General features: G+C 38.9%; 1 protein-coding gene across 3 annotated transcripts; it reads left to right on the top strand.

Moving 5' to 3' along the window:
- The first annotated feature begins 35,746 nt into the window (after positions 1–35,746).
- LOC141515665 (WAP four-disulfide core domain protein 18-like) lies at positions 35,747–63,964 on the top strand. Of its 3 annotated transcripts, none has more exons than XM_074227334.1 (4): positions 35,747–35,835; positions 36,660–36,803; positions 58,835–58,978; positions 63,801–63,964. In XM_074227334.1, exons 1-4 carry the CDS (start codon positions 35,751–35,753, stop codon positions 63,824–63,826), a joined length of 399 nt encoding a protein of 132 aa, XP_074083435.1. In that variant the 5' UTR covers positions 35,747–35,750; the 3' UTR covers positions 63,827–63,964. The 3 variants fall into 3 exon arrangements, 2 of the variants coding, with proteins under 2 accessions (XP_074083435.1, XP_074083436.1); XM_074227335.1 differs by lacking the exon at positions 63,801–63,964 and adding an exon at positions 61,721–62,008; XR_012476447.1 differs by lacking the exons at positions 36,660–36,803; positions 63,801–63,964 and adding an exon at positions 61,721–62,008.
- Positions 63,965–72,089: the final 8,125 nt, after the last annotated feature.

The following is a 72,089-nucleotide window of genomic DNA, read 5'->3' as shown; positions in this document are numbered from 1 at the left end:
CTGAGTACATACCAGTTAGCAATGCTGACAAATTGATATAGACTTCAGAGTTAAACTCTCTAGTAATTTTGAGTGCAAGAGCTTCTGAGTTTGGGACCCAGGCACTAGGTGGCAGAATGGAGAAAAGAACTTGAATAGGCCTCTTCTCAGAGGACGTTTTATAAATAATTTCAAAAGATTTTTTTCCCATACCAGGTTCTGCTACATTCCAAAAATCTACAAAGAATGAATCATCTCCTGACTCCAACCCCTCTCCACCAAAGAAAGAAGAGAGTATTCAGAGAGTGGGACTTCATTCATCATCTCAACTTCATTAGAACTTAGATTTCTTCACATCAAAAACTCAGGATTCCTGGGACCTAAAAATCAACCAAAATCTCCCTGAGAACCACAAGCAATAAGACAAAACTGACTGATGTCAGACACAAGTGATCATTGCCTCCAACCAAACTCACACAGGAAGAATATTAATAATAAATCAATTCTTTATTGGACAGGATGGTGGATCATTATTGTGGTTGCTTTTCACACATGATTACTCTGGATCCCTGACAACTACAAGATCTTTCCTTAATCATCTATTCCTCCCTAGAAAGTGCAAGTAGAGAAGGGGGGATTCCATAGCCTCCCAGGGAAAAGCACCTGTTTTGGGGTAGTGTGACCCCTTCTCCTGCCCTCTATTTCCTAGGAAGAGTAGGGAAAGAGTCCTCCACTTGCAGTCTCACAAGCAATCTTGTTTTATCATGGATCTTATGACTGGATTAGACTTCAAAGATCTTCTAACCAATCTTGATCATCATATAAATGAGGAGTGAAGCTCAAAAAAGAAAAAGGTCCAAGGTTGGAGAGTCAGTTGCAATATGAACTAGACACCAATTTAATACACTTTCCTGCTGCTGTTCTCCTTCCACTAGGGAGCTGGTCAAGTTCTGGATTTACAAGCAGCCCGGTGCCTGGACAATTTTCAGGGAATTCAACTTCTTATTACTCCCAACCCCAATGAAAAGATCATACAAGGCAAACTTACACTGTTGTTTCCTAGGAACTTTCCATAGATGGTTCCAAGTCTTTTTCTTCTGGTCTCTCTGAACCTAATAATTTTTTTCTCCTAACAGCAAATATGAGAGAGATGGCTCATTGTTCAACTAAGTTTGAAATGAGCAGGAAGACACCATAGTCCATTGGAAGATCTGGACTAGGGATCAAGGGGCCTCACTTCACTTCTCAAGGCTGCTCCACATTAGCACTATGATTTTGGGCCAATCCCATTCTCTCTGGCCTTCAACTTCCTACTCCATAAATCATGGTGCTGCCCTAGTTGATCTCACAGTAACTATGAGATCATATTTTTCATTCTGTAAGTAGAGAAGGAAAAGTATCCTCTCCTGAAGTGGGAAACAGTGAGAGGTGTCTGATAATTGTTTCCTTTTCAACTTTGGCAAATCAGGGTTCAGAGCATCCATGCACTTCTTTCCACAAATGCCTGAGCAACATTTGAAAGTCCTGAGGCAGTCTCTGTCCCTCTCACAATGGTTGTAGGGATTTATCATGATACAAGGAACCCAGCCTCCCTATAGTCAACACACAGCCAGGTTGGTCCATGTGAGAGACAAGATTCTGTGATCAAAGAATTTACAACCGACCTGAAAGGGAACTTAGAATATTTGACTCCACAGCTAAAGATCTCCTGGATTCCAGGAGACTGTACAAAATTTACAGGTATCTCACTTTGATGTGCTAAGTTTAATACCCAAACAACTGGTACCAAAGACAATACTGAGCTTCTGATTCTGCCTGGTTCTTCACTGGCCTGATTGAAGAAAAAATGTGGAAGTTCTGCCCTTTTAGTGACTGGGATTCATACCAGTCCTTCTTCCTTTGTATGGAAATATATTGCCTCCCTCTGGTCTAGAGCTCCAGCTGTACTGGAAAAATTTGACCTTGGCCCAGCACAAAGATGTATGGGCCATATGACTTTAGGCTATATCATCTTTTTTAGAAACTTCAATTCCACATCACAAATGACTATAATAATCTTTGTATTACCTATATTAAAGATCGCTGTGAGAAATAAGCCTTTTAGATTTTTAAAATTATTATAAGTATATGAGTAGTGATAATGTTTATTTTAATGATAGGAGAGACCTCCTCCCCAGTTACTGGTTTCTGCAAGGCAACTGGGTTAAGTGACTTGCCCAAGGTCACATAGCTAGGTAATTATCAAGTGTCTGAGGTCAGATATGAACTCAGGGCCTCCTGACTTCAGGGCCAGTACTCTATCCATCGCACAATTTAGCTACCCCTCCTCCCTAGTTTTTATCAGTTGTTTCTTCTCCTTTGTTATTAAAGACTAAAATGACATCACTATGTCTGAGAAAAATTACAGTGGATTCAACATTTATGAACTAGGAATTCCATTGATGACCATCCCCTATCAGTCAACTTCCTTGCCTCCAAATCCTCTAGGTCTTATGTTGAAATATAAGTCACTCTAGAAGGGTCACATTTTTCTTTTGATACCTCTAAGCACGTGTTCTGAACTTTTTTAAAATTCCATTGAATGGGGAACAGAGCCAAGAGGCAGCATGAAGGCAAGAATTGCCAGAAGCTCTCTTCCAAAATGTTCCAAAAACCTTAAAACTATGACTCTAACCAAATTCTAGAGTGACAGAAACCACAGAAAGCCCCAGAGAAAATTTCTAACCCAAGATAACTTGGAAGATCTGTGGGAAGACTCTGTTCCACTGGGATTGGAAGGGGTGGTGGCAGTGCTATGTGGGAATGAATGAGCTCCAGCCTTTCAGGAAACAATGTGTGGGATGTCTAGATCTCTGGAGATACCTGAGCTTTTGGCAGTAGAAGCAATTTACAGACCTCCAAATGCAGGGATCACCAAATATAACTTGGAAGATCAGCAGGAAAACTCTGACAGAGTGAACAAGGAACCCAGGCTAGTGTAGTCCTGGTCTGGGAAACAGAAGCAGACCTGCAGAGTCACACAGCAGGAAGACGCCTAGTAGCTGCTTCCAAAGTGCTCAGCCCATGGAAGATAAGGAGGTCGAGGTGGGGGTAGGGAGGAGACTGTCAAGGTCTCTCTACTGCCTTGGGGGTAGGACTCTAGTGCTTTGTCCATATTCAGACAAATATGATCTGGTTGCAGTCTAGGCCCCCTATTGCTACAGCAGAGCAGAGGGAGTGCATGTTGTCATCCACAAATCAGAGCACAGACCAGGAGAGCAGTCAAAGCCTCTCATAAGACATTGAAGGAATTGAGGTCCTTGTGGAAGTGTCCCAATGACACTCAAAAGCTTGGGAAGCATCTCAAAACCAGATTACTGACTGGGGAAATGAGAAAGTAAAAAAAAAAAAAGAATCTGACCATAGATAATTACTTTGATCTCATGGAGGATCAAAACACACACTCAGAAGATGACAACATCAAAGTTTATGTATCCAAAGCCTCCAAGAAAAATATGAATTGGTCTCAGGCTATGAAAGAACTCAAAAAGATTTTGGAAATCTAGTAAGAGAGGTAGAAGAAAAATGGGAAAGGAAATGAGAACGATGCAGGAAAATCATTAAATCCAAGTCAGCAGCTTGGTCAAGGAGATACAAAAAATATCAAAGAAAGCAACATGTTAAAAATCAGTTCATGTCAAAAGAAAAAAGCAGTCCAAAAGGTTAAAAAGAATGCCTTAAAAAGCAGAATTGGTCAGATGGAAAAGGAGATAAGAAAATTCTCTAAAGAAAACAACCCCTTCAAATGGAGAATGGAACTAAGAGAAGTTGATGATTTTGTGAAGAATCAAGAAACAATAAAACAAAACCAAAAGAATGAAAAACTAAAAAAAAATGTAAAATATCTCATTGGAAAAACAACAGACCTGGAAAACAGATACAAGAAAGACAATTTTAAAATTATAAGGCTATTTGAGAGTTATGACCAGGAAAAGAACTTTGCCTTCACTTTTGACGAATTTCTATAGGAAAATTGCCCTGATATCCTAGAAGCAGAGGGTAAAATAGAAATTGAGGGAATCCATCAATCACCTCCTGAAAGAGAATCAAAAAAATATATAGGAATATTATAGTCAAAATCTAGAACTCCAAAGTCAAAGAGAAAATATTACAAGCAGCCAGAAAGAAAGAATTTGAATATCGTGGCACTACAATAGGACTTAGTAGTCTACATTAAGGGTTCATACAGCTTGGAATATGATGTTCAGGAAGGCAAAAGAGCTTGAATTACAACTGAGAATCAACTATCTACCAAAACTGAGCAAACTCTTCTAGGTGAAAAGATGGACATTCAGTGAAATAGGGTAATTTCAAACTTTCCTATTGAAATGGTCCAAACTGAACAGAAAGTTCGATCTCCAAGTATAGGACTCAGGCAAAACATAAGAGAGAATATATGGGAAAGGCAAATTATGAGGGATTTAATGATGATGAACTACTTGTATTCCTGCATGGGAAGATGATATTTATTACTCATATGAACCATTTAAATTAATTGAGCAGTTAGAAGGAGCGAATATATACAAGGCACAGGAGAGAACTGAATATAAAAACATAATATATTATAAAGATGGAGTCACTTCCACTGAGGCATATTTTGCTCCAACCTTTTACCTTTACCCCGTGTGTATCTCTCTGCTTCAAATGTGTTTCTTGTAAACAATATATTGTAGGATTCAGATTTTTCATACATTCTGTGATTCACTGCTGTTTTATGGGACAGCTCATCCCATTCACATTTACAGTTAAGATGACTAATTCTGTATTTCCCTCCATGCCATCCTTCTCCATTTATATTTATCTCTTTCCTTTTCTCTTATTCTTCCTCACCAAAATTTTACCACCTTTCCCCTTTGACTTTTCTTTTAGAAATTTAACTTTGTTTATTTTCACTTATACCTTCCCTTCTCTTTTATCAGTCTCTTCTTCCCTTATTGTTCCCATTCCCTGTCCCCCTTTCCCTATAGATTAAGTTAGATTTGTAAACCCAAGTGGGAATGTATCTCATTCCTTCACTGGGTTAAATCTTTTGAATAGAATTTACTCAGCATTCACATTCTCTCTTCTTTCCCTATAAAATTATAAATCTTTGTACCTTGGTGCTCTAATATTATTAATGAAGTATCATCGATCACAGTTCAATTATTTGATTACTTGATATGCTCCTATTGTTATCAAGATATTATCACAGATTGTTTACTTGATTGCTTGATAAGCAACACTGACTCAAATTGCATCATATTATAATTTTTTACCTTACCCCATTTTCAAGTATCTTTCAAGTACACACCATACTCTTCATGAGCCCAAGTATCATCCAAAGCCTTATCATTTCTTGAACTATTTGTGCCCCTCTCCCCAGGCCTATTTTCTTTCCCCCATCATTCCCACCCAGGGTACTTAGCCCCTTGTTAAGTGAAGCACCAGAAGCTGATGTAATTAACTGTAAGTATTTTGAAGAACTCTGAGAGGGTCTGGAGGTCTGACTGAAAACTTTACAAATGATTGTAAGTAATAGAGACATTGTCTCAGGTCCTAGCAGTTTATGATGCTTAAAGATCTCTAAGTATTGGGAGGCTCTGGAGTTCTTACTTGAGAATCTTAAAAACAATGATTCTAAGTAATGGAGACACTAGCTCAGGTCCTCGCAGCTTATGATGCCCTCATTAGACTATGTGCTTAGCACTTTGAGATTAAAGTGAGTCACCATGGCTAATATGACCAGAAAGGACAATGATCAATGTTGGAAGGGATGTGGGAAATCTGGGACACTAATACATTGTTGGTGGAATGGTGGACTCATTCAGCCTTTCTGGAGAGCAATAAAAATGTGCATACCCTTTGATCCAGCAATGCCATTACTGGTTTTATACCCTAAAGAGATCCTGAAAAAGGGTAAAAACATCACTTGTACAAAAATATTCATAGCAGCTTTGTTTGTGGTGGCAAAGGATTAGAAATTGAGTGAATGTCCATCAGTTGGGGAAATGGCTGAATAAATTGGGTATATGCACATTATGGAACACTATTGATCTATTAGAAACCAGGAGGGATGGGATTTCAGAGAAGCCTGAACAGATATGAATTAACTGATGCTGAGCAAGATGAGCAGAATCAGAAGAACATTGTATACCTTAACAGCAACATGGGGTTGGTGATCATTTTAATGGACTTGCTCATTCCATCAGTGAAACAATCAGGAACAATTCTGGGGTATCTGCAATGGAGAATATCATCTGTATCCAGAGAAAGAATTGTGGAGTTTGAACAAAGACCAAAGACTATTACTTTTAATTTTAAAAAATGTTATCTTACTATGTAATTTTACTATCCCTTATTTTTTTTTCCTTAAGGATATGATTTCTCTCTCAACACATTCAACTTAGATCAATGTATAGCATGGAAACAATGTAAAGACTTAGCAGACTTCCTTCTGTGGGGGGTGGGGGAGGGAAGTGAGATTAGGAGAAAAATTATAAAATTCAAAAATAAATAAATGAATAAATAAAAATAAAGTGAGTCACCATATAATGAGAAACTTTACTTGAAGTTAATACCCCTGCTTTTTTTCCCCCAGGACTTTTTGTCTCAAACATAGTGATGTGATCTCGGACCTCTTCGATTGAGAGACCACACTCAATTATATCCATATCCTTTAAGTTCATTCTCTTCAATTATATTCTACCCTCTAATTTTCCTTAGAGAAGTAAACTTCTAATAAATTAGAATTACTATATCTTCCCTTTTAGGGACCAACATTAGTTTAAAACAATTTTGTTTTTTCAGTCCCCTTTTTCATTTACCTTCTTTTTTAATGTAACCCTTCCTTCAGTCATGTTTTTGGTGATTGAATTCTTTGTTCAGTTCTGGTTTTTGTGTCAGGAAGTTCTGGAAGTCCTGTATTTCATTGAACATCCATCTTTTTCCTTAACAGTATATGCTGAATTTTGCAGGGTAGTACATTTTGGGTTGTAATCCCAGGTCCTTAGCTCTCCAAAATACATTATTCCAATTCTCCTGATCTGTCACTGCTGAGGCTTATAGGTATTGAGTTAATCTGATTGTGTTCCTTTTATATTTGAATTGTTTTCTTTTGCTGCTTGCAATATTCTCTCTTATATTTGAGGGTTCTGGAATTTGGCTATTACAGCCCTTAGAGTTTTTATCCTGGGGTCTCTTTCTGGAGGGGTTCTGTGGATTCATTCAATTATTATATTGTTGTCTTGTTCTAGTAGATTGGGATGGTTTTCCCTTATAAGTTCCTGGATGATGTTTTCCAGGTTCTTTTACTGGTCCAAGTTTTCTGTTTTCCAGGTCATTCGTTTCCCCTAGAAGGGATGTTCCAAAATAAAGCAATTCTTTTTGTAGTGGAAAAGAACTGGAAATTGAGGGGGATGCCCATCAACTGGAGAATGGCTAAACAAGTTATGGTACACGAATACTATAGAATACTATTGTTCTATAAGAAACCATAAATGGTTGGACTCTAGAGAAGTTTGGAATGACTTACAGGATCTGATGCTGAGCAAAGGGAGTGGAGTCAAGATAACAATGTACACATCAATAACATTATGAGAAGAACAACCTTGATAGAAGCAACTTCTCTTGAAAGTCCAGAGAGCTAAGACAACTGTCTTGCACTGGTTATAGATATATTATACCCAATCAGAGGAAGAAAATCAAAACAAAACAAAACACACAGAAAAAAAACACCCTTATAGAATCTGTTGAACACTTTATAAAAATTATCTCTTATGTATCTCTTTCCCTTAATTCTAATTCCTCATGCCAAAAATTACTAATTTGTAAATACATTGAGCAAAATATGTATGTAATATGCTACTCTGACTACTTCCTACTGAGGGGAGGGAGGTGGGAAGGAAAGGGTGGAGGAAAATTTTGCAACTTGGAAATAAGCATGTACAATTGAAGGAAAATTTAAAAAATAAATTTTTAAGAAGATGGAATCAATGGGTGAAAAGGGGAAAGGAGAGGTAGAATGGACTAAGATATTTCATGCAAAAGAGTCAAGAAAAAACTTTCAGAATGGAGTCGAAAGAAGGAAGGTGAGGAGGAATGGTTCAGAGAGGAAACAACATACAGACTTAATAGGGTATAGAAATCTATCTTACTGTAGAGGAAAAGGGAGAGGAAGATGATGGAAGAAAGGGGAAAGGGGAGATCATGGGAGAGGGTGGTCAGATAACAACACACTTTTTTTTGTTTTTCTGCAGACTATTGGGATTGAGTGGTCTGCCTAGAACCATGCAGCTGGGTGGTTATTAAGTGTTTAGGGTGGGATATGGACTTGGATTCTCCTGCTTCCAGGGCCGGTGTTCTGCCTATTGCACCTCTTGCCTGCCCCACAATACACTTTTGAGGAGGAACAAAGTGAAAGGAGAGAGAGAATAGAATAAATGGAATTAGGGAAGAAAGGATGTAAGGAAATATACTTAATAATAGCAACTATGGGGGAATAAAAATATCTAAGAAACTTCTCTGATGTACTTAGGATAAAGAATGTGATTTATCCCCAGAGACTGAGCTGGTGGTATCTGAACAGAGACTGAGATACATTTTTTTTCTTTTTCTCTCACTTTACTTTATATGAAGTATTTCTATTTTTGTGGTGGGAGGGGGGATTTTATTTTCTCTTACAATAAGACTATTTTAGTAATATTTAAATAAATAAATAAAAAAGGAAATACCATTGGATAATGATTTCTCCATACAAAGATAGATCCTAAAGTATTTGATTTTCCTTTATAACTTCAGGCAAAATGGACCAAAAAAATGAATATACTATGACAAGAGTTGAAGGTGCTATCATCAGTTTTTAGATATTTTTTTGGATGTGCAGAATTTTACTGACATAACTAATCTCTGAATAATCTCCTCAGTGGATAGATGATTGTAAAGACTAAATTATAATGAGAAAAAGAAGGAAAAACTCTCAAATTCTCAGAATTCTTTTGGAGACTGTGAGATAAAAAAAAAAGCTTTAAAACTTTTTGCTATCTGCCTCTTAAAGAAATCACAGTTTTGGCCTAGGTTGAACCAAATAAAATATTTTCATTAGAATAGTAATTGATTTATAAGTTCTTTCATATTTAAAAGATGATGGTCATTAATAAACAAAAACTCTCTCAATATCAAATAACAGAGGATTTCCTAGTAATTAAACTTGGCATGTAATATAAAAATTAAAAAATTTTAAATGTAAAACAACCATAACTGAAGAATTTGACAGTTACATGAATAGAACAAAATTTCAAGTGTAAGCAGAGGACAGCCTAATAAGGTATATTTTGATCCCTAGTAAGCTGTATTTTCTTACCAAAAATATGTAGCAACATTACCTAATTATGAAATTAGAATATACTGCCAACTAGAAAAAACAATATGGAAATTTAATTGCTATCTTATGAAAATCATGATGCTAATATTATCTTGAGAATTATAGAAGTAGGAGATAACTCCCAGGGTGATAATTAATATTCAGTATGTAAAACTGTGATCATGGGAGTGTCACCTAAAAGTTTAAAAATCAGAAGTCAAGTTAAATTTATTACAGTAAACAAATTTCTATATGTCATTTGTCATTGACTAACTAATGATAAGAAGACATGAATGTGATGTATTCTATGAAATAAGGCAATCAATACATTGAGGGGCTAGCTAACATGGAATTAAATCTAATCCTCCAGAAAGTTTACTGATGTGAAGACAATGACAAAAGTTGGAAATTTTGAAGAGCTAATTGATCCTACATATGATATCTAGAAAAATTTAGTGCTACCTTTGTAAATATCAGGTTATGACTATGTAAAAACACTGTGTGATGAGTTTCACATTTGCACTCAGTGAGAATCCTTAAACTTCAGACATTTATTATTTATTTATTTATTCATTAACTCCAAAATACATAATATTGCATAAAATAAGTATGACATTTGTGTGCCTGATATATTTATGTGTGCAACAAAAAAGTTCTGTGAACTTATGAGCCATATTGAGAGATTATGAGCATCAGGAAATTAGTGAAACATGTGTTTATTTCTTTTATTCTTGAAGGAAATTGTAAAGATGTATGTCATATCCTAATGACAACAGACCCTCAAGTCATATAAATATGCACACTCAACCACAAAAATCTGAAAGTAACTACTATCATTAAAGTGATGTTGGAAATTTTTTTCCCAATGTTTTTGCATAAATCATAATTCACTCTAAACAGAAATTTTGAAAGCAAGTGGATCATAAAGATTTTGACCATGACAGGAAGCAGGAAATCTGGAATGCCACCTTAGGATGATCAAATAGAGACTCAACCTTAAAGTTTTATTTTAGTGGGATGGATTTCTATACCAGAAAAAGGATTGGACTAGAGAAATGTGATCCTCCTTAAGCTTCTGAGCTGTTAGGATTCTAGAATAGGAAGCCATTTATACAGTAGTCTTGTTAGCACAGAAGCACATTATTTTATATATAAGAGAATTTGGAAGCAAGAAATTTTACCAATGAGGAGATAATTGGAGGAAGGCCATCATAGAAAATCCTAGTTCATATAGACTTTATAAATGTTCCACTCCCCCTGAATCTAAACATCATGTAGCATGAGATAATCTGAAGGTTTCTGAGGTCATCATCAATGCAATGAGTAGAATAAAAATAGACTTAATGCAAGAAAACTTTTTTGCAGAGGTAAGTTTTGAGCAGAAGTTTCAAAAAGGGATGGTAAAGTAGAGAAGAACATCATTTGATTAACTAGGCTAAAGCAGAGAATATGAGGAGGAAAGTCATCAGAAATGGGGTTGAAGACCTGGGATTCTGAAAGCCTGGGGAACATTCCAATTTTTGGGTGACCCAAGTTTTCCTCTATCATAATTTTGAATTTTGCTAGGATTTCAACATATTTTGAGTTACAACTTTGTCTTCCTATCTCTTTAGGGTAGTAGAATAGATTGGACTGAGCCAGGGGTTTGTAATTATAGTTCATAATGAGAGAGAATACTGGTTGGAATGTTGGGGATTAGAGGTGTCCTCCTCTTCTCTCTTATATCTTCCATTCACATTTCAATTGTCAATGAATGTTTCCCAATTTTCCTCTACAACAGTTATCTTTCTTTAGCTTTTCATGAGCTTTTGTTGGGCTTGTATTCAGTTTGCCTTTTTCCTTCATGGCTTTGCTTGCAGTTGTTTTCATGTTGGTGTCTTCCCAGTCTATCTTTTATTTTTATTTTTTTGTTTTTGCAAGGCAATGGGGTTAAGTGACTTGCCCAAGGTCACACATCTAGGTAATTATTAAGTGTTTGAGGCCAGATTTGAACTCAGATTCATCTGACTCCAGGGCCAGTACTCTATCCACTTAGCTTCCCCTTCAGTTTATTTCTTGATATGTCTTGCCACCATAGATATTTTTATGGTCCTTTCTTTTCTCATTTTTGCCTAATTTTTGACTCTTTTTCTTTACTTTAATTGGACCCCTGGGGTAGCAGTTTATGTGAGGCTCTGCACAAGCTTTAGACTTTTTCTTACTACTGTTTTCAGATCTACTTCTGGGAATCTGTAGGCTTTCAGTGCTTTTAAGGAACTGTGACCAGAAGAGAAATGTTGTCACTGTTCTCCTGATGTTTGCTGATCTTTACCCAAGAAAGGAGTCTGCTTTCCTCTAACCAAAATGCTAGCAATCCTTTTTTTTCTGGAACTGAGTCAAGATTCCCTGTTTCCTACAACCTTAAGGACTAGCAGTCCTCTCTGTAGAGGAATTGTGTATGGGCAATAAAACAGGTTCCTGTTTGTTTTCATTCTTCATCCTACCATCAGCTCAGGATCCTCTCTAATCTCTTTCTGAGCAGATAGTTGAGAGTTTTGAAGCTGTTGCTATTGGTCCAGTTGCCTCCAAATCCCACCACTGAGGTTGCTGCCACCTGTCACCTGGGCTCCCAATCCAGTTCACATACTTTTTTGTGTGATTTCTTAAATTGTCATAGGCTAGAGGGGCAGAGCCAAGATGCCAGGAGAAATATAACCTCTCTTACTGCTCTCTCTCCAAAATATTTTAAAAAACCTTAAAATTATGACTCAAAATAAATTTTTGAGAGACAGAACCCAAAGAAAGATACAGTGAGGCAATTCTCCAGCCCAAGGTAACCTGGAAAATAATGGGAAGGCTCTGTTCCACAGGGTTGGAGGGGGCGGCAGCACACTGGAAAGAAGGAGCTTCAGCCTCCCAGAAAAAGCCCCAGGGTTCCTGGGAGTGCCTGCTCCTGGCAGCAGAAGAAGTTTTCTGACCTGCACCCCAGGGAGCATCAAGCACAACTTGGAAGATCAACAGGGAGACCTCTACCAGAGCAATCGAGAAGCCCAGGCCAGTCCAGCCCTTAGTGCAGCTGCGGCACTCAGCCCAGGCATATCCCAGGAAATGGAAGCAGGCCCATGAAGCTGCGCATCAGAAGCCTCTCTGTAGCTGCGCCCTGAGTGCTCTGCTCACAGAAAGAAAGGGAGTAGAGGAAGACTGCTGAGGTCTGTCCTCTGTCCCAGGAACAGGACTCTGGAAATTTAACCATATTAAGACCCTGGCTGCAGTCTGAACCCCTCATAGAGCAGGGATCCCCCCCTCACAGTCTTGGGGCAGAGTGGTGGGCTGGTGGTCATTCAATAGACCAGGAGAGCAGTTAGAGCCTCACATACTAAGTTCTTTGCAGGAGATGTTTCAATAACACTCAAAAGTTCAGGAAGCACCCCCAAACCAAGCACAGGCTGGGGAAATGAGTAAGCATAACAAAAAGGGAATCTAACCATAGATAATTACTTTGGTCCTATGGGGGAGGATCAAAATATTCAATCTGAAGATGAGGAAGTCCAACCTTCTGCAGCTAAAGACTCCAAGAAATATAGAAGTTGGGCTCAGACTATGACAGAGCTCAAAAAAGATTTTGAAAAATCAAGTAAAGGCAATAGAAAAAAAGTTGGGCAAAGAAATGAGAAAGATGCAGGAAAAACATGAAAAATGAAGTCAGCAGCTCAGTCAAGGAGATCCAGAAAAATACTGAAGACAATAACGTGTTAAAAACCAGCTTAGGTCACATGGATAAAACAGTTCAAAAAGTTATTGAAGAGAAGAATGCTTTAAAATGCACAATTGGCCAGATGGAAAAGGGGATAAGAAAACTCTCTGAGGAAAACAGATCCTTCAGATGTAGAATGGAGTTAAAAAGGAAACTGATGAATTTACAAGAAATCAAGATACAATAATTCAACACCAATAGAATGAAAAACTAGAAGAAAATGTGAAATATTTCATTGAAAAACAAGTGATCTGGAAAACAGATCTAGAAAGGTAATTTAAAAATTATTGGGATACCTGAAAATCATGATCAGGAAAAGAGCTTTGACCTCATTTTTAAAGAATCTCTATAGTATAATTGCCCTGATATCCTAGAAGCAGAGGCTAAAATAGAAAGTGAGAGAATCCATTGATCTCCCCTGGAAAGAGATTCAAATTTAAAAAAACAACCCCCAGGAATATTATAGCCAAGTTCCAGAACTCCCAAGTCAATGAGAAAATATTACAAGCAGCCAGAAGGGCACAATTCAAATATCATGGAACTGCATCAGGATTACCTAGGATTTAGCAGCACCTACATCAAGGGTTCATAGGTCTTGGAATATAATATTCTGGAAGGCAAAAGAGCTTGGAATGCAACTGAGAATCAACTACCCAGCAAAACTGAACATCCTTTTCCAGGGGAAAAGATGGACTTTCACTGAAACAGGGAAATTTCAAATGTTCACATTGAAATGACCAGAGCTGAACAGAAAGTTTGATCTTCAAGTACAGGACTCAGGTGAAGCATAGAGAGGGTGGACAAGAAGGGTAAATTATGAGGGACATAATGATGATGAACTGTGTGTGTTTCTTGCATGGAAAGATGATACTAATAATATTCATATAAACCCCATTTAATAGAACAAGTAGAAGGAGTTTTTATAGATGAGGCATAGGAGAGAGCTGAATTTGAAGATATAATATATGATAAAAATAGTTAATGATTGAAAGGGGAAATGTACTGGGAGTAAGAGAAAGGAGAGCTATAATAGTCTAAGATATTTCATATAAAAGATATTTCATGTAGCTTTTGCAATGGTATGGAAGGGGGGAGGTGAGGGGGAATGAAGGAGCCTTCATTCTCATTGGAGATGGCTCAGAGAGGAAACTAATAGGCTAGAGAAATGTCTCACTTTTAACATTTTAGAATTGGATTTGATAACATTGTTTGGGGAGGAATGATGGAAAAGCCTGGCTTTTTTGCTATATTTCTTTTGTTGTTGTGGCTCAAAACACAAGCAAAATATCATTATTGCCTAGGTCAAGTCATGATGAAAGTCAGCCTTTGGAGAGTGGTGTGGAGGAAGCAAGGGAAAGAAGGACAAAGGGCAAGCCTTCTCTGTCTGGTCTTGGTGATAGCTGGGACATTATACTTTGAGTATATGATGGAAATTTGGGAAGGGGTTCTCTTATCAAAATAATCATGATCACAGTTTACATTTTTATCATAATTTTAGGAACTTATAAAACATATTAGTCACAATTATCTGTTAAGGTGTCAGTACAAGGTAGTAATATAGTCATTTTGCAGATTTGGAATTGAGGTTACTGAAGAGATATCTGACAATTTGAAGTCATCAGCCTTTTCTGTTAGGTTGTGGTTCTCAGAGTTTTTTGGGCTGCACCATATTGGCCTCACAGAGCCTGAGACCCTGGCCTGAAGAAATGTAAGTTCTAATGAATGAGATCATGAATGGAGTCTCTCTATCTGCATTTTTTCTTTTTTATGCAGCTGAAAAGGGTTGGGGTCCAGGGATGATTCTTTCCTTGGACATTTTTGGAGGTAACAAAACTTTTTGGTTGGAAAAAAATCTTTTGAAGATATTTATAAAGCCTCTACCCCAGAATTTAGAATCATAGATTGCCAGCTGGAGGCACTCTTAACTAGAAGTGTTCTGGAAAATTCCTGTTCTGTTTTCACTGATTTTCCAATTTGTATGATGAGATTATAGTTGATCAACATTTGAAGGAAAGGATCCATCTCAAGAAGCTTGAATAGGCCTGCCCTAGCTGGTTGGATACATTTAATTCCCCTGACAGGGTTGTAGTGAACTAGACCAGGATTACTAATTAACTAGGTCTCAGGAGGAGAAAAGACCCATAAGCTTGGAGGAGAGCAATCTCCTTTCTTCCCATTTTTCTCTCTCTTGGATTTCTATACTACAGTGAGAGAGATAGGAGAAGAGAGTTATTCTTCCCTGAAGTGACTTAAGGCAGCAATGAGAGACATGAACCTTTGATAAGTTTCCTAGACTTTCCAATTCTTGGTGTGTGTGTGTGTTTATTTTTTTCCTTTCTGTTTTCTTTTCTGAGCACAGGGCAATGATTAGCAATGTTGTTAAATGGTTGTTTTTAGCTTCAGGATAAAACTCACTGGTAAATTCGAGTTCAGGAACTTTTGAGTTTGAGAACCAGGCACCAGGTTCAGGAGGGAGAAAATATCTTGAACAAGTCCCTTCTCAGAGGATGACAAGAACACTTCCAGAAACCTTCTGGAGCTGAAGGAGTAAAGTCTTGCTAGGGCAGGGTAGGAGGTCTAAACTTTGCCATGGCCCAGGAGATTTCTGTGAGTTGTTCAGGCAGTCGAACTGTGAAACAAATGACTAGCACTTGATCAGCACAGAGTGCCTACATTTTGTAGAATCAAATAAGGATAACTGGAGTAATAGGTTGTTATGTTTCTTATATTTGTTTATGAGTATCTGGATCTTCAGTGTCTTATTCAGATTCTGTGGCAGAGGAAATAGCAATCTTTTCCATGTCTGGTATCCAAATTGTCTCTCACAAACCTTTGTGGGGAAGCATGTTTTTATAAACAAACATGAAAATTTGATATTTGAACTTTTACTTTAGAAATTTTCCTGAAGTTATAACCCCAGATGAGGGCATTAATGAACCAGAGATAGAGAAAAAAACATTTATCTCTTTATCTTCAGGATTCACAGAATGAACAAAGATTTGTTGGGTGATGGCACTGGACCAGGGTGATAATTGGCCTGTAAAGCATAGATATAAGAGCTAGCCTTTTAAGAGATAGGTTCAACTCGTCATTATACAGATAAGAAACTAAGGCCCAAAGAGGGAAGGGGATTTTTCAAAGTTCTCCGATGGACTGGCAGAATCTCAACTTGTACCCAGGACTTCCAGGAAGTTCAGGTCATAGAACTCCTCTTGGGCTCCCTTTCTTTGGACATTGCCTCCTAATAATAACTGCCATTTATAAAAAGTTTTAAGGCTTGCAAAATCCTTTATATATGTAATCTCAAGTTATATCCCTATAACTATAGGAGATAAGAATTCTTTATTGTCCTCATATTACAGATGCGGAAGCTAGAAGACATAAAGTAGTTAGCTAAGGGTAGCATAGCTGAAAGATATCTGAGGCAGGTTTTGAATTCAGATCTTTCTGATTCTTTGGAATATTCTATCTTCTTTGCCACCCAGCTATCCCACTTCCTTGAGCTCAAGACATTAGTTGCCATAGCCTTCAAGATCAAGTTTAGAGTTCAGTAATCTACTTTTAGAAAGAATCTCATTTTGAGACAATCTATGATTTCATCTGCTGGTTTAAAGTGAAAGAATTGTAGGATTCCCTTTGGGAGAGGTTCCGTTGCCTGGTCATTTCTCTATAGGGTTCTCTCTGGGCTAGAAGTTGACTCTGAGACTCTACTCTGTTCCTGAGGAGGTGTGATCCACACCACTGTTGCTTGCTTCTGATCTTGTTCCTTTCTCTGTACATCTCTCCAGGATTCTCTGGGAGTCCTACCACCACCACCACCAGGTGCTGATCCCTTTTCCAGAGTGGCCTTGGATGACACCTGATCTTTATGACCCAGACCTGGGTAGTGGTCCCCTGTTCCAGTCCTCTGTATGAAGGGCTCCTGGATGGGTCCAGAAACTCCTCTTGGCCTGGTCACTCTCTCTAAACCCTGCAATACACTGTTCACAGTGTACTTTTAGATAAAACTCATCCTCAATCTCTCTGTCTTCCTATGCCAATCTGAGCTGAACAAATAACTCCCTGTTACTTTCTCTGGATTTCAACAAGTTCCAGTCTGATACCTTTACTAGATCTATTTGGAGGTGAGATTTGGGGGCACTAGTTGGGTAGGGAACTTCCTCTTCTGCTTCCTACTAATATACCATCTTGTCTCTGTTTCCTCTGATAGCAACTGTCTATCCACTGTGACATGCTGCCTTTCATTCTATAATCTACTTTTATAGGAAAATAGAGGTTAAGTTAGAAAAAAGAACTACAAACAGGTAAGTCATTTCAACAACCTGGTACAACTATAAAGGCCAGCTTGGTCTGACTTAGATTTTATTAACAAATCCTTCTTTGCTAGTGTGCAGGTCCATAAGTTTAGTCTGTTTTGTGCCAAATTCTTCTTTCTCTGAGCTTCCATTTACCCCTTAGGGCACCTCAGGAATAATTTCAATCTCATTGACAGCTGACATTCCCAAAATGTTTTATAACGTATATCTCATGATCAAGTAATCAGAGGAGGTGCTCTTACTAGAAATCAAAGCATTTCATTGATATGTTCCATGTCATAGAGACAAAATTAGAACCCATGACTGAGCTCCCAGTAGAGGTGTGCTCATCCAAAAGTAAAGGGAGTGCTTTGAAATCATTAGTGTCTTGATTTATTTATTTTAAGTATTGAGAACCTGAATACACAAAAAGGAGTATTTCCATGCATATAAAAGAAAATAAAAAAGAATTCTTTTAAAAAATTTTCATTTATTTTATTTTTAAAAATTTCCTCCCAGCTATATGAAAATGCAAGTTTCAAAATTTACTTCTAAAACCTCGAATTCCAGCTTCTCTCCCTTGCCCCATTCTACTTCCCTTATTAAGCAAACAAGCTACCTGGTGTAGGTTAAAAATGTGTTGCCATGGGGGCAGCTAGGTGGCGCAGTGGACAGAGCACTGGCCCTGGAGTTAGGATTACCTGAGTTCAAATCTGACCTCAGACACTTAATAATTACCTAGCTGTGTGGCCTTGGGCAAGCCACTTAACCCCATTTGCCCTGCAAAAACCAAAGAAAAAAAAGTTTTGCCATGAAAAATATTGCTATAATAGTCATGTTGAAAAGGTAAACATATCTCCCCAACCAGAAAAAAAGAAACCTCAAAAATATTAAAATGAGTAAAAAAATATGCTTCAATCTGTATTCAGACACAATCAGCTCCATCTTTAGGGTGGATAGCATTCTTTATCATGTCCTTCAGAGAAAATGCTTAAACAATTTTCTCCACAGTTGCTAGCTGTATTTCCCTCAATCCTATTCTTCCCACCCCCCCATTTATTTTATTTTCTCTTTCCTCTCCCCCTTTCCTCTCCTCCTTACGAGTGTATTTCATCTGGCTACCCTCTCCCACAATCTTCCCTCTTTTCTTTCACCTTCAACTCACCTGCTTCCCATCCGTTTTCTCCCACCCATTTTCTCTCCTATTTTCCTCTAGGGAAAGATGGATTTCTATACACAACTAAGTGTGTATGGTATTCCCTCTGAGTCAATTTCGATGACAGTAAGGCTCACTCACTCCTCCTCACCTTCCCCCTTCCACTTCATTGCAAAAGCAAAAATAAAAATAATTCTTAATGAAATTATATATTTCCATTACTTGATTTTTTTAAAAAGTACTTCATAAATTTGTACATTTGTGGCTTCAGGTTTCCCTATGTGTCTATCTTTCCTTCTAAACATCTTTCTGTTCTATGCATGCTTTCAACTGTTTCAATGGCCCTAATTCTTAGGCATCTATCTTTCCACTCTCCATTCCTAACACCTTTCCAGAAATAATAGAATAAAAGAGAAAAAAAACTGTATATTAGTTAAATAAAATTATTTAAGTGAAATGAATTTACACTGTGGCCATGTCCAGACTTACCTATAATCTGTATGTATACTTATATCTGCACATTTATCTTTCATTCCATCTGTCTGGCAGGAGCTGGCATCACAGATCATTGACCCAAAAGCATTTCTTGACAATCATAACTGAAATCAGACTCAGAATAACAGTCCTATAAGGACTTTTAATCACTACTTCCAATAATCAGAACTTCAAGTAAGTTCAGCTCAATAGCAAGAGAATAATAGAAAAGTTGCAATTTATTATTATTATTTTTGCTTTTGCTTTGCTTTAAGATGCTTAATAACAAACAATATAACTTGTAAGTACAATAATTCCAAATAGTTTATAGCTATTCTATGAAATACCTTCTATAGTAAAATGTATTTACTTATTTATCATTCTCAAATAGACATAAATATAGATTATTATGCCCTTAATCACTTTAAACAATAATAATATTTTTAGATGATTCTTAAGCATTTTTCATGTTCTAATTTAAAATTAAACAACCAAACAAAAAATATCATATTTCCAGTTGGGGTGACACAAGTTAGTTCAAAAACTATTATACTTCACTAACATAACTGAAATGTTATTTCTTAGAATGTAAAGAAAAGAATAAAAGAGTTTTTTAACTTTAATCTCACATCTTAATAGATTTATTACCTCTGTCCAATTATACTTATATTCTGAAAGGATGAAATACTTCAGGAACTGAATGTTATCTTACACATCGATATGACAGCAGATTTACAACAAAATTGCAAGATTATAGCTAAGCTACATGGTCACTGCCAGTTTCTTTGAAAGCAACCATTTAAGAATGGTCAAAGGATACAGCTAACCTAAGAATGAAGCTCAAGAAAAAATCTCATTAATTATAGCAGTTTGGACATTATTGCTATCAACATCAAATAATTATTGCAATAAATTGTCTTACAGATAAAAATTTAATAGATCTTCTACAAATCACAGAAAAGACTTTACGTAAACTTGTTCTAAACTTAAACATTTTGCCTAAAAATATTTCCCCTTTCTTTAACTTCTAAAATGGCTGATATCCCTTTCTTATTCAGCTGTAGATTTTTTCTTTTTTTTAATTTCTTTTTTTATTTAATATTTATTCTCATTTTGTACAATTAATGTTATTTTTACATTAGTAAAATATTCTTGTTTAAGAGTAAATGAGAGACCCCCTCCCCCCATAAATATAGACTTGCTTCAGTGATAAAGTAAAGGGGAGAGAAAAAAATTAAAATAAAAAAAATAATAGTAATAATTGTAGGTATGGCCAGGTGGTGCAACGGACGGAGCACCAGCCCTGGAGCCATGAACACTCGAGCCCACATCTGGCCCGGTACACCCAACAATCACCCAGCCATTTGATATACAAGCCACCGGAACCCCACTGCCCTGCAAAAACCAAAGAAAACAAGAAAAAAAAAAAGACCCAAAATAAAATAAAATAGTAATAATAGTAGGCATGGCTGGGTGATGAACAGAGCATTGGTCCTTCAGCCAGGAGCACCCAGGTCCAAATCCAGCCTCAGACACCCAAGGATCACCCTGCTATGTGGCCCCAGGCAGGCCACCCAGCCCCATTTGCCCTGCACCCCCCCAAAAATAATAATAATAATAAAAAATGTGCTTGAGTCTTTGTTCCAATACCAACAACTCTGTCATGGGTGGATCACATTCTTTATGATAAGTCCATCACAAAAGTTACTTCCATATTTTTCCACTGTTGCCATTGCTGATCGCAACTCACTCCTTTGGTATTTCTCCACTACCATGTACTATATTTTCCTCTCTCCTTTGACTCTGACTCTGCTGTAGGGTAGCTGAGTGGCACAGCAGAGAGATCCCTGGCCCTGGGGCCAAGAAGCCCTGAGCCTCCATACCACCCCTTAGGCCGGGAATCCACCTGGCCCTGTGGCCCAAGCAAGCCCTCCAATCCCAGCCCCTTGCAAGAAGTAAAAAAGAAAATGTGTTATGTCTGACCACTCTCCCCCCATGGTCCATCCTCTCCTCCTTTATTCACATCCCCACCCCTTCCCCCTGCTTCCCCCTCCTTCTTACTCCAGATGTCTATACCCCATTGAGTATATATGCTGTTTCTTCTAACCACCTCTGATGAGAGTGGTTTCCCTCATTCCCCCTTGCCTTCCCCCCTTCCATATCATTGCAATAGCTCATTATAATACAGAAAAATCTTATTATATGAAATATCTTGGCCTATTCCCCCCTCTCCTTTTTCTTTCTCTCATTCCATTTCCCTTTTTTTCTATTGACTCCATTTTTACACCATATTTTATCTTCGAATTCAGCTTTCCCCTGTGCTTCAACTATAAAAGCTCCCTCTACCTGCTCTATTAACTGAGAAGGTTCATATGAGTATTATCAGTGTCATTTTTCAATGCAGGAATACATGCAGTTCATCATCATTAAGTCCCTCATACTTTCCCCTTCTCCTCCAATCTCCATGCTTCACCCGAGTCCTGTATCTGAAGATCAAACCTTCTGTTCAGCTCTGGCCATTCCAAAAGGAACATTTGAAATTCCCCTGGTTCATTGAAAATCCATCTTTTTCCCTGGAAGAGGACATTCAGCCTTGCTGGGTAGTTCATTCTTGGATGCATTCTAAGCTCTCTTGCCTTCTGGTATATTGTATTCCAAGCCCTACGAGCTTCCAATGTAGTTGCTGCTAAGTCCTGTGTGATCCTGACTGCAGCTCCACGATATGTGAACTGTGTGGCTGCTTGTAATATTTTCTCTTTGACTTGGGAGTTCTGGAACTTGGCTATAATATTCCTGGGGGTTGGTTTTGTGGGATCTCTTTCTCTGGGGGATTGGTGGATTCTCTCCATTTCTATTTTGCCCTCTGCTTCTAGGATATCAAGGCAATTTTCCTGTAGTAATTCTTTGAAAATGATGTCAAGGCTCTTTTCCTGATCATGACTTTCAGGTATTCCAATAATTTTTAAATTATCTTTCCTAAGTCCGTTTTTCATATCAGTTGTGTTTTCAATGAGATATTTCACATTTTCTTTTAATTTTTCATTTTTTGGTTTTGAAGTATTGATTCCTGATTTCTGGCAAATTCATCAATCTCCCTGAATTCTATTCTTTGTCTGAAGGTTTTGTTCTCCTCAGAGAGTTTTCTTATCTCTTTTTCCATCTGGCCCATTCTGCTTTTTAAAGCTTTCTTCTCCTCCATAACTTTTTGAACTGTTTATCCATTTGACCTAAGCTGGTTTTTAGCATGCTATTTTCTTCAGCATTTTTTGGATTTCCTTGACTAGGCTGCTGACTTCATTTTCATGTTTTTCCTGCATCTCTCTCATTTCTTTTCCCAGTTTTTCTTCTAACTCCCTCATTTGATTTTGAAAGTCTTTTTTGAGCTCTGTCATAGCCTGAGCCCAATTTCTGTTTTTCTTGGAGTCTTTAGATGCAGGAGCTTGTGCTTCCTCATCTTCAGACTGAGTATTTTGATCCTTCTTGGGCTCATTTGCAAAATATTTCTCAATTGTGTTCCTCTTTATTCTCTGCTTGCTCATTTTTCCCAGCCTGCGCCTGTTTTGGGTGTGCTTCCTGATCTTTTGGGACACTCCCACAAGGGTCTCAGTGTGTGAGGCTCTGTACTCCCTCCTGGTCTGTGAATGACCATATGCGCCTCGCTCTGCCACGGGGCTGAGGTGGGGGGGAGTCCTGCTGCTCTTCCTGGGGGGCCTAAACTGCGATCAGGATCTGAATGTGGTCAGAACCCCAGAGTCCTGTTCCAGAGGCAGAGGACAGAGCTCTGCAGTCTCTCTTCACTCCTCTCCCTCAGCTCAATGGGCTCATGCCCTGGGGCTCCTGCTTACCAGCTCTGCCTGCTTCTGTTCCTGGTTCTGGGCTGCCGAAAGACCAAGTTGCTTGATGTGTGCCCTGAGGGCTGGGCTCCATGTGCTTGCTGCGGCAGAGGTCCCCCGCTGTTCCCCCACTTTGTGCCCGGTGCTCCCCAGGGTGCAGCTCAGGAGACTTCACCTGCTGCTGTGAGCCACGGCTCTCAGCGCCCTGGGGCTGCCTCCGGGAGGCTGAAGTTCTTTCGCTCTGGTGGGCCACCCCTCTGGTGGGCCACCCCTCCGACCCTGGGGAGCAGAGCCTTTCTGCACTTTTCCAGGTTACCTTGAGTAGGAGAACTGCCTCATTGGGTCCCTCTGTGGGTTCTGTCTCTGGAAAGTTCAGTTAGAGTCCTTAGCTTATGAGTTTTATCAGAGAGCGCCTCTTGTCCTCAGCTGTAGATTTAAATATCTTAAATAAATCTCAAAAGTTTTAAAATTAAACTTAATTCCTAATTACCACAAAGGTTTTAAGTTCCATCTTCCTTTAATCAAAGATTTTTACAATTGTGAGAAGTCTGAGTTTTTCCTGAAAGCCAAAAAGAACAGTCCTTATTACAATAACAATGTCTAACTGACCTTTAAAATTTACTCAATATATTTTTCTTTATCTGTAAATATGTCACTAGAAATAATACCACATAGATAGTTAACTTAAATCCTTAGAATAAATAGTGTTGTTTAATTGCTGTAAACTAATTGCTGTAAACTTCCAAGTTAACATATGTCTATTCTTAGATGAAGCAAACTTGAAAATTACACTCCATTTTATACAAGGATTTCCATAGAAATTCCACAACAAAGAAAACTCTTGCACAGGGCTCATACAAGATTTTGTTTTAATATCCTGTGTAACTATTTGATCAAAACAATTGATGAAGAAAACAATCAACAAGGAGTTAAACTGATGAGTTAATTATCTTTGTGCCCTGTTTCCCAATTAAGGCACTTGGTCATAATGAGCTAGTCCTGTGAAGAATCCTACTCTATATAAGTTGGTTCTCACTTCATCCCCAAAGAGAGTTCCAAAAGGAAACTTAGCCCACTCCTTTGAAAGCCTTTGAAGGAAATAAATGATGCTTATTTATCTCTGGGGTCATTGTCTCATGAATTCTTCGCTCTGCCCAACCTTTACTTCATCACAATAACTTCAAATGCCTCAGTTAACAATAACATAATTTTCATAAATAATAGCCAAATAACTTTAGCTTAATTTTCTTTCAATATTGGCAAAACCTGGAAGTTTATTATTTCTTAAAGTGCAATATTTTAGGATATTATAGCACATGGTCAGCAGTGTTAAAATTATGATTTTCATATTAATCAGTATAATATACATAATGAATTTACTTATTTCTAGATATTCTTTTTCATAGGCTGACTCTGACCCATTGCCCCCTTCACTTGGATTTTGTGTTAAGTGAAGAGAATCAACCTGCACCCAAGTGGTCTTTATACTCAACATCCCAAAATGATTGCTTTATTGTTTTTATGTGATCTATCTTTCCACTCATGATTCATTTATATATTCCTTTTCTTAATTTAACAGCAAAATTGAAGCAATCCCAATCCACAAATCTGTTTACAATTATAATCTCCCAGCATCTAGATTGTGTGAGAAATTACCTTTTGTTACTCTTGTTTTCCAAATTTCATTACATAATAAAATATAGGAGTATAACAATACTATAAACAATATTATATATTTAAAACATGAAACATTCATTATCAAACATATGATCTTAATATAGTTAAATGCACTTCCAGATTGCCTTAACAGAAACTTGTCTCAAGAGCATTGGCACTGAAAGTTGTTCACATAAAAATCCCATGTAAAATTATGAAGTAATTACATCTAATTAAAGAAAATATAAAAAAGTTAAAATTCATATAGTATTTGCTTAGTGTCAGGCATAAGTTGTCACCCTCAGTATGACACAGGGGAATAGGTTTTATTATCCCCTTATAGAACAATAAACTGAGGTAGAACTTTCTTGAGATCATATAACTAATAAATTTCTTAATACCAAGTACCAAATGCCATATGACTCTCTTTTTATTTCCTTCAGGCCTGAATTTTGCCCTAAATCAAACCAAATTCAGATTTTCAATAACTGATAGTAACACTTTGATTTTATCCTCAAAGATCTGGGATCTTCTGGCTTTACCTTTGAAACAACAGATAAGGAGCTAATTTAATCATTCCAGCCTTCCTTATTCCCACCCTCCTTAAGATTTTAAACTGTAAATACTAGGGAATACATGGTTTGGCCCTTGGCAGGGTGGTATCTGTACCTGGAAGGGAGTGAGGAGGGGGATAGGGGTAAGTAGTGGCATTAGCAGCTGAGATGGAGAGTTCAGGGGAGGGGAGGCAATAGCAGCAGGGCAGTGGTGAAGCAAAGAGTGGGGGATAGGGAACTGAGACTAGCTTTAGGGAGAAAAGAAAGAAGAAAAGAAAACTTCTACAAAACAGATAACTTAGATGTCTATAATTTTAATTCTCCCCCCCCTTTTTAGAAATCAATCCAATTTAGACAGGTCAATAGAAATCCAATAGGAGTTATAATATTGGGCCATCTTTTAGTTGTACCCATGCTGGTAATATTGACCTTAAACCCATGTCCAATTCAGGGTACCCTCAAAGAAGACCCTATAGGATTCTTAGTCCTCAGAGAAAGCTTAGAGAAATATGGTCTTGGTTTGAGGTTATTAGAGCAAGTGGTTGGAGGGGGCAGCAGATACCCCTTTTTCAAAACTGTTATGCCAATTTCTCTAGTCTAATCTGAGCTTCAGGGCACCATTAATAAGGAATTATGTGAGTTTGACCTTAAAAATAATAATCACATTAAATATGCACTGCCTCCAGAGTTTGGACTAAAGAAAGAGAAAAATATAATTAAGTTAAGATACATGTTTATTAATGTTTCCCTAAGTCTGATGATTAATCAGGCATGTGTGTGTATGTGGGGGAATTTGACTAGAAAACCAGACCCCCAAAATGGAATCTTGGAACTGAATTCTTGTAAATTCCATTATCAGAAGACAGGATCTGAAAAGTTATTTTCTGGCTTTGCTCACCAAGATAAGTGGCCCTTAACTTAGGTTGGGGTATCAGACACATCTACTATGAGGTATGTCAAGGAGGATGTGCCAGGAAGGATGGCTCCTTCCAAACCTAAGACCCTTGTGTCTGCAGGAAAGCAATGTGAATCTTTCCCCTCCAGCATATTGACATACCCAGTAATGAAATGGGATTTATTAGGGGTCAACAATATCTATTTAGAGATGGGATTTTTTGGAGGGCAATGGGGAGAGAACTCATTCTTCTCCTTCCCACTCCTCCACCATCTTGGCTCTGCCTCCTCAGATGGCAGCTCTCTAACCATTATGTCAGTTGCCTTTTATTCCATTATCTCCTTTAATATAGGCAAATATAGGTAAAATAGGGATAAAACCTACACACAGGTCAGCCATTTCAACTACCTGCTACAATTATAGAGGCCAACTTGGTCTGATTTATATCAGTTTTATGTACAAATCCTTCTATACCACTGGCCAGATCCATGAACTTGTTCTTTTTTGGGTCAAAGTCTTTTTCCTTTGAGCTTTCATTTATCCCTTTGGCCACCTCAGAAATCAGTTTCAATCTCATTGGTTGCTGATATTCTAAAAATGTTTCATTATATTTATTTCATAATAATGTAATAAGGGATTTTTAAATTAATTTTTATTTTTTCCCCTTGTACCAACTTCAGTACTTATATATATATATATATATATATATATATATATATATATATATATACACTTTTTATATTATAGCATGTTGAATCCCCAATCAAGCTAACTATATCCCAAACTCCACTAAACAATGTATTTTTGCTCTTTAAAGAAAAAAAAAACCTACAACAACAACCACACAAGTACTGGAACTCTCCCCCTTCACCCTCCATACACATCTCCCCCTTCTTTCTTATTTGCGGTTTTTTTTTTTTGGAAACAGAGTTATTTAAATGCAAAACTTAGATCTTTAGGTCTTAATAGGACCATTGAATTTTTCTGGACTCAAAGGAATACCACTCATTTTAGGGTTTTAGCTATGTAATTCTTTGAGGAATATCATTTGAAAAAGGAAAATTTATAAATTGGTGGAGGCAGAGACATAGATTTTTTCCTAATTTAAAAATGATTCAAAAGCATAATAAAATATTCCATATTCTAGATTCAAAATCTGGCTTTGGAGATTGCACACCTTTTTCTTGGTGGGATTGGAGGGCCCCAGATATTCACTGGGGGGGGTTATGATCAAACTATTTGTCTCAAATAAAGTTGTTTCAAATATAGTGTCAACTAGTGAACAAATAAAACAGAACACTCATTCAATAGGTAACTTACATAATGATCACACATGATGGGGATCATCTTCAGTCCTCCCAATCTATATTTTACCACTGTACTCAGATAATTCTAAAGGAGAAAATAAGTCTGTGACTTTGCACAGTCCTCCATCACTTAAATCCAATTGACTTGCAAGTTATAGCATTATTTTCCTGATATTATGGTCCTCTTTGAGAATGAAGGACATATAAAAGTATAATGCTATATTACCTTTCTGATATCTTAAAAATGAAAGTATCTAAATTAATATGGAGAGTTACTACTACTGCTGTAGGCCACCAAGAATCATGTCTACCCATTAAATTCCCATCTGTGTTTCATAGTAATAACTTGTGACTTTAATCAAGTAACAAGTTCTCAGAACTTCAGTTTCTTTACATTCAAAATGGGACTATATTTAATGCTCCTACTACTTAAATGAGAATTGCTGCTGTTGAGTTATTTCAATTGTGTCTTACTCTTTGTGAGCCCATTTGGAGTTTTCTTCTCTTTCTTTTTTTTTTAAATGGTTTAACTCTAAAAAATTTTTTTCATTCATTTTTTGTAAGATTTTAAGCTTCACATTTTTCTTCTTCCCTCTCTTCTTTCCTCCCTCCCAAAGACAGCAAGTAGATCTAATTTAGGTTATACATGTACAATTATGTCAAATGTATTTCCATTTTAATCATATGGTAAAAGAAGAATCAGAAACCAAAGGGGGAAAAACCATGCGAAAGAAAAAAGAAAAGCAAATTAAAAATCAGAAAGTAGTATGCTTTGATCTTCATTCAGACGCTATAGTTTTTCCTCTGGATGTAGATAGCTCCATCCCAAGTTTTGGGGAATTGTCTTTGGTCACTGAATCAATGAGAAGAGCTAAAGCTATCAGCTGTTCATCACATTATGTTGCTGTTTCTGTGCACATTTTTCTCCTTATTCTGCTCACTTAGCATCAGTTCTTGTAAGTCTTTACAGTTTTTTTCTGAAATCTGCCTGCTTATGATATTCTTACAGAATAGTATTTCACCACATTTTTAGACCACAACTTGTTCAAATCCTTTCCAATTAATGAGTATCCCTCAGTTTCCAACTCTTACCACCACAAAAAGAATTGCTATAAATATTTTTTAACATGTGAATCCTTTCCCTTTTTTTATGATCTCTTTGGGATGCAATCCTAGTAGATGTATTGCTGGATCAAAAAGTATGTAGTTTTATGGCCCTTTGGACATAGTTCCAAATTGCTCTCCAGAATGTTTAGATCAATTTGCAACTCTACCAGTGCATTTGTATCTCAGTTTTCCCACTTCCTGAAATGTATGACTTGGTACTTCAGAGATATTTTAATTTACATTTCTCTTATCAATAGAAATTTATTTTATTTTATTTTCAATTATATGTAAAGGTAACTTTCAATATTCATCATTTGCAAGCTTATAAGTTCCACATTTTTCTCATACCCTTTTTTCTATTCGCCATATCCATGTCAGTGAACAATCTGAGTCATATATGTACAAAGTGATCAATGGCGATTTAGAACATTTTTTCATATGACTATAGATATCTTTATTTCTTCCTCTGAAAATTGCCTATTCATATCCTTTGACAATTTATCAGTTGGGGAATGATATGTATTCTTATAGATTTGCCTCACTTGTCTATATATTTTAGAAATAAGTCTTTTATCAGAAATATTGGTTATAAAATTTGTTTCTAAGCTTTCTGCTTTCTTTCTTATTTTGGTTGCATTGGTGTTATTTGTCCTAAACTCTTAATTTAATATGGTCAAAATTATAGATTTTGCCCTTTATGATGTTCTCTATCTCTTGTTTGGTCATAAATTCTTCCCCAGAGGAGATGCTTTTATTGGAAAACAAAGTAGTTCCTTGATATTCTCAGTATATTGCACAGTAAATTAATGATAGACACAAGATTAGAACCAATGACTGGGTTCCCAGTAGAGGTGTGCTCATTCAAAAATATAGGGAGTGTTGTGAAATCAGACATTGGTATGTTTATTTTTTAAAAAAATATTCAGAATCTGAATACACAAAAGGAGTACTTTTATGAATGTAGAAGAATAAAAAGGAATTCTAAAGGAAATTGTGAATTTCTATTGCTAATCACTTGATTTTAAAAAAATTGATAAATTCTATATGTGGCTGCAAGTTGTCCTACTTGTCTATCTTTTCTTAGAAATATATTTCTGTTCCCTTCTGTCCATGTTATAAATTGTTTGAAAGGCCCTTTATCTTAGACATGACTAATGTTGTCCTCCATCCCTGATACTTCTCACCAAATAAAAAGTGGAATAAATGAAAAAAAATTGCATTATAAATATATATAGTTTAGTAAAATGAATTCACACAGTGGTTGAGTCCAGACATGTCTATATCTATATCAAAATCTTTATCTGCATCTATATCTTTCTTGCTATGGTGTATCTTCATTTTCTGACAGGAAGTGGATAACATGCGAGGACCTCTATGAGTTTGACTTTGAAAATAATAGCTATGTTAAATATATATTAACCTTCAAAGTTTGTTCTATTAAAGGACAAATGTTAACTTCCAGAGTTTGTCCTCAAGAGAGAGAAAAATCAAATTAGATTAACATGCACATTTTTTAAAATTTCTCTAAGCTCACTGATTATGCAGGCATGCATGGGGGGGCCTGGCTAGAGGATGAGACCTACAAAAATACAACCCCGAGAAGTGTTTTTTGGTACAATTTCACTATCAGAAGACAGGATCTGAAAAGTCACCTTCCTAACCTGTCCATCAAGAAAGGGAGTGGACCTCAACTTGGAATGGGGCTGGATATCAGACACATCTCCTAGGAGGTATGTCCAGGAGAACATGCCAGTAGGGAAGGTTTCTCTCATTCCCTGGATCTTTGTGCCTTATCAGTTAGGCTAAGAGTTCCATAAATGTTAATCTTCCTCCTCCAGTATGTTAGCACACCCAAGTTACCCTTCATACAAAAGATGTAATATTAGAGGTCAACACATGCTTCAACATAGTTCCCCTGCACATGTGGACATCAGGGTGTCACAGCACTGGAAAGGACAAGAATATTCCTGCTACAGAAACCCTAGCATCAAGGCTAGGTCCAAATCCCATCTACAAAGGGGCTAGGGGGTTTGACTCAAATCTGTAACCAATTAGTTTTGATGAAATGAGATATTCAAAAAGAGGTTTAACCAGCCTTAGCACCCAACATATTTAACTTGTGTTGACTGTTGACCACTGAAGGATAGGATTTACTGTTAGAAGGGATCTTTGTGAAAATAGGAACCTAGCTCTAGTACTGGAAGGACCTTGAGAACTGAGGAAACTGTGTCCCAGAAGAGGGAAATGACTGGCTTAAGGTCACTAATTTCTGTGGAAGCTATTGAAATTTCTCTCCCCAGACAGGGAGGTTTTGACCTTAAGGAAGAGCAAAAAACTAAATTATATTAAAAGCATATTCATTAACAGATTGCTAAGTCATGACCTCCAAATAGCCTGCAGAGAGGCTCCAGTTTGGGGCAGAAATATCTTGTTCAATGAGCATTCATTTTTGACTTAACTATCCCATCATATCAACTCTGGTGGTCCAACCACAGAAGGGTAACACTTTCTCTCCCTGCCCCTGCCATATGGTATGTGGAGGGGGCAAGGTAGTAAAGATACTAAAAGTATTCTTTGATGGCATTACAAAGTGAACTTTTGTTTTATTCTTAAAGGAGCTGTCTCTTAGAACTATTTTATGTTTTATTTAAGGAAATGGGGTTAAGTGACTTGCTCAAGATCACACAGTTAGGCAATTATTAAATATTTTAGGCCGGATTTGAACTCAGGTCTTCCTGACTCCAGGGCAGGTATTCTATCCACTATGCCACCAAGCTGCCCTTAAGAACCATTTTCAAGTGCTAAGTAACTGGCATCTTGATTGGACCTCCTCCACTCCTCTGTTGTGTAATTTAATTAATAAGAGGCTTATGAAATAGGGGAATTTCCTCATTTGTTATAGGAGTATAAGTTTTAAACTTATAGGGGGCGGAGCCAAGATGGTGACAAGAAGGGATCAAGTCTTAGGAGCTCTCTGATAAAACTCATCAGCTAAGGACTCTAACTAATCTTTCGAGAGGCAGAACCCACAAAGGGACCCAGAGAGGCAATTCTTCTACTCAAGGTAACCTGGAAAAGAGCAGAAAGGCTCTGCTCCCCGGGTCAGAGGGGCGGCTGGCTGGAGGGGTGGCCCACCAGAGCCAAAGAACTTCAGCCTCCCTGAGACAGCCCCAGGGCACTGGGAGCCGTGGCTCATAGAAGCAGGGGAGCTGCACCCCGGAGAGCACCAGCACAAAGTGGGGGAACAGTGGGGGACCTCTGCCAGAGTGAGCACATGGAGCCCAGCCCTCAGGGCACATAGCCAGCAGCTTGGTCTTTCCACAGCCCAGACCCGGACACAGAAGCAGGTAGAGCCTGTAAGCAGGAGCCCCCAGGGCATGAGCCCATTGAGCTGAGGGAGGGGAGTGAAGAGAGACTGCAGAGCTCTGTCCTCTGCCCCTGGAACAGGACGCTGGGACTCTGACCACATTCATATCCTGATTGCAGTCTAGGCCCCCCCATAGAACAACAGGGCCCCCCCCCACCTCGGCCCCGTGGCAGAGAGGGGCACTTATGGTCATTCACAGACCAGGAGGGAGTACAGAGCCTCACACACTGAGACCCTTGTGGGAGTGTCCCAAAAGATCAGGAAGCACCCCAAAACCAGGACCAGGCTGGGAAAATGAGCAAGCAGAGAAATAAGAGGAAGACTATTGAGAAATATTTTGCAAATGAGCCCAAGAAGGATCAAAATACTCAGTCTGAAGATGAGGAAGCACAAGCTCCAAGAAAAACAGAAATTGGGCTCAGGCTATGACAGAGCTCAAAAAAGACTTTGAAAATCAAATGAGGGAGTTGGAAAAAAACTGGGAAAAGAAAGGAGAGAGATGCAGGAAAAACATGAAAATGAAGTCAGCAGCTTAGTCAAGGAAATCCAAAAAAATGCTGAAGAAAATAGCATGCTAAAAACCAGCTTAGGTCAAATGGATAAAACAGTTCAAAAAGTTATTGAGGAGAAGAATGCTTTAAAAAGCAAAATTGGCCAGATGGAAAAAGAGATAAGAAAACTCTTTGAGGAGAACAAATCCTTCAGACAAAGAATAGAATTCAGGGAGACTGATGGATTTACCAGAAATCAGGAATCAATACTTCAAAAACCAAAAAAAAAATGAAAAATTAGAAGAAAATGTGAAATATCTCATTGAAAAAAACAACTGATATGGAAAACAAACTTAGGAAAGATAATTTAAAAATTATTGGAATACCTGAAAGTCATGATCAGGAAAAGAGCCTTGACATCATTTTCAAAGAATTACTACAGGAAAATTGCCCTGATATTCTAGAAGCAGAGGGCAAAATAGAAATGGAGAGAATCCACCAATCCCCCCAAGAAAGAGATCCCAAAAAACCAACCCCTAGGAATATTACATCCAAGTTCCAGAACTCCCAAGTCAAAGAGAAAATATTACAAGCAGCCAGAAGGACACAGTTCAAATATCATGGAGCTGCAGTCAGGATCACACAGGACTTAGAAGCAACTACATTGGAAGCTCGTACGGCTTGGAATACAATATACCGGAAGGCAAGAGAGCTTAGAATGCAGCCAAGAATGAACTACCCAGTAAGACTGAATGTCCTCTTCCAGGGAAAAAGATGGATTTTCAATGAACCAGGGGAATTTCAAATGTTCCTTTTGGAATGACCAGAACTGAACAGAAGGTTTGATCTTCAGATACAGGACTCAGGTGAAGCATGGAGATTGAAGGAGAGGGGGGAAATAAGAGGGACTTAATGAGGCTGAACTGCATGTATAGAAAAATGATACTGATAATATTCATATGAACCTTCTCAGTTAATAGAGCAGGTAGAGGGAGCTTTTATAGTTGAAGCACAGGAGAAAGCTGAATTTGAAGATAAAATATGGTGTAAAAATGGAGTCAATAGAAAAAAAGGGAAATGGAATGGGAGAAAGAAAAAGGAGAGGGGGAATATTCCAAGATATTTCACATAATAAGATCTTTTTATTACAATGAGCTATTGCAATGATATGGAAGGGGGGAAGGCAAGAGGGAATGAGGGAACCTTTGCTCTCATCAGAGATGGCTAGGAGAGGAAACAGCAAGTATACTCAATGGGGTATAGACATCTGGAGTAAGAAGGAGGTGGGGAGCAGGAGGAAGGGGTGGGGATGTGAATAAAGGAGGAAAGGATGGATCATGGGGGGAGAGTGGTCAGATATAACACATTTTCTTTTTTACTTCTTGCAAGGGGCTGGGTTTGGAAGGCCTGCCCAGGACCATAGGGCCAGGTGGATTCTAGGCCTAAGGGGTGGTATGGGGGCTCAGGGCTTCTTGGCCCCAGCACCAGGGATCTGTCTGCTGTGCCACTCAGCGACCCTACAGCAGAGTCAGAGTGAAAGGAGAGAGAAAATATAGTACATGGTAGTGAAGAAATAAGAAAGGAGGGAGTTGCAATCAGCAATGGCAACGTTGGAAAAATACAGAAGTAACTTTTGTGATGGACTTATCATAAAGAATGTGATCCACCCGTGACAGAGTTGTTGGTGTTGGAACAAAGACTGAAGCACATTTTTTGTTATTATTATTTGGGGGAGGGTGCAGGGCAAGTGGGGCTGGGAGGCCTGCCTGGGGCCACATAGCAGGGTGATCTTTGGGTGTCTGAGGCCGGATTTGGACCCAGGTGCTCCTGGCTCAAGGGCCAATGCTCTGTCTGCCACCCAGCCACCCCTACTATTATTACCATTTTATTTTATTTATTTATTTATTCTTTTTGGTTTTTGCAGGGCAGTGGGGATCTGGTGGTTTGCATGTCACATGGCTGGGTGATTGTTGGGTTTACAAGGCTGGATATGGACTCGGGTGCTCTTGGCTCCAGGGCTGGTGCTTCATCCATTGCACCACCTGGCCATACCTACAATTATTACTATTATTTTTTTTAATTTTAATTTTTTTCTCTCCTTTACTTTTTTCGCCCAAGCAACTCTATCTATAATTCGTGGCGGGGAGGGGTATTTTGTTTACTTGTAAACAAGAATATTTTATTAATGTAAAAAAAACATTTGTACAAAATGAGAATAAAAAATAAATTTAAAAAAATAAAATAAAATAAACTTCATTAAAAAAATAAATAAACTTATATAAAACCCTTGTCATTTCTAGTCCAGGTACTTTGAATTCAAGCAAAGTCAATTTGTTTGGCATGTAATGATCAGAGAAGTAAAGTCTTCTCCTAAGAATTGTCTGACTTGGTCTATGTGTCTCTTTTCTCTCAGTCACTCTTCCAGAAGTATTAGTTCCACCCTTTCTCTTTTTCTGTTGCTTTTGTTGTTTGTCCTTTGTTCTGTAAGAGGACCGTGATATTAGGGATGTGATACCATGACATGCAAGTGAATTGGATTTAACTGAGGGAAGACTGTGCAAAGTCACCAGTCTCAGTCCATTCTCAGGAACCATCTGGGTCCAATGTCCAGATAAGGATCAGGACCACTAGGTATGGTCCTGGATGCAGTGGGAGATCTTGGTCTTTTTAAGTTAAGGTCAATAATTTGATTGAGGTAATGGTTATACAGTGATTAGGCCAGGTACAGAAGAAAACAAGCAAAGAATCCGATCTAGTCAAATAAAAAAAATTAATCTGGGAGGAGAAGACCCTCAGTGTTTCTGGCCAAAACAGAAACAATTGCTATTTACATTCATTGAGTCCATCAGGGCTCAAACAATGACCAAGTAGGGTTTGATCATGGAACTATTGTTGACCAATCCATGAGAGCCAAAGTGAATTGGGGCGGTAAACCCCAAGATATCTTGCCAAGTGTCAACAATCAAAATTTACGTTCCTTTGGGCAAAGAACCCACTGGTAAGGGTGAAAGAAAGAAGTAAAGAAAGAAAGGAAAGAAAGAAAAAAGAAAGAAATAAAGAAGAAATGAAAAAGTTTTGTTTCCCAACTGGTCAGCAATTGGGCAGTTCTACCGCACACATAGGTAGTTGTCTGTCCTTCCTTCTCTAAAAGAGCCATGACACCAGGGAGGTGATACTATGACTTGCATGTGAATTAAGTGAGGAAGATCTGTACAAAGTCACTAGTCTCACTTTTTCCTAAAGAACCATCTGAGTCCAGTGACCAGAGAAGGATCAGGATGTCTGGAGATGGACCTGGATGTGATGGAAGAGAGCTTGATTTTCCTCTTGGGTCTCAGAAGAGAAAGGACTGTCAATATTTCAGGATTCCAAGACTGTTCCATATAATACCAAAGCTTCCTGCTTGTGCCTCCCCACCCCTAATGAATAAAGATCATTGTGATGTAATTCTCTGAGAAGCACATCTACTGAGGTGGATATAAAAGCCCAATCCTTGCACCAATTACCCAGTGGCTCCTGTCATCACCATGAAACCCAGAAGCCTTTTCTTCCTTGTGGCACTACTCACTCTTGTGTCCCTGGCTTCATCTAGGCTATCAAATGAAGGCACAGGTGAGGTTAGGACTTGGGCTAGTTTACAGAACAGGGGATTGGGGAAGTCCCTCTGATCCACCAAGACTAAGAGTAGGAAGTGAGGCCCTCTGGACAAAGATGAAAATTTACTAGGTTCTCCAAGACTCTCAATGTCCCTTCTCCAGAGCCCAGTCCCAACTGGGGCTGTTGGTAGAGAAATATCTAAGGTTTTAGGATTTTAAACTTCATTCCCAGGTTCTGTATGTCTGTCTCATTCTTCATATCACCCTTTGCTTTATTCTTAGTCTCATTCCCTATTTCTTTATCTCAAACTTCTTTCTCTTGCTCCTACCACAGACTCTTTCTCCATCACTCTATCTCACTCTCTTTCTCAATCTCTGCCTCCTCCTCTTTCTTCATTTCTACTGATATTGTCATTCTGATACTGTCTCTCTGGGAGGCAGGAGGTTCTAATGCAGTTTACTGTTCAGGACATCAAGATTCAAGACCTACTTCAGGAAATCACAAAGCCTTATCCAACTCTTGAGTCTTCGCTTCCTCATGTCTAAAACGGGATGGATAATACCCACCCCTGAGCAGGAGAGCCATAGTCCCAGAGGCTTCTGGATACAGAATAGGATTAGTAGATTTCCAAGCAGGAATGATAGGAGGGCTGAACATATGGTTAGTATCTAAGGTCCAGATTGCAAGCTGCAGGTTTCCTGGACTGCAGAGAAATGTCAGAAGGTCTGTTGACCCAGCAGGGTAGGAACTGAATGCCTCAAGTCAAACCTGGATTTGGGGGTATTGTTCTAGAAATTAAACCTTCTGACTTTCCATATCCTTGGCCTTATCTGCTCCAGTAAAACCAGGAAAGTGCCCAGTTGTCTTGATGTGGTACTCAAGTATAAACCCTCCAAAGAAGTGTGAGAATGATGGACAATGCCATGGTCAAAAAAAGTGCTGCCTGAATTCATCAGAGAAGAGATGTATAAACCCATTGAGAGGTATGGAGGTTCTCGGAGCTTAGGATTCCTTCTTACTCCCTTTTCCTCCCTTTTCCTTGATTTTTTGATTTCTGTCAAGCCCACAGAACAGGACTGGAGTGAGAGGAGCTATCTTCTTTCTAAGCATCCCTTCTTCTTTCTGTCTCCATCTCTCTCCCTCCCACTTTGAACAACTAAACTCTGCACTGTGTGGGAATCCTAAGTCTCTCCATTTCAGATTTTTGAGTCTAAGAGTCCTGGACATGGAATTTCTTCCAGTTCCTCTGAATCAGCTACCTTGACTTAAGGATAGGAGTGGGAAGCAGAGTGAGAGCTGGGGGTTCTGCCAAGGTATGGGCTGGGCTATGAGGTAGGGATTCTGAGGTTACCCCACCCTCTTGTTCCAGTCTTCTCCTTAATGACTACAGCAAAGAGAGTATGGGTTTTCCCCTACATCTTTCTGTGTCTCTATCTGTGTTGGTGTGTACCTGACTTTCTCTATCTCATTTTCTCTCTCTCTCTCTCTCATTCTTTTGTCTCTATCTCCTACTTTCTTGCTGTATTAATACCTTTTTGTTCATCCATGTCTCTCCTGGCCAATGTCCCTGACTGGCAGGTGTGGTGTGGCCCATTCTCCAGAGAAGACACACCTCTCTGTTCAGTGTCATACTAGACTCAATCCCTTTTCCACTAGGGCCTCTCCCCTACCTGTTCTCCCAGGCATTTGGACCTGAGAGGGATGTCCACTGACAGATATAGTTCATGCCCCTGTGCCCTCTTCCCTTTGGTCTCCTTCCCAAGGAACCAACACAACAGATATCTGACCCACACCTCCTTTTTGTCTTTTCATGCTGAAGTCAAGCAGCACCACACATAGTGCAGGAAAGTGCCCAGAGAAGCAGAAATGCTACTATTACTGTGGTTCTTCGTGTGTGGGCCCTGAGGAGAAGTTTGAATGAGAGCCTGGACAAGACAGGGATGGACAGGGAGGAAGAGGAACCAGAGATTCTAGAGGATGAGATTGGAGGGACAAATGGAAGCAAAGACAGAAAAGCCCCACAGGGGTCAGGGGTAAGGCAGGGAAGAAGAGAAAGGAAACAGGAGGGGGCTAGAAGTATTAGAGGATGTGGCGGGAGAGGCATCTGGTGGTGGAGGTGGCCAAATCCACCAAAACTCAAAGTGCTGAGTATCTTCAAAGGTTTCTGGTCTTGGTCCTGGTTTATCTGAATTAAAGGGAAGAGGAGGTGGGGCAAGTCCTCTTGGCCCAGAGAGGGATACTCTGAAGGAACGTTCCTCTTGTACTGGTCTCCCTCCTACAATTCCCCCAAACCAGAGAAATGCCTAGAACTCAGAGTCTGGGCAACAAGGTTAACCCTAAAATCATTTTAAGGATAATGAACAGTGTCTGAGCCCCTTGAAGTCATAAAGATGAATTTATAGTAAGATTTTCTAGTTCCCAGGAATCTTTCTGATTTCACACTCCCTCCTCCCCAAACTCCCAACATTCAACTGCTTTCCCTGTCCAATGTCCTTTCTTGACACTTAAAATGAGCTTATATCCAGATTTCCCTGGCCATCATTCTAAGACATGGAATCATCCCCTTTTCCCTCTATAGGGGCTACCCCCCTAAGACAAGATGATCTCCTTCTCCTAGGAGATTTCAAAGTGTTGAGAGATGTGATGTTTTTGTAGCATTTAAGTCCCTGGATTTGGAATCTGTAGTTAGCTTATCCATTTGCATTATTGGAGAGATACAGAAGAGTGGTGATGTCTTTCCTAAGAATTTGTAGGTTCTGTGAGTATTCCAAAACTCATCAGTTCAAAGTTGTTAGCATAAAAAACATTCCTTTTATCACTAAATATTCCATATTCAGGCCTGGATTCCTTTCCCCCTGAATCTTTAACTATTAAGATTCACAATCTCATGACTCCTTGTACCTTTACATCTGCTTTTTTAAAACAGAAGTAAGAATTGGGGCAACAAGAGCTGGGCTTTGGAAAGGGAAGGACTAGTTTATAACTTGAGACTCTTCTCTGCCTTTCTTTCCTCAGAGTGATTCCTGTTCCTAAGCTGTGACTGTTGGACCCATATATCTGGATTTTCATTACCTCTACTATTACCAGGCCTTTTACTGAAAAGTCAAAATAACTGTGGTAGAGAACTTCCCATAGACCAAATCTATAACCAATAATTCCTGTGGGTTATAGGGTCCTATCTTCTCCTCCAAAATAGTTTATCCTCGGGGTGGCTAGGTGGCATAGTGGATAAAGCACTGGCCTTGGAGTCAGGAGTACCTGGGTTCAAATCCGGTTTCAGACACTTAATAATTACCTAGCTGTGTGGCCTTGGGCAAGCCACTTAACCCCATTTGCCTTGCAAAAACCTAAAAATAAATAAATAAATAGATAGATAAATAGTTTATCCTCAATGGATTTTTGTTCATGTAACTCATATAACAAAATCCTCAGTGAAACATTAAACACTTCCCTTGTGTGTTTGGGCAACTTCTGCACATTGGACTGTCTATATAAATGAAATTCCTTGTCATCTCTTCATTCTTGGGTTAAGGACTTTTCTCTGAAAGGGGTGAGAATATAGGGGTTCAATAAATTTTTACTGAATTAATAAATTAGTGAGTAAGTGAAGCATATGTGAATGTGTGGGGCAGGTCAGACTGTATTCAAGTACTAAATTCAGAGTATCTTTTACTATGGGACTCACCTTGCCCTCTACCTGACCCCTACCCAATTCTTTCAATTCATTATTAAGTCATAGATCATCATAGGACTTAAATTTTGCATTTTATTTCCTTCCCAATTATATGTAAATACAATTTTCAAAATTCATTTTAAAAATTGAATTCCAATTCCTTTCCCTCCTTCCCCACACAGTTTATTGAGAAGATAAGCAATTTGATATAAGGTAGACCTGGATGGTCATACTAAGCATATTTCCATTTTAATGATGCTGTAAAAGAAAATATAGATCAAAATAAAAGTCCAAGAAAAATAAAGTGAAAAATTATACTTTAACTTTCTTACAGACTCCATCTGTTCTTTCTCTGTGGATGGTTAGCATTTTTCATCACAAATCTTTCCAAGTTGTCTTGTATCATTATATTGCTGAGAATAGCCGTGTTATTCACACTAGATAATCCTACAACATTATTGTTACTGTGTTAACAATGTTCTCCTGGTTCTACTCATTTCATTGGGTTCTGTTCATATACATCTTTTCTGTTTGTTTTGAGTGTATCTAGTTCACCGTTTTTAAAAGCACAATAGTAGTCCATCAGAATCATATACTACAATTCATTCAACCAATCCCCAATTATTGACATCCTTTCAGTTTCTAATTCTATGCCTTCAGAAAAGAGCTAATTTATGCATTTATTTTTCTTTCCTTTTTAAAAAAATCTCTTTTGTTATTTAGACCTATTAGTGGTATTTCTAGGTCAAAAGATATGTATAATGTCCTAGACCTTTAGTCACAGTTTTAAATTGCTCTACAAAGTGGTCTAATCAATTTACAATTCTACCAACAATGCACCAATGTCACAAATTTCCTTCACCCCCTCCAACATGTCATTTTCCCTTTCTATCCTTTTAGCCAATCTACTAGTTCCTCAGAAACACTTTAATTTGCTTCTCTCCAAACAAGTGACCTAAAGCATTTCCCACATGTCTACAGATCATGTTAATTATGTTATCTGAAAATGGATTGCTCATACTTTTTTATCATTTAGCAATTGGGAATGGCATTTATTTTTATAAATTAAACTCATTTCTCTATATATTTGAGAGATGAGGCCTCTGTCAGAGAAACCTGCATCAAAAACCTTTTCACAGTTACGATTGCTAACTGCATTTCTCTCCATCCTTTTTTTTCTGCTTGTTTATTCTATTCTCTCTCATTTTCAACCTGTCTTTGCACAAAAATATTTTGATTTTTGACTGCCTCTCTCAGTCTGCCCTCCCATTCATGAGCACCTCCCCCCAGCCCATCTGCTTCTATCATCATTTCTTTTTTTCATTTTTTGGTTCATTTTTCTTTTTTGGTTTTTGCAAGGCAATGGGGCTAAGTGTACCCAAGGTCACACAGCTAGGCAATTATTAAGTGTCTGAGGTCAAATTTGAACTCAGGTCCTCCTGCCTCCAGGGCAGGTGCTCTATTCACTGCATTACCTAGCTGCCCCTATCATTATTTATTTCTTCTTATTACCAGTTATCCGATGATAACTGAGATAAAGAAGTTTTGACCTAATGTCATATATTTGACTCTGAGGTTAGCTTTTAGGTGGCAGCTACAAGTTCACAATTATACATATTGATTGCTAATTATCTCCCTGGGAGTTACAAATAGCTCTTTCAACACAATATTATTAAGATGAGATTCAGGAGATAAGAAATAGGCCTCTATATTTATTTTTCCTGCTTGGTCATATAATTTCATACTTAGGTAATATTGCTACCCATTTTTCATAAGCATCATCTAACTTGGGATGGATCAAAATATATCTTCCTGCATTGCAATCTGTCCATACTTGAAATTTTTCTCTAAACTCACCATCTTTGAACTCTTCTATGATGGTTGCTTTAGATATAAAAATTCTAATTTATGAAATGAATATCAAGTTTAACTACTAGGAAGTTCTCTGTCATCTGATGCCATGTTTTTTCTTCCTTTTCTTTTAAAGAAATTCTAGATATAAAGCAACTTCCAAAGCAGCATCTATTTGTTCTATAAAGGGTTATTTTGGGTCACTATAGGCCAAAATAGTGATTTTTTTTAAAGTTAATCAACAAGAATTTTAAATGCTTATTCCAATTCTTCATCCTACCATCTCCAGAGAGTTTGAGAGTTTGATACTTCATTTCTTCTTATGGTTTAGAGTCTTTGAAATCATTTATCCACTGGTGAGGTTGTTCATAGTTTTAGTAATGACAGAATAATTTTGAACACATCCTAAAACTGAGAACCACTGACTATCTAACAAAATAACCATAGTACCTACAACTCTTGGCATAGTATTTTGATTTAGTTTAGACCCTTTTTTCCTGTGTATAACAGGAAAATCAAATAATTTGGGATCTATTTCTGTATGAGCTTGACATTTCAAAAAAAAACTTCCCAGGAGACACCCAGGTAGCACAGTGGGTAGAACACCAGTCCTGCGATCAGGAAGATCTGACTTCAAATCCAGTCTCAAACACTTAATAATTACCTAGCTGTGTGACCTTGGGCAAGTCACTTAAGCCTATTGCCTTTTAAAATATATACCCTGTTTAGAGATAACACAGAAAAAACATGTTATTCTCCCAAAGTGGTCTTTATTTTAATATAAGAGTCTTAGAGAATTTGGAGTCCAGGAAGTTTACCACTGAGGAGGTACTTGAAAGAAGGCCATCATAGAAAATCCTAGCTTTCTGCCAACTGTGCCATATTCCAGTGAGTTGCCAAAATGACAAACACAAAAGGAAAAAGGAGAGGGACTTGATACATGTTTTCTAGGCCCTTTCAGAAACATGGTATCATCCCTCTGGCTACATATATAAGCACATATACAAGAAAGGTGATATTGTAGATATCATGGTATGGGCACAGTTCAGCAAGGAATGCCCCCCAAATGTTACCATGGCAAGACTGGATGAGTCTATATTGTTACACAGCATGCTGTAGGCATTGTTGTAAACAAACAGGTTAAGGGCAAGATTCTAGCAAAGAGAATTAATGTGCATATTGAGCATATTAAGCACTCTAAGAACAGATATAGCTTCCTGAAGCAGGTAAAGGAAAATGATCAGAAGAAGAAAGAAGCCAAAGAAAAAAGGCACTTGGGTTCAACTAAAACGTCAGCCTCCTCCACCCAGAGAAGCACACTTTGTGAAAACCAATGGCAAGGAACCTGAGCTGTTGGAACTAATCCCCTATGAATTCATGGCATAAATGACTTAAAAAACAACCAATAAAAGATTTCTTGAATTTTGGGGGAAAAAAATCCTAGTTTATAAAAACTTTATAAATGTTCCCTTCCCCATAAATCTAAAGACCTTAGAAGCATGAGGTAATCTGAGGGCTTCTGAGGAGTCATTATCAATGCAATGAGCACGGTGGAATGAAGTTAATACAAAAAAACCTTTTTGGCAGAGGTAAAATTTAAGCAGAAGTTTCGAGAAGGGATGGTGAAATGGGGAAGGCATCATTTGATTAACTAGGCAAAAGCAGAGAGTATAAGGAGAAAAGTCATCCAAAGTGGGGTTGAAGGCCTGGGATTCTGAAAATCTAGGTAACATCCCAGTTTTGGGGTGATCCAGGTTCTCCCCCTGGTCTTTGCTAGGCCTTCAAATACATTTTGAGTCATAGCTTTGATTTCCTACATCTCCAGGGTACATTTAAGTAGGACAAATTTGACTGACTTAGAAATAAATAACTCTAATTCATAAGGGAGGGAACATTGAATATTGGGGGTCAGAGTTGTCTTTCTCTTCTATCTTAGATCTTTCATTCACATGTGAAGTGTCAATTTTTCCTCTACAACACTTAACATTTATTCAGCTTTTCTAGGAGTTCTAATTGGTTTTATATTCCTTTTTGGCCTTGCTGTTTTCATGTTGCTGTCTTCTGAGTATTGATATGTTCTGCCCCCATAGTCATTTTCATGTTCAAGACCTTTCTTTGCTCATTTTCCTGCCTAATTTTTTAATTTTTTTCTTTATGTTAGCTAGACTCTGTTCCTGGGGTGGGGGTTGAGGTGAGGCACTGTTCCAAGCTTCAGACTTTTTCTTGCTTCTGTTTTCATAGGTACTTCTGGGAATCTGTGAGCTTTCAGCGCTTTTAAGGCACTGTGATCAAAGGAGAAATGTTGTCACTACTCTCCTGGTATTTACTCTAATCTTTACTAAAGAAAGGGCTCTGATTTCCTGCAACCACAAAGCCAGCAATTCTTTTGTCCCTGGATCTGAGACAAGGGTCCTGCTCCCTTTAGCCTCAATGCTAACGGTCTCCTCTTTTGTGGAATTGAGACATGAAATTGAGCCATGTGTATGGGCAACGAACCAGGTTCCTGTACATAGTGTCAGCTTAAGATCCCCTCTAATCTCTTTCTGAGCAGTTAACTGAGAGTTTTGAAACTATTGCTACTGGTCCAGTTGCCACAAGCCCCAGCACTGGAGTTACTGCTTCCTCTGCTCGGAGTGGACCCCAGTCCAGTTCTTACACTTTTTGGGGTGATTTTCTAAATTGTCATGGCTATAAAAATGTCTCTTTTCTACCTTCTGTTGACTCTACCATTTCAGAATTAGAGTTGATAATTTTGTTTGGAGAGGAATGTTGTAAGTGCCTGGCTTGTTTGCTACCTTGAGTCTGCCATCGAGGCTCAAATCACACAAAATGCCACTATTGTCTAGGACAAATCAGAACGAAAGTCAACCTTTGGAGGGTGGTATAAGGGAATCAAGGTAAAGAAGGACAAGGGGCAAGCCTTCTCTGTCTGGTCTTGGTGATAACAGGAGCATTATACCCTGAGTATAAGATAGAAACCTGGGGATGGGGTTTCTCCTATCATCAGAATAATCATCATCATAACTCACATTTGTATAATAATTTTAGGAACTTACAAGGCATGTTACAATCACTTTATAAGGTGGTTAGTACAAGGATTTTTTATAGTCATTTTGCAGATGTGGAGTTGAAGTCCCTGAGGAGATGACTTTGTCTATGATCATATGGCCTATACATGTTGAACCTAGCACTAGAACCCAGGTTTGCAAACTTCAAGACCACACTCTTATGCAACTGGGGCACTAGGCCAGAGGGAGGCAAAATATTCCCAAACAGGGAAGAATTAGCACCATCCCCTGTCAAAGTAAGGGCAGAATACCCACAGTCTTTCCTCAGCCAGGCCAGGGAAGAAGCCAGGAAGAATTACCAGCTCTGAGTTGTCTTTTTTTTCTTTCTTTTTTTGTGAGAATAAGATTTAGTGAAGCCTTTTATGTAAAATTATTTTTGTTTTCAATTCTTTAAGTAAACATACTCTTCCTTCCTTCCTCTTTTTCTCTTTCTCTCTCTTTCTTTCTTTCTTCCTTCTTTCCTTCTTCCTTTCTTCATTTCCTCCCTCCCTCCTTCCTTCCTTTCTTTTCTCTTTCTTTCTTTCTTTCTTTCTTTCTTTCTTTCTTTCTTTCTTTCTCTTTCTTTCCTTCCTTTCTTTCATATTTCTCCCCACCCTCACTTATTCTATTTCCTCTCTCCTTTCACCCTGTCCCTCCTCTGAGTTGTCTTTGATACTAGTTATATTGTGTATCAGACTTACTCCATAAAGATGAGGCACCTGGAAATTTTGTAGAGAATCCAGGAGACTTTTAGCTACTGTAACCCATGTTCTAAATTCCCTTCCAGCTTGACTCTAAATCCCTAAATCTCTAAATCTAGAATCTTGTCTCTCACCTGGGTCAACCTATATCTGAGTTATCTATAGGGAAGCTTGGAACCTGTTTACAGGTAACATATCAATGTACCATGTTAAATCCTCCCAACAAATGTGAGAAGGACAGAGACTGCCTTGGGACTCTCAAGTGTTGCTCATGTCTTTGTGGTAAGAAGTACATGGATGCTCTGAACCCTGACTTGCCAAAGGTCAACAAGAAAGCAGGTACCAGACCCCTCTTCCTCTTTTCCAATTTAGGAGAGGGTCCTTTCCCTTCTCTCCTCTTTATAGATTGAAGGATAGTCACTGCAAGTTCAACTAGGGCAATAGAGTAAGAAGTTGAAGTTCAGAGAAAGTGGGATCTAATGGGGGCCAGAATTGAGAAGGGAAATAGGTCTCTTGACTTCTAGTCCAGATTTATTTCCTTCAGGCTGTGGTTTCTTCATGCCTCTGGCTCTTTTCCACTTGCTTTTTTTCAGATTTAGTTGCAGAATGAGCCATCTCTCTCTTCTACACCCATTAGCAGAAAGGCCAGAAGAAAAAGGTTAGAATTGTAAATGTAAAGATAAGCAGTTTCCAGAGGTACCGGTAAGTTTGCTGGAGATCCCTGTCTTGTGACAATCTTCATTATTAAGGGTAGAATTCCCTGAAAATTGTCCAGACTTGTCCTGATTATTGACCTCCAGGATAGGGATGCTGATGAATTCATTTGTAGCTAGAGCAGGACCAGATGTCTAGAGAAAGAACTGCTTCAAGAGATAGGATTCAACTAGTGATTCTAGTGTCTGATTCATATAACCATTAGCTGGCTCTATGACTTTGGACAAACACCTTGGACCTCATTTTCCTCATCTAAAAAATAAAGGATCTAGATTAGAAGATCTCTTGATTTCAATTCAGCTACAAGATCCATGATAAAACTTGATCTCTAGAGAGTTTGCAGGAAGAGAGATCTTTCCCTATTCTTCCTTGGAAATGGAGGCAGGAAGGGGCAAGAGAAGGGGTCAATCTACCCAGGAAATGGGCACTTTTTTGCAGGGGGTTGTGAAATCACAGTTTTTTCATTTTCTCAGAAGAGGAAAAAGTGAATAATGAAGGCTTTGTAGTTGTTAGTAATTGAGAAGGGATCTAATTTGAAAAGCCACCACATTGACTTTTCTTTTCTCTGCCCCCCCAAAGAATTCATTTCTAATCAATATTATTCCTTCCTGTGATTGGTTGGTGTAATTAACACTTGTGGGCACATAAAATATCTGTTGTCTAATTGATTTATGACTTGGGCACCTGTGTCTAACAATTTGAAGTCATCAGACACCTCTGATTGGTTGTAGTTCTCAGGTTTTTTTTTTTTTGACTGAACAATATTATTGCCCTGTGGAGCCTGAAGACCTGGTCTGAAGAAATCTAAGTTCCAATGAATGAAGACTCTCTTTCTGAATTTTCTTTTTATGTAACTTAGAGGGTTTGGATTAAGGAGATGGTTCTTTCCTTGGGCATTTTTGTAAGGTAGCAGAACTTAGTATGGGAAAAAATATTTTTTTTTAATTAAAGATTTGAGTTTGTGAGTTTTACAGTTTTTCCCCCAATCTTACCCCCCCCCATGGAAAGCAATCTGTCAGTCTACTTTGTTTCTATGTTGTACATTGGTCCAAATTGAGTGTGATGAGAGAGAAATCATATCCTTAAGGAAGAAACAAAAAGTCTTAGAGATAACAAGATCAGACAATAAGATATTGGGTTTTTTTTTCTAAATTATAGGGAATAGTCCTTGAAATCTGTTCAAACTCCACAGCTCTTTATCTGAATACAGATGGCACTCTCTATTGCAGACAGCCCCAAATTGTCCCCGAATGTTGTACTGATGGAATGAGTGAGTCCATCAAGGTTGAACATCACCCCCATGTTGCTGTTAGGGTGGACAGTGTTGGGGGAAAATCTTTTGAAGACATTTATACAACCTCTGCCTTAGAATTTTGAATCATAGATTGCCAGCTGTAGGCCCTCCCTGATAAATTTTCACTGGTTTTTCCAATTCACCTAATATTATAGGATATAGACAGTTGGAGGAAAGGGGCACATTTCATAAAAATTTCATAGGCCTGTCCTTGCTGGGAGGACATATTGAATTCCTCTGACTAGATTATGGTTACAGAATTATACCAGGATTATTGGTTGACTGGGACTTAGAAAAATAGACACTTATTTAGAGGTGCTGCCTCCCTCTGTGGCCTCTCAGAGGAGAAACGACCCTCGGCTTTGGGGGAGGGGATCTCCTTTTCTCCCACTTTGTCTCTCCTGGATTTCTAGACTACAGTAAGCAGATATAGAAGTTATCATTTCTCCCTGAAGTGACTTAAGGCAGAATCACATGACAAAGAGAGACATGAGCCTTATATAGGTTTCCTAGACTTTCCAATTATTGGGGTGTGTGTTTATTTTTTTTTTGTTTTTGCATTTCTGTTTCCTTTTCTGAGCACAGGCAGAGATTAGCAATGATGACAAATGGTTGTTTTTAGCTATCAGGGTTAAATTTACTGGTAAACTTGAGTTCAAGAGTTTCTGAGTTTGAGATCCAGGCAGCAGGTACTGGAGGGATAAAATCTCCGCTTCTTGGAGGAGGACAAAGGCACCGCTGGACAGAAGGTGGAGCTGAAGGTCTAAAGTCATGCTGGGGCAGAACAGGAGGTCTGGATCTTGACAATAACCTGTGTATTTCTTAGAGTTTTTTGGGCAAATGAGACAAATGACTGGCACTTGATCCTCATAGTATGTCTTTATCTTTTGTGGAATCTAATAAGGGTAATTGGACCAATAAGTTGCTATGTTTCTTATATTTGTTTGAGTTTTGGGGTCTGGTGTGTGCTTTTCAGATTCTGTGGTAGAGGAAATGGTAATCAGTTCCATATTGAGTATCCGAATAGTCTCTCAAAGATCTTTGTGGGAAAACATGTTATTAATAACATATGTGGAAACTCAAGATATGGATGTTTTACATTAGAAATTTTCCTGAGGGTGGCTAGGTGGCGCAATGGATAAAGCACCGGCCCTGGAGTCAGGAGTACCTGGGTTCAAATCCTGTCTCAAACACTTAATAATTACCTAGCTGTGTGGCCTTGGACAAGCCACTTAACCCCATTTGCCTTGCAAAAAAAAAAATTATATCCTCAGGTGAGGGCATTAATGAGCCAGAGAAAACACTGATTTGTTTGCTAGTGGCCCTGGACCAGGTATGAGGATTAACCTGTAAATCATAGATTGCAAGAGCTAGCTGTCTAAGAGACAAGTTCAACTTGTCATTTATACAGATAAGAAACTAAGACCCAGAGATGAAAAAGAATTTTCCAAAGTTCTCTGAGGGACTGGTAGAATCCCAAGTTGTACTCAAGACATTCAGGAAGTCTAGGCCACATGACCCCTCTTGGACTCTCTTCTTTGTGTTTGGTCTCATAAAAATAACATCTGCGATTTATATAGAGCTTGAAGGTTCACAAAGAACTTTATGTATGTTATCTCATGTGATCCTACCAATAACCCTGGGAAGTAAGCATTTATTATTGTCCCCATTTTACTGATGAGGAAATGGAGGCTAGAAAAGACAAAAAGTGGTTAGCTGGGGGTAAGCTAGCTGAAAGGTATCTGAGGCAGGCTTTGAATTCAGGTTTTTCTGATTCAGTGTAATATTCTATCTTCTTTGCCACCCAGTTGTCCCACTTCCTTTTGTGCAAGACATTAGTTGCCATTGCCTTCAAGGTCAAATTTAGAGTTCAGTAATCTACTTTTTATTTAAACTTATTTTTTTCAATTACATGTAAGGATAGTTTTCAACATTTATCTTTTTGTAAAACTTTTGAAAACTTTGTAAAACTTTTTTGTAAAACTTTCCCCATTTTTATACCACTCTACCTTGCCTATACCCCTTCCCCATGAACATGAGTAATTGATATAGGTTATATATAGCACAATCATATTAAACACTTCCCTATTAGTTATTCTGTGAAAGAAGAATTAGACCACAAAGGAAAAAACATGAGAAAGAAAAAATATAAAATAGACTTTTAAAAATAAAAAATAAAATGCTTTGATAGTTCTCTCTTTGAATGTGGATGGCATTTTCCATCACAAATCTTTTTTTTTAATTTTTTCTTTTGTTTTATTGCTGTACTTTAAAATTTTTTTTACTTTTTTGTTTATTTTGTATTGTTACAATAATCTTGTTGTGAGAATAATCATAAACCTCCTTCCCCCCCCACCCAAAGATGAGAAACCTCAAGAATAGTGAGAGAGAAAAACAAGTATACTTCAGTCTGTATTCAGATTCCAATGGCTCTGTCTCTGGGATGAGTTGCTTTCTTTATCCTAAGTCCACCAGAGAAGTTGCTTCAATATTTTTCCCACAGTGCTATCACTAGCTGTATTTCCCTCCACTCTATTCCTCCTCTCTCTCATTAATTCCATTTTCTCTCTCTCCTTTCATGCTGTCCCTGCTCAGAAGTGTGCTGTATCTGAATACCCTCTCCCAAAATCTCCCTTCTCTTCTATTACCTACTCCCCCCTTCCCTCCCCCCGTTCCCCCTTATCCCATCCCTTTCCTCTCATTTTTCTCTGGGTAAGATAGATTTCTATACCCTATTAAGTGTGTATGTTATTTCTTCTCTGATATTTCTGATGAAAATTAAAACTCACTTATTTCCCCTCACCTACCCCTGTTCCACTCCATTATTTTCTTGACTCTTATGTGAAATATCTTAGCCCCTTTTTCCTCTCATTTCTCTTCCTCCAAGTACCTTCCCTTATCACCTATTGACTCCATCTTTTTACTGTTATACCATTGTATTCAGCTCCTTCCTGTTTCTAGTCTATATATGTTCCTTCTAACTGCTCTTATGAATAAGAAAGTTCATATGAATTATCAGTATCTTCTTCCCATGCAGGAATACAAGCAGTTCAGCATCATTAAGTTCCTCATAATTAGTCCTTCTTGTTGACCCCCTCTATGGTTCACCTGAGTCATGTACTTAGAGATCAAACTTTCTGTTCAGCTCTGGTTGTTTCAACTGGAAAGTTTAAAAGTCCCCTGTTTCATTGAAAGTCCATCTTTTCCCCTGAAAGAGGATGTTCAGTTTTGCTGGGTACTTGATTCTTGGTTGTAAACCAATATCTTTTGTCTTTTGGAATATCATATTACAAGCCCTACAAACCCTTAATGTACATGCTTCCAGATCCTGTGTAATCCTTACTATAGAGCCACGGTAGTTGAATTTCTTGTTTCTGGCAGCTTTTAATATTTTCTCTTTGACTTGGGAGTTTTGGAGTTTGGCTATGATATTCCTGGAAGTTTTTCTTTTGGGATCTCTTTCAGGAGGTGATCGGTGAATTCCCTCACTCTCTTATTTTGTCCTCTGCTTCTAGGATCTCAGAGCAATTTTGCTGTATTCTTGAAAAATGAAGTCTGGGCTCTTTTCCTGGTTGTGACTTTCAGGTAGACCAATAATTTTTAATTTATTTCTTCTGGATCTGTTTTCTAGGTTGATTGCTTTTCCAATGAGATATTTCACACTTTCTTCCAATTTTTGATTTATTTTTGTATAGTTTTATTTCTTCCTGACTTCTCACAAAGTTTTCAGCTTCCTTTAGTTCCATTCTGCATTTGATGGAGTTATTTTCTTCAGAGAATTTTTTTTATCTCCTTTTACAGATGGCCAATACTTCTTTTTAAGGCAGTCTCCTCATTTGCCTCTTGTGTTACTTTTTCCATTTGGCCTAAACATGTTTTTTTTTAATTTATTTTTATTCTCATTTTTATGAATTTTTTTAAAGTAATAAAATATTCTTATTTACAAGTAAACAAAATACCCCTCCTCCTCCCCCATGAATATAGATAGACTTGTTTGGGCGAAAAAAGTAAAGGGGAGAGGAAAAAAATTAAAATAAAAAAATAATAATAGTAATAATTGTAGGTATGGCCAGGTGGCGTAATGGATGAAGCAATAGCCCTGGAGCCACGAGCACCTGAGTCCACATCCAGCCTCATAAACCCAACAATCACCCAGCCATGTGACATGCAAGCCACCCGATCCCCACTGCCCTGCAAAAACCAAAAAAACAAAAGAAAGAAAAAAAAAGACCCAAAATAAAATAAAATAGTAATAATAGTATGGGTGGCTGGGTGACAGAGCATTGGCCCTTGAGCCATGTGCACCTTGGGTCCAAATACGGCCCCAGACACCCAAAGATCACCCCGCTATGTGGCCCCAGGCAGGCCATCCAGCCCTACTTGCCCTGCACCCTCCCGCAAATAATCATAACAAAAAATGTGCTTGAGTCTTTGTCCCAACACCAACAACTCTGTCATGGGTGGATCTCATTCTTTATGATAAGTCCATCACAAAAGTTACTTCCGTATTTTTCCACCATTGCCATTGCTGATCGCAACTCCCTCCTTTCTTATTTCTCCACTACCATGTACTCTATTTTCTCTCTCCTTTCACTCTGACTCTGCTGTATGCTGTAGGGTCGCTGAGTGGTGCAGCAGACAGATCCCTGGTGCTAGGGACAAGAAGCCCTGAGCCCCCATACCACCCCTTAGGCCCAGAATCCACCTGGCCCTGTGGTCCTGGGCAGGCCTTCCATTCCCAGCCCCTTGCAAGAAGTAAGAAAGAAAATGTGTTATATCTGGCCACTCTCCCCCCATGGTCCATCCTCTCCTCCTTTATTCACATCCCCACCCCTTCCTCCTGCTCCCCCCTCCTTCTTACTCCAGATGTCTATACCCCATTGAGTATATTTGCTGTTTCCTCTCCTAGCCATCTCTAATGAGAGCAAAGTTTCCCTCATTCCCTCTTGCCTCCCCCCTTCCATATCATTGCAATAGCTCATTGTAATAAAAAAAAATCTTATGTGAAATATCTTGGACTATTCCCCCCTCCTTTTTCTTTCTCCCATTCCATTTCCCTTTTTTTTCTATTGACTCCATTTTTACACCATATTTTATCTTCGAATTCAGCTTTCTCCTGTGCTTCAACTATAAAAGCTCTCTCTACCTGCTCTATTAACTGAGAAGGCTCATATGAGTATTATCAGTGTCATTTTTCTATGCAGGAATACATGCAGTTCATCCTCATTAAGTCCCTCATATTTCCCCCCTCTCCTCCAATCTCCATGCTTCACCTGGGTTCCTGTATCTGAAGATCAAACCTTCTGTTCATCTCTGGCCATTCCAAAAGGAACCTTTGAAATTCCCCTAGTTCATTGAAAGTCCATCTTTTTCCCTGGAAAAGGACATTCAGCCTTGCTGGGTAGTTCATTCTTGGCTGCATTCTAAGCTCTTTTGCCTTCCAGTATATTGTATTCCAAGCCCTACGAGCTTCCAATGTAGTTGCTGCTAAGTCCTGTGAGTCCTGACTGCAGCTCCACAATATTTGAACTGTGTCCTTCTGGCTGCTTGTAATATTTTCTCTTTGACTTGGGAGTTCTGGAACTTGGCTATAATATTCCTAGGGGTTGGTTTTTTGGGATCTCTTTCTCTGGGGGATCGGTGGATTCTCTCCATTTCTATTTTGCCCTCTGCTTCTAGAATATCAGGGCAATTTTCCTGTAGTAATTCTTTGAAAATGATGTCAAGGCTCTTTTCCTGATCATGACTTTCAGGTATTCCAATAATTTTTAAATTATCTTTCCTAAGTCTGTTTTCCATATCAGTTGTTTTTTCAATGAGATATTTCACATTTTCTTCTAATTTTTCATTTTTTTGGTTTTGAAGTATTGATTCCTGATTTCTGGTAAATCCATCAATCTCCCTGAATTCTATTCTTTGTCTGAAGGATTTGTTCTCCTCAGAGAGTTTTCCTATCTCTTTTTACATCTGGCCAATTTTGCTTTTTAAAGCATTCTTCTCCTCAATAACTTTTTGAACTGTTCTATCCATTTGACCTAAGCTGGTTTTTAGCATGCTATTTTCTTCAGCATTTTTTTGGATTTCCTTGACTAAGCTGCTGACTTCATTTTCATGTTTTTCCTGCATCTCTCTCCTTTCTTTTCCCAGTTTTTCTTCTAACTCCCTCATTTGATTTTCAAAGTCTTTTTTGAGCTCTGTCATAGCCTGAGCCCAATTTCTGTTTTTCTTGGAGTCTTTAGATGCAGGACCTTGTGCTTCCTCATCTTCAGACTGAGGATTTTGGTCCTTCTTGGGCTCATTTGCAAAATATTTCTCAATAGTCTTCTTTTTGTTTCTCTGCCTGCTCATTTTCCCAGCCTGGGCCTGGTTTGGGGTGTTTCTTGAGCTTTTGGGACACTCCCACAAGGATCTCAGTGTGTGAGGCTCTGTCCTCCCTCCTGGTCTGTGAATGACCATAAGTGCCCCCCTCTGCCAAGGGGCTGATGTGGGGGGGGGGGGCTGCTGTTCTATGGGGGGGCCTAGACTGTGGTCAGGATCTGAATGTGGTCAGAGCCCCAGAGTCCTGTTTCAGGGGCAGAGGACAGAGCTAGGCAGTCTCTCTTCACTCCCCTCCCTCAGCTCAATGGGCTCATGCCCTGGGGCCTCCTGCTTACCGGCTCTGCCTGCTTCTGTTTCCTGGATCAGGGCTGGGGAAAGAAGATGCTGCTTGCTGTGTGCCCTGAGGGCTGGGCTCCACGTGCTCACTGTGGCAGAGGTCCCCCGCTGTTCCCCCACTTTGTGCCCGGTGCTCCTCGGGGTGCAGCTCAGGAGACTCCCCCGCTGCTGTGAGCTGAGACCCCCAGTGCCCTGGGGCTGCCTCCGGGAGGCTGAGGTTCTTTGGCTCTGGTGGGCCACCCCTCTGGTGGGCTGCCTCTCTGACCCGGGGAACAGAGCCTTTCTGCTCTTTTCCAGGTTACGTTGAGTAGGAGAACTGCCTCACTGGGTCCCTTTGTGGGTTCTGTCTCTCGAAATTTTAGTTAGAGTCCTTAGCTGATGAATTTTATCAGAGAGCTCCTAAGACTCGATCCCTTCTTGTTGCCATCTTGGCCCCGCCCCCTAAACATGATTTTTAATATGTTATTTTCTTCAGTATTTGTTTGTATTTCTTTCACCAGGTTACTGACTTGGTTTTCATGATTTATCTTCATTTCTCTCATTTCTCCTCCCAATTTTTCCTCTACCTCCCTTAATTGCTTTTCATAGTCTTTTGAGTTCATCCATAGTCTGAGCCCATTTTCTATTTCTCTTGGAGGTTTTGGATATAGAAGCTTTGGTTTTGTCATCATCTGAGTATGTATTTTGGTCTTCCATGGGACCAAAGCAATTTTCTATTGTCATATTCTTCTTTCTCTGTTGTTTGCTCATTTCCTCAGCCTATGACTGATTTCCCACACTTCCAAGGCTTTGGGTTTTTTTGGGACAACCCACAGGGATCTTAATTCCTCCAAGGTCTTATGAAAGGCTCTGACTGCTCTCTTGCATATGTTCAGGCCCTCCCCTCTGCTCTGGAGCTGTGAGGATGGTCCATGCTTAGTTATGGTGGTGCTGTAGGGGCCCAGACTGCAACTTGAATCTGAGTGTGGACAAACAGCAGAGTCCTGTCCCAGGGAGAGCATAGAGACCTCTGCAGTCTCCCCCAACCCTCTTACTGTCAATGGGCTGAGAGCTCTGGATGTGCAGGCTGGCTTCCCTGATTCCTGCTACAGGTTCTCACTCTCAGGGCAGCTCTGATCTCAGAGCTCCACTCTGCACTCACTCTGGTAGGGCAGAGTTCCCTCACTACCCCTTCTGGCTGTTCCTGATGATCCTTGGACCAAGAGGTCTGGAAATCACTCCCTCTGCCATGGACCCAGGCACCCTGCCCCAATATATTGCAGTGCAGCTGCAGCTGTGCAGCTGCTAGGGCTGCACTGCAGCTTTTTCCAACTCCTGGTCCTAGTAGAACAGACCTTTCCTGCAGAACTTCTAAGTTGTCTTGAACTGGTAAATTGTATCCCTCAGTCTTTCTGTGGGTTCTGCCCCTCTAGATTTTGGCTAAAGTCATAATTTGATGGCTTTTGGAGTTTTGGGCAGAGCAAGTTTCTGGGAATTCCTGCCTTTACTCCACCATATTGGTTCCACCCTCAGTAAACTACTTTAAATTTTTTTTTATTTATTTAAAGCAATGGGGTTACATGACTTGCCCAAGGTCATACAGCCAGGCAATTATTAAGTGTCTGAGGTATTCCTGACTCCAGGGCCAGTGCTCTATCCACTGTGCCACCTAGCTTCCCCTAGTAATCTACTTTTTTTAAAGAATTTCATTTTGGCAGGATTGGTGATTTTTATCTTCTGGTTTTGAGTGAAAGAATTATAGGATTCCCTTTCTCAGAGGATTCTTTGCCTGGTCATTCCTCTGTAGGGTACAGTCTGGGCTAGAAACTGTCTCTGAGACTCTACTCTGTTCCTGAGGAGGGCTGTATACCCTGGGAGAACCATCACCTGGTGCTGGTCTCTTTCCCAGTGTGGTCCTGGTTGACATCTGGTCTTGGTGACCCAGAACTGGGTAGTGGATTTTAATATTTCCAGTTAGTACCTGTTCCAGTCCTCTGCATTCAATGCTCCTAAATGGGTCTGAAACCTCCTCTTGATCTGGTGTTTTTCATTAGACTCTGCAGTTCTCAATTTGTTGTGTGCTTCTGGATAGAGCTAATCCTTAATCTCGATATCTTCCTATGCTAACCTGAGCTAAACAAATAACTCCCTGTTACTTTTTCTGGATTTCAACATCAAGTTCTAGTCTGGAACCTTTTTTTAGATATATTTGGAGGTGGAATTTGGGGGGGGGGGAGGTGGTAGGGAGTTCCCTCTTCTGCTTCCTATTCTTCTGCCTTCCTACTGTCTCTGACTCCTCTGATGGAAGCTCTCTATTCACTGTCATTCTGCCTTTCATTCCATAATCTACTTTAATACAGGCAAATAGACGTTGAATATGGAAAAGAACTCCACATTGGTCAGCCATTCTGAGTTCTTGATACAACTATAGAAGCCAGCTTGATCAGACATAGATCACTCTCATTTACAAATCCTTCTATGCCACTAACCTGGCCCATGAGCTTAGCCTGTTTTGTTGCCAAATTCTTGTTTAAATCTCATTGGAAATGACATTTCAAAAACATTTCATAATCATTATCTCATAATGAAGTAAACAGAGGAGATGCTATTACTGGAAACCAAAGCAGTTTATTGATATGTTCCATGTCAACAGAGATAAGATTAGAACACATGGCTGGGCTCCTGCTATAGATGTGTTCATGTAAAATTTGTAGAGGGAGTGTTGTAAAATCAGATAGCAGATATATGTTTTTTATAAATATTTAGAACCTGAACACACAAAAAGTATTATTTTCATGTACAGTTAAAAATAAAAAAGAAATTCTATTTAAAATTACGAATTTATATTGCAATCTACTTGATTTTTTAAAGTGTTTAATAAATTCTATATGCGGTTACACGTTGTCCTATTTGTCTGTCTTTCCTTCTTTTTTTAGGTTTTTTTTTTGCAAGGCAATGGGATTAAGTGGTTTGCCCAAGGCCATATGGCTAGGTAATTATTAAGTGTCTGAGACCAAATTTGAACCCAGGTACTCCTGACTCCAGGGCCGGTGCTTTATCCACTGTGCCACCTAGCCACCCCCTGTCTTTCCTTCTAAGCATCTTTCTGTTTTCTTTGTATGTTGTAAACAGTTTAAATGGCCCTGTTTTTTAACCAATGCTTTTTCCATCCTCCAGTCCTATTACTCTCCACAAAGAAAAATGAAATTAAAGAGGAAAAAAGTAAGAAATAAACATAGTTAAAAAATAAATTCATACAAGGACCATGACTAGATGTATATATGGATAAATATGAATGTGTATGTTTTTGTGTATGTGTATATCTAAATCTATATCTACACCCATATTTATATCTTCAACTCTATCCATTTTTATCTCTATCTATACTTATATCTACACATTATCTTTCTTTCTGTGGGGTCTCTCACCTCTCTGTCAGGAGGTGATAACATGTTTCATCATTGGTCCCCTGAACCAGTGAACATTGGAGTGTCATAATACCAGGAATACTCATGCTCTATCATCAAGGCAAGATCTAAATCTCATCTGCAATGGATTGGGGTACTTGACTTAGGTCTCAAAACTTATTAGTATTTTTTCCATGTTAGGATGAAATAAGATAATCAGAGCTCAATAGTTAGCAAAAGATGATTTAACTAGCTCTAGTACAAAAAGGACACCCAATAAACATATGAAAACCCTTAACTTGTATAAATTGTTGACCACTGAAGGATAGGATTAGAATTAGAAGGTACCTTATTGAAAAAAAGAATCCTAGCTCTGGGGCTGGAAGGGACCACCTTGACCAATGAGAAAACTGAGTCCCAGAGGACAGAAATGAGTTGTTTAATGTTATTCATTTCTGACCTAGATGCTTTGAATTCAAACCAAATCAAAGCGTTTTTCATGAAAAATGAACAAAAATGTGAACTCTACTCCTAAAGATTGTTTGACTTGGCCCATGTCTCTCCTTTATCTCCTTCCCAATAATTCCAGTCCCATCCCTTCCTCTTGGGCCTCAGAAGAGAAAAAGACTGTTAACATTTCGGGACTCCAGGACTCTTCAATTCAGGGCCAAAGCTTTCTACTTGTGAATTCTCCCCCCCCCAAAAGCATAAAGACCAGTAGTGATGCAATTCTCTGAGGATCACATCCAGTGAGGTGGATATAAAACCAGGTCCTTGAACCAGTCACATAGTGACTCCATTTATCACTATGAAGCCCAGCAGCATTTTCTTCCCCAAATTACTACTAACCTTTATGACCTTGACTTCATCTGGGTCATCAAATGAAGACATAGGTGATGTCAGGGTTTGGGCTAGTTTACAGGATTGAGAAAGTCCCTCTGTCCTACCAAGGCTAAGCTTTGTGGAATAGGAAGTATGGACCCTCTGGACAAAGATGAAAGTTTCCTAGATGATCTAAGACTCTCAAGGTCCCTCATGGCCCAACCCCAATGGGGTTGCTGGTAGAAAAATATCTAAGGTTTTAGGATTCCAAATTTCATTCTCAGGCTCTGTGTATCTCTGTCTCACCATTTGGTTTATTCTCACTCTCAAACATTCTTTATCTCTAGTTTCTTTATCTTGTTCCTAGCACAGTATCTTTCTCCATCACTCTATTTCTGTTTCCATCTCAACCTCTTTCTCATTTTCTGCCTCCTCTTTCCCAACTCTACTGATATTGTCATTCTGTCACTGTCTCTTTCACTAGAAGACAGCATGTTCTAGTGGAGTTTACTGTTCTTTGCATCAGGATATCTTGAGTCTTGTTTTTATGAGTCCATAAACTCTGGAGTCTTGGCTTCTTCATCAATAAAAATGAAGGATAATAATGCTTTTAACGTCTAATCCTGAGCAGAACAGTCTGTCCCAGAAGCTTTCCAAGCAGGAATGAAAGGAGGGTTACACATATGGAAAGTGTTGAAGCTCTGGACTATAGCTGTGTCAGGTTTCCTGGACCTAGAGAGAAATGTTAAAAGTCTAGAAGCTCAGCAGGGAAAGAGCTGAATGTTTCAAATCAAGCCTCGATTGGGTGAGGGGGAGATTTTTGTAAATGTTGAACTTTCTGACATTCCATTACCTTGATTTATCTAATCCAGAAAAACCAGGAAAATGTGCACCTGTGTTGACCAGGTGTTTAATACTATTCCAAACAATCAGCTGTGAAGATGATGCATTCTGCCCTGGCATAATGAAGTGCTGTATGTGTGCAATGGGAAAGATTTGTACAAGTCCATTCCCAGGTATGGATGCTCTCTGAGCTTAAACTCTCTACTCATCCCCTTTTCTTGCTCCTTTCTTTCCCCTGATTATTTAATCCTTGCCAAGCACACAGAATAGGACTGGTCTGGAGAGGGGTTGTCTTCTTTTTTTTAGTCCCTTCTTCTTCCTGTCTCCATTTTTCTCCCTCCCATCTTCAACAACCAAACTGCACTGTGTTAGAGACCCAAGTCTGTTCATTTTAAATGTTTGAGTCTAGGAGCCCCAGCCATGGGATTCTTTTTGGCTCCTCTGATTCAGATGCCTTAACTAAAGGGTAGGAGGGGGAAGCAAAGTGGTAGCTGAGGGCTCTGTTAAGGTCACCAGATATGGGCTGGGTTTTGAAGTCGGGGATCTGAGGTCTCCTCACCCATGTGTCCCAGTCATTTCCTTACTGACTACAGAAAGAAGAGGGTTGGTTTTTCTCTTCATCTCTCTGTGTCTCACTGTGTGCTTCTGACTTTCTCTCTCTGTCTCATTTTCTGTCTCTCTCATTTCTTTGTCTCTTTTCTCCTCTGTCATTGTATTAATAGCTTATTGTTCACTCATACCTCTCCTAATCAATGGTCCTGTGGTCTGACTCATCCCCCATAGGAGATACATTTCTCTATTCCATATCAGACTGGTTTCAGTCCCTCTTCCCCCAAAGCCTCTACCCTTCCTGACCTCACAGGTCCTGGAAGTCATTGCATTTGGAGCTGGGAGGGATCTTGGAAGTCATCATATAGTTAAACCATGTCATATTACAGAAAAGTAAAAGGAAACTAGAGCAAAGAAGTGAATGAACCAAAGTCAGTGTTATGCTACATTATGTATAGAGATGTGTCTTTGGAATAGCCCCATTTGTGAAGTTCTCCTTTCCTGTCCTAGGAGACCAGGTTCCTTCTCAAATGACAAATATAGGAGCTCAGGACTCCATATCTTCTCCACTTTGGCCTCCTTCCTCAGGAGTCAACATAGCAGGAATTACCCCATATCTCCTTTCTGTTGTCTTTATGATGAAATCAAACAGAACCACCCATAGTTCTGAGCAGTGTCCAGAGAGGTAGAGGTAGTAGTATTACTGTGCCTCCAGGTGTGTGAGCTGTGAGGAGACTGAAGACTGAAATGAGAGCCTGGCCAAGGCAGGAATGGGCAGGAAGGAAGAGGGACCAGAGATTTCAGAGGATGAGGTTGGAGGGATGAGAGGAGTGAATGATAGACAAGCCCCACTCCCACAGGGGAGTGAATGACAGGCGAGTCCCACAGTGGGATATTGCAATCCCCTGACCAGCAGTGGATCCATTCAGCTCAGGAGAGAACAGAAACATGCATACACCCGGGTGGGGAGTGTCAGCAGGGCATCTGACAGAGCCAGTTTATTGAAAACATCTAACAGTTCTTACAGAAGAAAACCACAAAATTAGCATACAGGATAAAAACAATGATGTAACTTTGTTATGGGCATGAATTAACCCAGCAGGATATGACCCAGGTCAAGAAGTTCGGAATCAGGGCTTATCAAACAGTGAGGCCACGAATGATGCAATTGTGTTATCAAATCAGAGTTCTGTGGAAGCTTTCAACTCAAGGGTCACCAGAGCTTAAGTTTTTTTTACCATAACTGGCCTCTTGACCCCAGGCTCACTTGAGTGGCCTCTACAGTGGGAGAGAAGAAAGACAAGGCACAGGAGGCTGTTGATAGGAGAAGAGAGGTTACTGGAGAGTGAGTACTAGAGAGTGAGACTAGAGCACTGGAGAGTGAGACAAGAGAGATATCGGGGAGTAGAAAGACCAAGCAGGAAAAGACAGACCCAAACTCAAGGTGATGAGTGTCAGCTCCAAAGGTATCTGGCTTTGGTCCTATATTACCTGGAGTAGAGAGGGAAGGAGGTTAAGCAAATCCTCTAGACCCAGAGAAACATGCCTGGACTAAAAGCTCCCTAACTTGTTCAGCATTCCCTACTACATTTATCTCATCTCATTGAAATACCCAGAACTCAAGATATGGATAATAAAGTTAACCCTAAAAGACACTGTAAGTATAATGAGTCCCTTGAAGTCATATTGATGAATTTATGGTAAGATCTGCTAGTCTTGTAGGAGTTATAGAATCTTTTGATTTCCCACTGCTTCCTCCCCAAACTCCTAGCATTAAAATTCCCCCCTTCTACATCCTAGAATATGCTTCTGTCCTGATCTCTCTGTCCATCTTTCTTGAGGCAAGAAATCACCCCCTGATCCCTTCATAATGCTGACACTCTGCCAGCTCCCTTGACCCAAGCAAAGATCAGATCACCTCCTTTTCCTAACAAATTTCAAAGTGTTGAGAAAGGTGATGTGTTTGCAGCACAGAGGACCCTGGATTCGGAGTCAGAGACAGATCTCATTCTTTAGCAAACCCATCCATTTACATTGTTGGAGAGATAGAGAAGAGTGATGATGTCTTCCCCAAGAATCCATAGTATTTATGAGTTTTCAAAAGCTCACTACTCCAAAGTTGTTATAATAGATAACATTCCTTTTGTCACTAAATAATCCCTATTCAGATTTAAGCATAACTGGATTCCTTCCCCTACCCCAAATCTTAAATTTTTATAATCCCTAATCTAAAGACTTTTGTACCTTCATGTTCCTTTTTTTGTAAATTGAAATAAGAATTAAGGCAGCAAGATTTGGGGTTTTTGGAGGGGGAATGTGAAGGGCTAATTTATAACTTGAGGTTCTTCTCTGACTTTCTTTCCTAGAGTGATTCCTGATCAATGTATATATTGTATATCTGGATTCTAGGACGACAATGCTCCTTCCTTCTATTATTCCCAGATCTTTGGTTGAGCTGAAATATCTGTTAGAGAACTTCTTGTAAACCAAAAAAAGAATTTATCAATTAATCCTGTGGACTGAAGGATTCTGCCTTTCCTCCTCTATTTAGCTTACCCTGTAATAGTGCCTCAATGAATTTTTGCTCGTGTAATTTGTATCAAAATTCTTAGTGACACATTAAATTCTGTCCCCATAGTTGTGGTCAATTTCTGTATATGGGACTGTTTATATGAATGAACCAGGCTCTTTTTGACTCCTCTACATTTTTTAGTCAAGGATGAGTATGAATGTAGGTGTTCAATAAATCTTTATTGAATGAATGAATGCTTGAAGAGATGTGTATGTGATTGGGTGGGTAGTTTAAGCTGTACTCTGATAATAAACTCAGAATGCCTTTTACTGTGATGCTTCTTATTTCAACCCCCAGCAATTGTCAGTCCACTGAATGGACTTTGTAGGACTTAAATTCATTATTTTATTCCTCCCCCTAATTTTATAGATCATTTTCAATATTTTTTAAATTGAATTCCAAATCCTCTCTATACCCCCATTCCTCTCATTGAGATGGCAAGCAATTTGACATAGGTTAGATCTGTATATACATGCAAAACATTTTTCTATTTTTAGCAATGTTGGAAAAGAAAACATAGACCAAAACAAAAATGAAAGTATATTAAAGTAAAAAATATATATATGCTTAGATCTATATTCAGATTCCATCAGTTTTTTTTCTGGGAATGGATAGCATTTTTCATCATAAATTTTTCCAAATTGTCTTGAATCATTATATTACTGAGAATGGCCATGTTATTCATATCAAATTATTATATAATATGGCTGCTACTGTGTTACAATGTTCTCCTCATTTAATTTTGCATCAATTTATGTGTCTCCTTGTTTTCCTGAGAGCATTCACCTCAGCATTTTGTATAGAGCAACAGTATTCCATAAGAATCATATGTCATAACTCATTTAACCATTACCTAATTAATAGTCATCCTCTCAATTTCCAGTTTTTTGCCACTGGAAAAGTTTCTTTAAACATTTTTGTACATACAGATCCTTTTCCTCTTTTTCTAAAATCTCTTTTGTGATTCAGACCTCATAGTGGTATTGCTAGGCCAAAGGATGTGCATAAATTTATAGATTTTTGGACATAGTTCTAAATAGCTCCCCACAAGGCTGAATTGGTTCCCAACTTCACAAATGATGAACCAGTGATTCAGTTTTACATTGTCTGCCACTTATCTGCCCTTCCATTATCTGCCATTTTCCCTTTCTATCCTATTAGCCAATCTAATAGGTATATAGTACCTCAGAGCCACTTTGACCTGCATTTTACTAAACAGCAGTGATCTAAAACATTTCCCCATATAGCTCTAAACAATTTTAATTACTTCAACTGAAAACTTATTGTTCATTTTTTTATTATTTATCAATTGGGGAATGACTTACTCTTATAAATCTGACATATATATACATATATATATATATATATATATATATATATATATATTTAAGAGATGAGGTCTTTATCAGAGAAACTTCAAAAAATTTTTCACAGTTGATTGTTAACTGTATTTCCCCCCATCCTAGTTTCCCCTATTTTTCCCACTTTCCCTCTCCTTTTGCCCTGTATCTCCTCAAATTTGTTTTGCTTTTGACTCTGTCTCCCCCAATCTGCATTTCTTTCTATGAACATTCCTATTCTCTAATCCCCTTTCCTTTCCTACTTTCTTGTAAGGTAAGAATGATTTCTGTACCCAATTGAATGTGTGTGTTATTTCCTCTTTGAGCCAATTTTGAACATCATAGAATTTAGATTTGGAGTATAACTTAGAGATTGACCAGTCCAGAATTCAAATTTGAAAGATGAGGAAAAGGAGAAGCAACTACCTCAAGGTCACTTGAGTACTAAGTAGACTGAGCAAATTCAAGTCAAGTTTCTATTACTCCAGATTATATGCTTAGTTCATGATAATCATTATTTCTCTTTCAAAACAGCCACCAATTGGTTAATGCTGAAATGATCCTGTGAGTTTTGTGTCTCTGTTCCTGCCTTCTGGTGCCTGTCATGCTCAATGGAACTTCAGGGAAGAACCTTGGGACTGGGGTTTTTCAGGTTGGGTCTTTCCTAGGTACCATCATCATATTTTTTTTAAAATTCAACAAACATTTATTAAATGCTTCCTTTGTGTCAAGTATTATTTTAAACACAGAGGATAAAAAAGCAAAACACCACCAACAACAACAAAAAGCCACTCAATATTTCAGAGAGCTCATAGTCTAATGAATGGAGACAAACAAACAAAAATAAAATAAAGTTAAGATAGGAAAAAGGAAAAATTATTTAGACATTTGCCAATTGATGGTATTAATTCTTTGTCATCACAAAAATATTTTGGCCAAAAAGGTCCTTTTCCCTTTTCTTTTTTAAAATTTTAATTTATTTTTTAATTTATATTTAAAGACCATTTTCAAAAATCATTTTTATAAAACTTCCTTTCTACTCTTCTCTTCCCCATCCTAGCCTTGTTAGTAATCTGATATAATCTGATAATCATGTTACACATATTCCCAAATTAGTCATACTATGAAAGAAGAATCAGAATAAAGGGTAAATAAGTAAAAGAAGGAAAAAGCAAAAAAGCCAAATTTGTGTTTTTTTTGTTTTGTTTAAAAAAATACATTTAAAAAGATGAAAATAGCATGCTTTGATCTTCATTCAGATTCCATAGTTCTTTCTCTGGATATAGATAACATTGTCCATCATAGGCATTTTGAAATTGCCTTTGCTATATTGTTGATAGGAGCAATGCTGCTATTAAGGTGAACAATGTTTTCCAGGTTCTGTACACTTCACTTAGCATCAGTTCATATAAATCTTTTCAGATTTTTCTAAAATCTATTTGTTCATCATTTCTTACAGAGCAATAATATATCAGTTTGTCCAGTCATTTCCCCAATTTAGGGACACTCCTTCAATTTCTAATTCTTTGCCACCACAAAAAAGAACTATTATATGTATATCTGTACAAATGCATCCTTTCCCCTTTTCTTTTATCCCTTTGGGACAGAGACCTAGTTAGTAATAGTATTGTTGTATCACAAGATTCATGCAGTTTCATGTCCTTTTGGGCCTAGTCCCAAATTATTCTCCAGAAGAGTTGACTTGGTTTACAATTTCACCAACAGTGCCTTAGTGTCCCAATTTTTTTTAACATCCCCCATATAATTTGTCTTTTTTTTTGTTGCTTCCATGTAGCCAGTTTGACAGATATGGGTTCAACCAGCCTAGAACATGTTTAGAATCATTCTTTATTGTTATTTGTAGGGCTTGGGGGAGAGTTCCTATGTGAGTCCCTGTCTTTACCATCTTGGCTCTGCCTCCTAGGACCTTCATCATTTTGCAAGATACTGTAAGATACATAGAATATGTAAAATTTCTCACAAGGGAAAATGAGAATACTTCCTTATGATATCAAGAATATCCTAGTTTTGACACCGCTTTAATGTATTTTGACTTGGGTAAATCATTTCCTTTTTTATGGTCTTCAGTTTCTCTTTTGTCAATGATAATAATATATCTATTGTGGTACCTTTTCTTTTTTTTCTTCTTTTTTCTTCTCATTTTGTACAAATGCATTTTAGCAAGCATTTTTTTCACATGCATATCCTTGTTTATGTCTTAGGTGATTGTTTTGAGAACCAAACAGTGTTTTGATAAACAGAATGCAGATTGTTTTGAGAACCAAACAGTGATTTGATAAACAGAGTGCAGAAGGTAATTATCTCAGAATGTGCTATCTATCTGAGCCTGGGAATACACCTTGTTAGCTCAGACATGCAGCTACTCCCTTATCTAAGCTCTGAAGTATATCTTGCTTGTTAAAGCACATAACTATTTCTGTGTTAACCCTTCATAGCTCTTAGCCTGGAATACATATGACACAACATCTCCCCCTTTTCGTTTAAAGGCCTGGGAGAGCATGTTTTCTAGAGATCTCTGACAACACAAAAGGATGCATGGTCCAAAGAACAAGAATATAACAAGTATAAAGCAAATTACAATTATAGGTTTACAACTGCCAAAAGCCAAGCAGGGAATCCTAAAGATTTTAACCAATCCTTAAAGAAATCTTCATGTACAGTTATTTTATCAAGATTTTCTTGTAACTTTATGATTTTAGCATAGACTGAAGCACTATTATCTGAAATATTCAAGCAACACATGCCTTCAAATTCCTCACAAGAATGATTATGTAATAAAAGCAAGAAATCTATTGCAGTTCTATTTTGTAGTGTAGCCTTGCAAATGCTCTGTACTTCTGTAATTATATCCATTAAAGCCATGGATGTAATGTCAGCCTGAGCTTTTGCCCAACATGCAAGTTTTTTCATGGTATTATAATTAATAGATGCCATTACCCCTGGTGTGAAAAAGGATGCGGCTACTGTTTCTGATACTGATAGAAATTTAACATTTTTCTTACAGTTGGAAGCCAGGGGAATGCTCCTTGTTTTCTTAGGGCTTCTGGAGAAATTAAGGTATGGTGTGGACACTGGTGCTAATTGGCCTAGGTAACAAGGTCCTCCTATAGGACGCCATGGGATAGAACTGTATGCTTTATCTTCACATATCAAGAATATTCCAGGGGGTAATGACTTTGCTCCCTCAATTTGTACTTCAAGGGGCCCCCAATATGTTTTTGATAAATTCCAATAATGAGAATGTCCTGATACATTAGTGAATCATTTCCACTTAGGGGAATCCCAAGGCGCATTTTCTTTAAAATACTCTAAACCTCCAAATATAAAAACTCCTGTAGCATTATAAAGTTGTGGGGAGCTCACAAGACTACAGTGTGGGAGATGAGTGATATTCTCTTTTATTCCAGGGGGAACACTCCACAAGAGATTTATTTCCTGTGGTTCCTGTGTAGTTGGTTTATTTAAAGCCTTTAATATAGCTCTTAATCTACAACTATTTTTCAGGGATGGCCAGGTATAATTTTGCTGCTTATCACACATACATGCACAAGAACTATACTGCTGAAAACTCCTACATGTTCCCCTTAACTGTCCATAGTACCCTTTCAGTCTCTGTTTGATGTTCTCTGGGTCCAGGGGGATCCCTATGAAGCATGTCTTGCAGGGATCACCAGCTGATTTCAGGGAGATACACATTTGATGCTGTAGATACTTAGGAATCAGATGAGTCACAAGAGCCATAGCGGGCAGGATGCAAGTGCCAGCAGAAGAAGTATCATTTTTCAGGTGAGGTTTTACCCACTTTGCAGGAACCCACTGTGGTTTTGATGAACCTGAAACAACACACCCATACCCTCGTCCCCAGGTTAGTAACCGATAGGAATTGTCCCATTGGGCAGTCTTAGGATCAAAAACAGAGACAGAAATGTCAACATCGGCAAAGTATGCCACGTTCTTTGAAAAGTGAAAGTAAAGAGGCTTGTTATCTGAGATGGAGTGCTTAGGGTTAAGCCAGTTCAAAACATAAATCACTTTGCTCACTATGTTATGCAGTGATCCCCCAACCTCCCCCTTTTCTTTTAAAAACAAGGCTAAGTAGTTCTTAGCATCCTGACGAGCCCTGTCAGCCACGGTCGTGCCAGGCAGACCGAGGTGAATGAGACATGGACATGAAGCAGGGTGGGAGGGGTTTAAATCCTCCTCCCTCCTCTGCCAGCCTAGGGATGATTCACGGCAGCTGCCGAGTCAAGTCCTCATTAAGCAGGAGAGTCGTTGTACTGCAGTCAGGGCAGGAGGCAACAATCATTGTCCTCTGTGTCAGGGGCAGGTTGAAGGTTTTTGCCAAAGCCTTGGCTGAGATGAGCAGGATGCAGCAGGGGGAGGGAGCAGAGGCGCGGCAGGCTGACTAACAGAGCTCTGCGGGACTAGAAGCCACACGAAGCAGGCCCAACGCCCAACTGCCAGAGGGTGAGAACAGGATCGGCTTTCCTCTCCTTGGTCCACTCCCGCCCAGGCCACGGAGTGCAGGTGGCCCAGGGCCGCTGATCTGAAAAGCCTGTGAAAGACAAAGGTGGCAGCGGGAAGGCTCTGGGGCAGCCCGCCCGCACTCTTCCCGGCCAGGTGGTGGAGATTAATTAACGCTTTTTCTGCTAGAGGAGGCACATCGGAACTTCCTCCAATAGGGGTCCTTTCAGCATCAGTCACAGCGGGGCAAGCCCACAAACTTTCAATGTCATCATAGACAATTCTGCACAGTGTGCCATACGGTTCTGCCAGTCTCTGGGCTTCCTTTTTCTTAGTTTGGACTGCTTCCCATAAGCTTTTTCCCAGCTTATCCCATTTTTCCAAGGAGAAGAGTTCTTCAGTCTTAGTAATTATGCCCTTATCTCTTCCCCAGTGTAATACCCAGGAAATTTCTGATCTCTTAACAGGCAGGTCATATTTTTTCAATAAATCCTCTAAGGTATTGAGCACAATATGCTCCATGGCTGATGCAGCCATTCCCATCCCAAATTCCCTGACTCACAGGTCAGCCGTGGCCACATCCACTTTTCTTCTAGCGCTGAGTGAGGGGGTGTTCGGCACTTCCCTACCAACTCATACCGGGATGTCTTCTCCCCATTCGACTCACTTCCCTCACGTCAGGGTCACCATATGTTGAGTCGGGAGGAGGGAACTCAGGCTGACATCAATATGATGCACAAGGTGGTAGCTACTCCCTTATCTAAGCTCTGAAGTACATCTTGCTTGTTAAAGCACATAACTATTTCTGTGTTAACCCTTCATAGCTCTTAGCCTGGAATACATATGACACAACACTCTGGAGCCAACTCAGCAAGGATTTGCCCCACAGCTCCTTTTTTTTTCAAACCAAATAGTACCACTCACAATGCAGAGCCATGCCCAGAGAGGTAGAAATGTTACGATTATGGGACTCCATAATAGCATGAACCTTGAGGAGACTAAAAACTGATATGAGATCCTGACCAAGGTAGGGAGGAATAAGGAGGGAGAAAGAAGGGCCAGGGATTCCAGAAGATGAGATTAAAGGGGTGAGAGGAGAAAGACAGAAAAGTCCCACAGCAAGGAGAGAGGAGAGGAGAGAAAGAAGGCAGGAGAGACTTTAGAAGAGGGAAAGGGCAGAATAGAATACTGGAGGGTTCATCAAGAAAGGCATCTGGCAGTGGGAAGTAGGAAAAGAAAGACTGAAACTCAAGGTGCTAAGTGGCAGCTCTAAAGATAGCTGGTCTAGCTCCTGTACTTCCTAGAGTAGAGAGGGAGTGAGCTGAGTCAAGTCCACTGGACCTAAAGAAGGATGCTCTGAGGAAAGGTTTACCTAACTTTTGTTCAAGTCTCCCTCCTTCATTTCTCCAAAGCCAGAGAAATGCCTGAACCAGGGTCTGGGTAACAACATCTTTGTAAGGATAATTGACAATGTCTTGGCCCCCTGAAATGCTATTAATGAATTTGTCTTAAGGTATGCTAGTCCCCAGGAACTATGGAATTGTTCTGATTGCATACTCCCTCCTCCCAAATTCTTAGTATTCAACTGATTTCCCTGTCTAATATCCTTCCCTTCTGACCTGGTCCCTATGTAACATCTTTTAGGCAAGCAATCACCACTCCCCTACTCCCTTTATATAGGTGACCCTCTGCCAGCACCCTTGTCCCAAGCAAAGACAAGATTATCTCCTTCTGCCAGTGAATTTCAAAGTGTTTAGAGTGATAGAGGCTTTGTAGGAGAGAGAATCTTGGATTGTAGTCAGGAGACTTGGGCCTCATTTTCAGCTAATCCATCTATTTATAATGTTGAAGAGAAGAGTCATATTGCCTCCAAGAATTTGTTTGGCTCTATTCTTAGTCCAAAGTTACTGCTATAGTTAACAGTCCTTTCAGGAATCCCTATCCAAGTCCAAGTATTATCTGATTCCTTTATCTCTGAATCTTTAACTATTGAGATTCCCAATCTCATGACTTCTTGTCATGTTCCCTTTTGTGAATAGAAATGAGAATTGTTTAAGGGTGGGAAAGTCTGGTTTATAACTTGATGCTCTTCTCTGGTCCTCTTCCCTTAGAGTGATCCCTATTCCTGATCTCAGATTGTTGGACTTATATATCTAGATCTTGGATGGAAAAGTTCTTTCCCTCTACTACTTCCAGTCCTTTGACTGAGGTTCCAAAATATCTGTACTTGAGAACTTCTCATAGACAAGATCTATCATGAATGATTTCTGTGGGTTGGAGGGTCCTGTCTTCTCTATATAGCTGACCTTGTGGTAGGAACTCAATGGATTTTTGCTCATATAATTTGAATCAAAATCCTTAGTGATACATTAAACTACGATCCAGTGTGTGTGTGTGTGTGTGTGTGTGTGTGTGTGTGTGTGTACAACTTCTGCACATTGGACTGAACACTGGAATGAACCAGGTGCTTTTTGGCATATCTGCATTTTTGGGTCCAGGACTTTTCTTTGAAAGGGGTGGAAATACAGGTGTTCAATAAATCTTTATAGAATGAATGAATGAGTCATTGAGTAAAAGAAGAGATGATTATGATTGGTTAGGGCAGATCAGGTTGTGCATCAGTGATGCTTCTTATAAGTCTCAATCCCAACGAAACCCCTACCCAATTCAATCATTTTATTGAAAGGATGTTGCAGGTTTTAAATTTAGTATTTTATTTTTCTCCAATTACATGCAAAGACCATTTTCATTATTCATTTTAAAAATTGTGTTCCAAATCTTCTCCCTCCCTCCCCATACCCCTTTATGAGAAGGTTTGATTTAGGTTAGAATTATATAATTAAACAAAACATATTTCCATATTAGTTTTGTTGGAAAAGAAAAAAATAGACCAAAATAGAAATCTAAGAGAAAAAAGTATAAAAAAATGTTTAAATCTATTCAAATGCTATCAATTCTTTCTCTGGGGTTGGATAGCATTTTTCATCATAAATCCTTCACAGTTTCCTTGGATCATTATATTGCTAAAAAAAACCATGTAGGGGGCATCTAGATGATATACTGGATACAGCATGGCCCTGAAGTCAGGAGAGCCCGAGTTCAAATCCAACCTCAGACACTTAATAATTGCTTAGCTGTGTGACCTTTGCGTAAGTCACTCTTAAACCCATTGCCTTAAATAAAAAGACTGAAAAAACATGAGAATAACCATGTTATTCATAATAGATCTTGATACAATATTTTTGATTACTGTGTTACAGTGGAGAATGCCTGATATTCTCTTGATTTGTCAGTCATCCATGGAGTTCCCTGGCTCCCATGCTTTTCAGCATGATATTTTCACCCATGTTATTATTATTTTTTTTTAGTTTTTGTGAGGAAATAGTGTTAAATGACTTGCCTAAGGTCACACAGTTAAGTAATTATCAAGTCTCTGAGGCTGGATTTGAACTCAGGTCCTCTTAACTCCAGAGTCAGTGTTCTATCCATGCACATTTAGCTGCCCCTTTCCCATGTTATTAAACTCCTTCACTAAGGATGAATATGGCATCAAGGTCAACTACTGTACTGATGATAAATTCTTCAATTTGAAAAGGTTTCAAACCAAGAACAAAGTAGAGGGAGTATTGGTTCATGATCTTCTTTTTGCAGGTAATTTTTCCCTCAATGCAGCCTCTGAAACTGAGATGCAACAAAGTATGGCTCAATCCTCTCCTACTTGTGTTAAATTTGGCCTAACAGTTAACGACAAGAAAACACAGATGTTCCATCAGCCAGCACCACACCATCCATACTATCAGTTACACATTGATAATGATATCATATATCATAATCAATAAAGTTATTGCCAGAACTAGCTCAGTGTCTGGGACACTCCAAAGAAAGCCTGAGAGAGGAAGTAACAGATTGACTATGGAACTGAAAGTCTACAGAGTTCATTCCTGCGTGCCTGTGAAACCTGGACACTTTACCAAATACCATGCCAAGAAACAAAATTGCTTCTATTTAAATTCTCTTAGGAATTTAACCCATCTTCAGAATCTTAGAATTTTGAAAATTACCTGACCGACTACCAGATTGCTGAGATCCTTTCTCAAGCTAAGCTGCCAAGCATTCAAATGTTACTACAGAGAGTACAACTATGATGGGTTGGTCATGTTGTTTTAATGACAAACACATGCTTGCCAAAAAGATTATTTTATGGGGAACTCATGAAGGGCAAGCGCTCACTGGGAAGTTTGAAAAAATGAAGCAAGAATGTTCTCAAGGTCTCTCTTCAATATTTTTTTTCACAGTTGCTCTTGCTAGCTGTATTTCCCTCCATCCTCTTCCTCCATC

This window comes from Macrotis lagotis, chromosome 1 (assembly GCF_037893015.1).
Source record: "Macrotis lagotis isolate mMagLag1 chromosome 1, bilby.v1.9.chrom.fasta, whole genome shotgun sequence".
Taxonomy (NCBI): Eukaryota; Metazoa; Chordata; class Mammalia; order Peramelemorphia; family Peramelidae; genus Macrotis; species Macrotis lagotis.
Note: the sequence above shows the minus strand (reverse complement) of the source record. Positions and strands in the feature narration are given on the sequence as shown.

Excerpts from the sequence above, each read along its gene's own strand:
- LOC141515665 (XM_074227334.1), top strand. The coding sequence starts at position 35,751 with ATGAAACCCAGAAGCCTTTTCTTCCTTGTGGCACTACTCACTCTTGTG. Across the intron at positions 36,804-58,834 it reads ATGTATAAACCCATTGAGAG|AAAAACCAGGAAAATGTGCA; the intron begins GTATGGAGGTTC and ends TATCTAATCCAG. Across the intron at positions 58,979-63,800 it reads TTGTACAAGTCCATTCCCAG|CCACCAATTGGTTAATGCTG; the intron begins GTATGGATGCTC and ends CTTTCAAAACAG.